A 60,948-nucleotide genomic window follows, 5' to 3' on the forward strand; every position below is an offset into this window, starting at 1 on the left:
ATTCAATAATTCAATAGTGCCTTTATCAGACCTAGGACGGGTTGATACCTTAAGGCGTGCAAGAAACGTTTGACCGTGGGTTCAAATCCTAAAGACGTCTTCGTTCCACGTGTACGTTTGTCGCCAAGATACCCGTGCTCGAGTATTTCACAAAAGTGGTAAATGTCTAAGACTTGCACCAATTCAGGCTTTCCTCCCACAACAAGCTCATGAGTTACTCGTCAGTCATAAAAGACATATAAAATATGAAGCTCACAGTCTTCAGTCTTCACCAGTGTTCATCACAGGGGGTATTAGATCAAAAGATAGTGTAAAACACCGTCCGTATGCCTAAATTGTCCTATGTGTCGTTTTGAAAGAGTTTAATTAGTTTTGTGGGTTCTAAGATTTTCTGGGGGGCACGGGTTGCCCAGTCGTCTAAGGCGCCGCGATTCGCTGTACAGAGTTGCGTCCCTTGGACACGCCAGAAACCTATGATTGTGGGTTCGAATCCCAGGTTCGCCCCGATAATGTTTCTAGGTTTGTCAGCACCATACCCGTGCTCGTGGGTTTCACCGAAGTGGTAAACGTCTGAGACCTGCATCACTTCGGGGTTTCCTCCCACATTAAGCTGACACGCCGTGATATAACTGGAATACTGTTAAAGGCGGCGTTAAACCAAACTCACTCACTCACTCACTCTAAGATCTTCTCAGCCAATCACTGCAAACATTCCCGAAACACTTAATAATGTGTGTTTGCTAACTTTCCCATCCCCATCTTCTATTTGCAGGTCTCTGTAAAGCCTCTGCTGCAGCCGAGGCATCAGCCACAGTCTCACGTTCTGCGCGGCACAGTGATTTTTGATATATCAAAACATATTTACGACATTTTATGCAAAAACGGTGGGACGCTCAGATCGATGTCAATACAACGAAAGAAATTCAACCAAATGTCGGTCATACCTGCAACACACCCACGGAAAACCGTGGCATTACGTAAGCTATATTTAGTTCGCCATCATATTTATTGAAAATGTGACATAGCATTGATAAGTCATTGTGAGTATGGTTTTACGCTGCTTTTAGCAATAATATATTATCAGGACGGGGGCAACAGAAACGTGTTTTACTCGTTTTTTCCATGTTCGCAATGAAATCCAACATGATACACGACTGCTATAGCGGCTGGGCTACCCAAAATATACATGATTGATTACGACTGGCAGTCAGGATCAAAGTAACGGGTGGTATTTGATACCCGAAATATACATGATTGATCACGACTGGCAGTCAGGATCAGAGTAACGGGTGGTATTTGATACCCAAAATATACATGATTGATTACGACTGGCTGTCAGGATCAAAGTAACGGGTGGTATTTGATACCCGAAATATACATGATTGATCACGACTGGCAGTCAAAATCAGAGTAACGGGTGATATTTGATACCCGAAATATTCCTGATTGATCACGACTGGCAGTCATACCCGAAATATACTTTTTGTAGTTACAGTGGCACTGAATATAACACTACCTTTAAACTTCCGGGTGTCTCTAGAATATGATGGTCGCAACCGGAACTCATCAAATCTGTATTTAGGAAAGTATTTCACCAATTCCTACTTGAAGGTACCATGCAAGTATAAACATTTCTTGAATGTCATATCTTGAGTCACAAGATTACCTTTCTTTTCGCTACTTTTCTGTAAATCCTAAACGTACATTGCTTCAAAGTAACAATGCTAGTTGCTAAGAGTGATTCCGTACTAAACATTGAAAACATTTACATTAAGTAATTATATTGCCGGACGATCAGGCGACCAGGTGGTTAAAATATGGACAAGTTACTACTTCCACCACAAGCAGTACACAGTTAGGTGCATGGGTCATGCTAAAAATGCGGCGTGGGTTGATGTAACATTGTTTAGTAGCTGTTGAATGTTAATGTTTGTATTTCTGCAATATTATTATATTACAGCAGCTGTTGTTGGACTCAAGTTGGACAGCAAGACCATGGTGTGTTCTAGTGGAGACCGGAGTAAGGGTGGCCCAGGGGTTTAAAGCACTACACGTCACTGATGTTGGGTGTGTTCCATGTCTGCCGGTGTCCGATGATCGCAGGTACAAGTACCAGATTCGCCCTGATTATGTTCCATGGTTTTGTCAGCGCCTTACACGTGCTTGTTGGTTTGACAAAACGATAAACGTCAAGGACACGTGTCAGTTTAGCCTTTCCTCCCACATTAAGCTGAAGAACTGAACCAGACCAGATACAATGAACAGCATTCACGCCGTCGGTTTTCCAAGATACGCAGTCTACCAAGTCATGGAGCCTGACCCCCCGATCTATTGAGTCTTCTCGTACGGCAGGCATAGTTGTTGGGAATCACTTCTAACCTTCCCCACCACAGAGAATAAAGAGCAAACACACCAGGTGTTAACGAATACCTTGTTTATTGATAAATAATTAATCAATTTTACATGTTTGGCAATTTATGATGAATTATTGCCATTGTAGTATTTCCAGAATTCCCATCGACACATTCACATTTCCATCGGGAAGATTCGGCTCAGGAGTCGGCATTGAAGCAGCTGTTGGCTGAGACCTGTCAGATACAATGTGAACACGATACGTTAAAATAAATCCTGTACATTTTTGTCACGAAAATTATTTGTGTTTTTAGTACAATGTGAAATACACATATAGAAAGCGAAGGCGATGAGATAACGACATGATGGTAGCTGTGTCTATACGCTTTTCAATTGCTTTCTCTCCTGGAAGTCACGTGATGTGACCTAGTAACAGGTGGCTAAGCCCTTCATCGAAATGTCATGGATGGATAGTTGCAAGTTCTCGATATATAAAAATAATGAAGTGGTGGGGAAGGACTTTTTTCTAGATGAATATATCACGCCCATCGATGTTAGATGGGAGCTGTACTGTTTTTCCATGCAGTACCCCTGTACAAATGTAACTGCTAAATTTAGAGGTCGTCAACGAGCGCACAATCCAAGCTCGGCTTAATCTTAAAACGAGGTTTTCAGTATCGTGCTAATTGTAGCGCCATTGTATACTAAACACAGGTTGTTAGTTTTGCTGTGTTAGGCGCCATGTGCAGAAGAAATTCTATTGTCATGTGTTACTTTAGCATTTCCTGTCTTTGAGAATCGTTCTATTGCTTCCATATACAACCCCTATGATTACCTGAATTGCCAAACATTCCTCCCATCCCGCCAGCGCCACCTGCACCACCTGCTCCACCTGCGCCACCAAACGGGCTACCCATACCACCCAAACCTCCACTCAAGGCCAGCAGTGCTCCAAGTCCTGTAACAGATGGGAGAAGTTCATGCAGTGAGTGAGTGGTATGGTTTAACGTTGTTTGGAAATTCAGATAGTTTTAGACGTTTTAGTCCTTGATTAAATCCACAACACTGGTATTGTGACGATAGACCAGGGATCATAATGGGAGATTTGAACCCGGAACTGGCCGTTGAAGGACCTGATACCACTCTGCCACCACAATGTCCTAGGTTAAACAGGAACTACTTGACATAATTGACAGAAACAGCCATACAGAAACACCAGCCAGTATCACATGGTTAATTACGTCATCGTGAACATGAGTGAGTGAGTTAAATTAAAAGTCGTATCGGCAGTATTTCAGCCATATCAACATCAATGTACAGTGAGTTCGTGTGATCAAATGCCACTTACAGCTATCTTAAACCTTTATTTGTTTGTTGTTTCACGCCGCACTCAGCAATATTCCAGCTATATGATGGCGGTCTGTAAATAATCGAGTCTGGACCAGACAATCCAGTGGATGATATCATGAGCATCTATCCACGCAATTGGGATCGATGACATGCATCAACCAAGTCAGCGAGCCTGACCACCCGATCTCGTTCGTCGCCTTTTACGACAAGCAAAGTCACCTTTTACGGCAAGCATGGGTTGCTGAAGACCTATTCTACCCCGGAATCTTCACGGGTCATTTGTCGCTGTAATGCTTTGGTGTCATGACAAAATGGACAACATCATAATGGTTCTGTGATAACCCATCTGACAGAAGAATGTGGACAAAGGCAACTAAAATCGAAGTTCTTCTTACAAATATTGTTCAACCATATTTATTAGTGTGGTACCCATTGTGGCAAACCGAATGAAGCGTTTTCTTATAAAAAATGGGATTCAGAAAATAGATACGCATCAAGAAAAAATATTCATACGCTCTGAAAAGTTCGAAAGATTTATAAGATCCAACAGTTCTTCCCCAATCAGAATGCAGTACACATTCCCATGCATTTTACACCTCTTAATAATACAACTTAAATGCTTATATATATTTACCTTGAGCTGATGCTGTTGCGGCAAAGACGGCGACAAGGACAACAATCAAAACTGAAGAATTCATGGTTGAAGCAAGAAAGTTGCGAGCAGAACCGTTCTGTGTGAGAGTCAGGGTGGTTAATGGAAAGAAGCAGCCTTCCTTTATATTTATAGAGATTCCGCCTCAACATCCAGTCCTTTGTACCTTTTGATGCAAATGACATTAAGGGTGTATGTCAAGGTCATGATGACAAGGTGCTTAGTGATAATCTCTTCATGATGGCAAATATTTATGAGACAAAAAATAGGTTGTTTTAATGGCGTGTGTATGTGTGAAGAGTTCATCCTTCCGAGGCGTCAGACGCTGTCCTCAGCCGACACCCTCACTGAGGACAAATGTGTATCCCACAAGTCTATGATGCCTGTGGTTGGATCCACATGAGAAACACGGACCGTTGCCATAAGTTTACCAAATACTTCATACTCTGTGTAAATACTATTTAGATCATGTCAAATCAACCCTCATAATAATACTTTATTTCAAGGTATATCTTTTAAATGCAATCAGGGAACAATATCGATAGTGTAATCGCTGCAAACAACACTTGTATTTCACAGTAGATATTTGATATCTTACACGAAAATTGTTTGGGTGGAGTTTATTTGTTTCGATTTTAACTTATTGCTTAACACATCGTTACAGCTATTTTACATCGCATTGTACCCTGTAATAATGTGTATAGAATGTTAACGCATACAAGACATGTGTAGGTCCTAAACGGAAAACACATTTAGTGTGTTCTATCTAACACATTTAGGGTCTAAACACATGAAATGAGCTATCGTCTCACAGCCTAAACACCACCTCAACACAACATCCCCATAATCTAAACATGTTTAGAATTTAAACATGTATGTTACAAAACACAATTGCGATTCCCGCATCAAATACATCATTTAATTCATAGCCACCAGCAGACATAAGTGTAAACTTTCTTTTGACGTTCAGTTTATGTCAGTACTGACGGCTTTTAATAATTTACTTTATAAATATAACTTATCCTATTATGATCAAACCAAATAAGACCACTACATCCACAGAGTGTCTGGTCCAGATTCGATTATTTACAGGCCGTTGTCATGTGGCTGGATTTCTGCCGAGTGTGGCGTCAGACATCACGCAAACAAACAAATCTAATCTCATTGATTATATTGATAAACATAATAATATTACTTGAATATTGTAAAGACTGTAAAGAATTGACCTATTGTGGGTGTAACACCAACAATGATTTGGCTTGAATAATATCATCTCACTCACTCATTCACTCACTGACCAGCCCGTCACGCAACACTGAACACAGTGAGAATAAACAATGTCACACGCACAGGTCAACCACTGTGACATTGGCGTGGCAAATGACCTCGGAGACGATGAACTTACCACGATCTCTTTTAACCCGACCCGAACTTACTTTTAATGTCCAAGGTGACATATACCCAAAGTCTACTCTATGTTAGCGGTTAAAAAAGGCCATAAACGTCAATTTAACGTCGCGTGCCTATGGGATTGTTTTTAACGCTGTACCATTTTTGCTTCGTGGGGTTTGGTATAAAAGCATGCCACTATGCCTTGCCAAGTATTCTCGTCCAATACATCTCAGCTGTTCAGTGCTTTAGCATCCGACACCATGGTCGTCATTATAGCTGCTTGTGTCATCTTCGCCATCACTGGTTCAGCCTCTGCTGCAAGTAAGTGTTTCAAGCATCGGGTGCTGTAAACCGTTAAAGACTCATTATGTAGATAGGTTACTGTCATACAATCCTATACTTTGCAATTTGTTTAATGTTAATTTCAATCACTGGATTTCCTAGACCAGAAAGATACTGTCATACAATGAATACATTACTTTTTAAATATGGAATAGAACCTGAAGACTTGTTGTAACTTATATGGATATAATAATTTAATTTTAGAAACTCCTGCTTCTGTATTTTGCTATATGTATATAAGTTACTGTCATACAATGATATACTTTGCAACTTGTTTAGTTTGAACTCCAATTAGTGGGAACTTAATTATGCTTCTGTATTTTGCAATATAATGGAACTTTTGTACAATGAGTAACTACATGGACAAACACCATTAGGGGTCAGATTTGAAAAACGTCAACACAATTTCTCAGATTCGTTCATTTTCCTAACTTTTATACTTCCTTGTTCCGTGGGGATCCCAAGTAACAACAAAGATTCCCCGAGACCTGTCCACTTGTTTGACAGCTTGTCATCCTACTCAAATAGCGTGGATCGATCCTCGTGATGTCAATCACTGGATTGTCTGGTGCAGACTCGGCATTAAATAGTGGCTATATATAACTGTACATGTGAATTACAACTGTGTTTCTTTATCTCGATATTTGAAAGAAACAAGTCCTTGTCGACAAAACAGGAAATATACATCAGGTTATGTTGGTGTCAACAGTATCAGAAATGATCAGTAAGTACTTCCGTGTCGCTGCATGATGTTGCCATCCTCAGCTCCCACCAACTGCACCATCTCTGGATGTGGGTTCGGAGGCAAATGTATCGACAATGCTGCTGGGACGGCGTCCACCTGCGTCTGCTACCAAGGATTCGAACTCAGCTTCCAGACATTCGAATGCATAGGTGAGTAACAATGATCCTAATATTCAGAAAGTTTCCAACTCCAGTTGTGTAAGAGGTTACTCGGGTCGTCATACCAGGTGACCTTGGAGCGTGTCATTGTACCCAAACTGCTGAAAGACACCTTTCTGCGTTGTCTAAACTCCAGTTTTTATTTTTTGCCGTGAATTAATTGGAATATTGCTAACTGGGGCGTAAATATGAAATGTCAGGGAAAGAGAATTATCAGAGTAGAACATGTTTATCCTTTTCGAGAACACCTGGTGTCATCACTCATTTTCAGTGATCCATTTGTATAATTTTAACCACTATTTTGTATTTTACAACCAATCGATTCTGTGTCTGCAGATACTCGATATTGAATATTCTCTTGTGTGGAAGCAGTAGTACCAGTGTGTCAGTGCATGTTTCTCTTCCAGACATCAACGAGTGTAACTACACCAGCGCCGCCCTGTGCAGAAACGGCTACTGCTACAACATGTACGGCGACTACAAGTGCAACTGCTACCCGGGCTTCGTGCCGCACTACCCCGACGGAAAGACCTGCGTGCGACGTAAGTGACTGGCGGTAAACATGGTTAATCCCGACTCAAGGAAATTCGAAATCCAGACATTCTACCGGGGTTCCACTGTAAGGATATATTGGTGGGGTGGGGTAGTGGCTGACAGAAAATACTAAGCGACCCGATCTCTTTTCCTCAGATGATTCTAACGGACAAAGAAGAAAGAGAGTGTTTTATTTGGGGCAGGAGTCGTACATACACATTTAATTTCATTTTACAAGCAGCAGTTGGGCAGCCTAGTTGTTGAAGAGACGGCTCGTCACACCAAAAGACAGGTTCGATCCCCCACATCGGTGCTATGTTTTCTGCCCAAACTGAGTCCATGGCCGCGATAGTGTTGGAATATTGCTTAGAGAGGCGCCAAACCCAACATATCCACTAACAAAACACATAAACTTGCAACTCGATGACATTGTACGATTCGTATGCTAACTATGAATGTCCTACTGTTTCAGCTATATTCCCTATCATCAACAACAACAACAACAACAACAACAATAACAACAACAACATCTTTGGCAACATGCCAATCTGGCTCTTGTCTTTGCTGTTTAGAGAGATGTAAGAAGAAGAACATCTTAACAGTGTCTGGCAATGGATCAATAAAAACAAATGTATTGCAATGAATAAATGTAATGGCAAATTTAATAACGTTGTCTTTGTTTACTGTTTAGTCTTTGAAAGGCATTTAGAAGAGATGCACTAGGGAACAGAATTTATGGATGTCAACTTCCTTATTATCAGGAACACAAAGTTTCAGAGTATTTGGAGGTGAAATTGATGGACCCTGAGAAAGAGTAAGTATACACTCCGAAACGTTGTGTTCCTCATACAAAAATAAGTTGACATCCATAAATTCTCTTTCCCCTATGATTACTGTTGTTAATCCAATCTCTGGGTACATTCAGGGCATGTGTTTATTTGTTATCTTAACGCCGCACACACCAACATTCCAGCTTAACGACGGCAGTATATAAATAATCGAGGATAGACTTGACAATCCAGTGACTGATATTTTGACAGCGTCCCACGCAGGGGTACCATGCGAAGTAATCCATCGAGCCAGACCACAGATCTATACGTCTGGCGTAGGTTGCTGGGGATCTATTCTAACCCCGATCCCCACGGGAGAAGGAATACTGTTGTTAGTGACAGACAACGTTGCATGGCTACACACACGCCTCATTCTAAAAATGTTTCATTACTATTGTTGACACAAGTAATAATACCTTCTAAACAAGAGGCGATGTTGGGTCTTACCCGTTAATGCGTTTGCTGATGTGAAGTAAGTGATTTCAGTTCAACCGTCTTTTGGCAGTAAATTCAGTTATATAACGGTATGGCAGCTAAATGTGGAGGAAAGGAGTGGAAACATGAAGAAAAACTCCTCATCAGTGTTATTGCTGTTGATTGCCACATCCACTGTATACATATTTGAGAATCAAAGATATCAACACGATTTGAAAAAAGTGGAAAAACTCCGAGGCTTGCCGAGGAATTTTTCCACGTTTATCAACGAGTGTTGATATATTTGATATCAAAAGACACGAGGGTGAGATTTTATTTATCATCAAACATCATTCTTCCAACCTTTTCAGTTTGTAGACGGTAATAAGCAGTGTCTCAGTGTAAAAAATACTGCTAACAGCTTCAGTAGCAGAGTAATTAGTGATGTTGTTTGATTGTGACCTCATAGTAACAATGACGTCACAATGGTCTGCAAAGCATTGTGACGCAATTTCATTGCAGCGATATCTACAATGTAGATATCGCTTGATCTCACCCAAGCGATATCTCATGTGTGAGCCAGTTTTGGATGATTAACCTAGTTAACTCGAACTTCTTTTAGCTCGATACATACTCTCTCAAAAAAGAAACGCATATAAGAATTTTAACTACAGATTTCTTTTTATTTTGATACACTGTGGACAAGTTAATACAAATGGAATTCGAAGAAATTTTACACAGGAAATGTCAAGGTATCACTGTTTAATAAGACATCGGAAAAAGTCGGTTTATGAATCACACCTCGACGTTTGATGGCGCTGAAGTCAGTACCTTGTATGACCACCATTGGCGTTCAGAGCTGCGCGACATCGTCTCGGCATAGAACGAATTAGTCTCTGAATCTGATGTTGCCGCAATGTAGCCCACTCTGCCTGTAGTGCATGTGCTAGTTGCTGAAGTGTCTGGGGCTGTGGGTTACGCTGTCGCACCCGTCTGTCCAGGGCATCCCAAAGATGTTCTAATGGGTTTAAGTCTGGTGATCTGGAGGGCCAGGGCAGCACATTGATGTTCTCATTCCGGAGAAAGGCCCTCGTGACACGTGCCGTATGAGGTCTGGCGTTATCCTGCTGGAATAGCTCCCTCTGGCGGTTGATAATGGGAAGGAGGTGTGGACGAAGGACTTGATCGCAGTAGCGTTGCGCTGTCAGGTTGCCTTGGATCAACACCCACTCACTTCTTCCAGTGTAGGATATGGCTCCCCACATCATCACGCTGCCCCTGCCGAATCTGTCCACCTGGGGGACACAGGCGTCGGCAAAACGTTCATGACGTCGTCTGTACACCCGCATTCTTCCATCACGTCGTTCAAACAGAAATCTCGATTCATCGCTGAACCAGATTCGACGCCAATTCACCAAATTCCAGGCCTGAACGTTTGTACACCATTGAACGCGATGGCGTCGATGCTGCTGACGCATAACGGGGCCAAAGTAGGGTCTACTTGCTCTTAAACCTGCCTCTCGTAGTCTGTTCCTGACAGTCTGTGCAGATATCCTTCTCAATCCGGGTATTTGCCTAGCGGTAGTCGTCGCTGTAGCTGTTCGCTGACACAGGTGATGTACCCGGATGTACCTATCTTGCGCTGCAGTGTTAATTCGAGGACGTCCACTTCTAGGTCCATCATCCACCGAGTTCTGCTGCCGATATTTCTCCCAGAGACGAGAAATCGTGCTTTGAACATTCATTCGACGGGCAACTGTAAGTTGAGATTGTCCTGCTTCCAGGAGACCTATGGCGATGTGACGATTGGCGTGGCTCAGTCTTGGCATTTTGCACTCTTCACAAACTTCCAAATAAAGTGAATGAAAAAAGACGGATATCGATCTTTTATACCCATCCACGACATGATGTGATCCCGCATTTAATGTCGAAGAATAATCAATCGATTTATTGATTGATTGTTCTGTGACATTAAATGCGTCTATCGAAAATCATGCTTTAACATACGGGTTTTTCATGCGGGATGCGTTTGGATATGCCGTTTTAAGACAAAAACACCAGAGAAATAATCAACAAAACAAATATTTTTGAAAAACCCACCCTGTACCAATACATTGCTGCATCAAATTACCAATTTCGTTATGCGTTTCTTTTTTGAGACAGTATATCTTTAAGATGATTTAATCTCGTGGCTACGACATTAAACCACGGCTTTATTGATTATAAGAACACTGAGGGACGCAATACATTCAAAAAAAGAAACGCACAGGTAGATATTCAGTAAATTTATTGTACCTAATATAGTCGATATATTTTATTTAATATCATAGATACAAATATTAAATTTGGGAGCTCGATAGTCACATGTTGTCGTTGTACAAAGGCATTGAAAACTCTTCATTGTCATGTCACATAAGGCCACAAGGTTGCGCTAAACTCGTGTGACCGCCCCGGGCAGAATTCACGGCTCTGCATCTCCTCGGCACTGACTGGATAAGTGTATGACTTCTGTCCTGCGGAATTCTGCGCCATTCTGCTTGTAACGCGTTGGCCAGTTGTGGGAGTGTCTGCGGCGTTTTCTGACGTTGATGTACACGTCGATTGAGTTCATCACAGACTTGTTCAATTTGGTTGAGATCTGGGTATCTCGACGGCCAGGGCAAATCGGTGATGTCGGCATAATGTAGGTCGTCTACCGTGACACGAGCTGCGTGCGGTGGAATGTTGTCCTGTTGAAACAGCTCCCTCTGGCGGTCAATGATTGGAAGAAGGTGGGGTTGAAGAATTTGATTCATGTAGCGATTTGCTGTCAAATTTCCCTGAACCACAACCATGTCAGATCTCGAGGTGTAGGATATGCCCCCCCCCCCACCCCCCATGACACTACCGCCACCGGTATTGCCGAAATCACGTTCCGATGTTGGGCAAAACGCTCATTTCGACGACGATACACACGTTGTCTTCCATCTTGCCGGTGAAGAAGAAATCGTGATTCATCGCTAAACCAAACTCGTGTCTAGTTTCTCAATTTCCAAGGCTATAAGGTATGACACCAACGCAAGCGTCGCTGTCGATGGATCTGTTGCAAAAGAGGGAAGATAACTGGTCTTCTGGGTTTGGATTCCAGCCTAGCGAAGATGGTTCCTGACATTCTGGTCTGATATCCTCCTCAAACCAGGGATGCGTCCTGCAGTCTCCGTAGCTTTGGCTTTGCGATGACGCAGGTGGAACAGACGAATGTAGCGATCCTGTGCAGGGGTTGTAACTCTTGGTCGGCCGGTTCTCGGACGGTCTGCAGTGGAATTGAACTGTGTGTATTGGTCCCAAAGTCAGCAAATGGTGCTGTGGTGCACGTTGAAGTGGCGTGCAACAGAAGACTGCGATTCCCCTCTTTGGATACGTCCCATGGCGATGTTCCGATCAGCAGCGCTAAGTCTCAGCATTTGCGAACTTGAAAAATGTTGACAATTGAATGACAAATTATTGGCTTATGCTTGCATTTTTATAGCCACTACCACAAATTACGAATGCCATAACTTGCACATGCATTTTCCTTGACTGTTTTCCTCCATGACATTTTTAAACAAGTGTGAAAACAATGCCGTTTTGACCCACCGTTTGCCGAATATTAGGCCACCAACATTTTCAAGTAACGTATATCCAATTTATACACCGGATTTTTTGTGTAGTCAGGTTCAATGAACTACACAGTACCTGTGCGTTTTTTTTAAATACTGTATTAGATGGTGGCTTAAAATTAAAAACAAACAAGAAATTGTTTTTTTCACGCTGACGTATTTGATACGGATATCTTCGCTGTGTTTTGGACTTTTAGTTTGCAAAGTTTCGGCGACTGTTTTGAGCCTTGTAACATTTTGATAACGTTTGTCAAATCCAACTGGATACTTTCTTTTGCAGAATGATGATGGTATCAAGTTGTCCCCAAGCCATATTCGATAATTATTTCATATAAATTACACAAAACTGTCTTTTATTTCACACTTTAGGCACAGCTTGTAATGAAGAACTGGAAGCTGGTTGGTTGGAGTCGATTACAGCATTTATTATATCGGACTTATCCTTTGTTTAATGTGTCTAAGAAGATGAAGTTGCGTGAGTTTATATTGTTGTTTTATGTCGCTTTAGTATCGGTTCAACGGTTAGCGGATAGTGTGAGAAGTTATGTATATTTACACCTAACGCTGCCTTTTACATGTAAAGCTAGTTGTTTTACGCAAAAAGCCAAATTCATTACGCGTCCCCATCCCCATCTTCTATTTGCAGGTCTCTGTAAAGCCGCTGCTGCAGCCGAGGCTTCTCCAGCCACAGTCTCACGTTCTATGCGGTACAGTGATTTTAAACCCATAATCAAAATATATATACGACATTTTATGCAAAAACGGTGGGACCCTCAGATCGATGTCACTACAACGAAGGAAATTCAACCAAATGTCGGTCATACCTGCAACACACCCACGGCAAACCGTGGCATTACGTAAGCTTTATTAACGGTTAAACAATCAGTGTGTGTTGTTCGCATAAATATGTGAATATCACGCTTAACCACATTGTGAATATTAAAAAGTTCGCCATCATATTTATTGATAATGTGACATAGCGTTGATAACTCATTGTGAGTATGGTTTTACGCTGCTATTAGCAATAATGTAATATCAGGGCGGGGGGCACAGAAACGTGTTTTTCTAATTTTCTCCATGTTCGCAATGAAATCCAACATAATACACGATTGCTATAACGGCTGGGCTATCCAAAATATACCTGATTGATTACGACTGGCAGTCAGGATCAAAGTAACGGGTGGTATTTGATACCCGAAATATTCCTGATTGATCACGACTGGCAGTCAGGATCAAAGTAACGGGTGGTATTTGATACCCGAAATATATCTGATTGATCACGACTGGCAGCCAGGATCAGAGTAACGAGTGATATTTGATACCCAAAATATACAAGATTGATTCTGACCGGCAGTCAGGATAAGAGTTGCCGTGATATTTGATACCCGAAATATACAAGATTGATTCTGACCGGCAGTCAGGATAAGAGTTGCCGTGATGTTTGATACCCGAAATATACAAGACTGATTCTGACCGGCAGTCAGGATAAGAGTAGCCGTGATATTTGATACCGGAAATGTAGAAGATTGAATACGACTGGCAGTCAGGATAAGAGTAGCCGTGATATTTGATACCCTGAAATATACAAGATTGATTCCGACTGGAAGTCAGGATCAGAGTAACGGGTGGTATTTGATACCCGAAATATATGATTGATTACGACTGGCAGTGAGGATAAGAGTAACGGGTATATTTGATACCCGAAATATACAAGATTCATTCTGACTGGGAGTCAGGATAAGAGTAACCGTGATATTTGATACCCGAAATATACAAGATTGATTCCGACTGGCAGTCAGGATAAGAGTAGCCGTGATATTTGATACCCGAAATATACAGGATTGTTTAAGACTGGCAGTAAGGATAAGAGTACCCGTGATATTTGATACCCCGAAATATACAAGATTGATTCCGACTGGAAGTCAGGATAAGAGTAACGGGTGGTATTTGATACCCGAAATATACCTGATTGATCACGACTGGCAGTCAGGATCAGAATAACGGTCGGTATTTGATACCCGAAATATATGATTGATTACGACTGGCAGTCAGGATAAGAGTAACGTATATATTCGATACCCGAAATATACAAGATTCATTCTGACTGGGAGTCAGGATAAGAGTAGCCGTGATATTTCATACCCGAAATATACAGGATTGTTTACGACTGGCAGTCAGGATTAGAGTAACGAGTGATATTTGATACCCGAAATATACTTCCTTCCTATATTGACTTCGGGTGTCTCTAGTATATGATGGGCGCAACTTAACCGGAACTGTTCAAATCTGTATGTAGGAAAGTATTTCACTAATGCCTACTTGAAGGTACCATGCAAGTTTAAACATTTCTTGAATGTCATATCTTGAGTCACAAGATTACCTTTCTTTTCGCTACTTTTCTGTAAATCCTACACGTACATTGCTTCAAAGTAACAATGCTAGTTGCTAAGAGTGATTCCGTACTAAACACGGAAAACATTTACATTAAAAAATGATATTACCGGACGATCAGGCGACCAGGTGGTTAAAAATATGGCCAAGTTACTACTTTCGCCACAATCAGTACACAGTTAGGTGCATGGGTCATGCTAAAAATGCAGTGTGTGTTTATGTAACATTGTTTAATAACTGTTGAATGTTGATATTTGTGTGTCTGCAATATTATTTTATTATATTATGTCGGACATGGGTAGGACCGGTGACCACTTGTTGGACTCAAGTTGGACAGCAACACCATGGTGTGTTCTGGTAGAGACCGGAGCAAGGGTGGCTCTGATTAGCATCCCTTCTTCAGTGTATAGTAACTATTGAATGTTAATGTTTTGTATTTCGGCAATATCATTCATTGTATTTTTTCTGACATGGGTCAGCCGTCTGATCACTTGTTGGACAGCAAGACCATGGTGTGTTCTAGTGGAGACCGGAGCAAGGGTGGCCCAGGGGTTTAAAGCACTACACGTCACTGATGTTGAGTGTGTTCCATGTCTGCCGGTGTCCGATGATCGCAGGTACAAGTACCAGATTTGCCCTGATTATGTTTAATGGTTTTGTCAGCACCTTACACGTGCTTGTTGGTTTGACACAACGATAAACGTCAAAGTCGTGTGTCAGTTTTGCCTTTCCTCCCACATTAAGCTGAAGAACTGAACCAGACCAGATACAATGAACAATATTCACTCCGTCGGTTTTCCAAGATACGCAGTCTACCACGCCATGGAGCCTGACGCCCCGATCTATTGAGTCTTCTCGTACGGCAGGCATAGTTGTTGGGAATCACTTCTAACCTGTACTCCCCATAAAAGGGAATAAAGAGCAAACACACTAGTTGTTATCGAATACCTTGTTTATTGATAAATGATTTATCAATTTTAAATGTTTGGCAATTTATGATGAATTATTGCCATTGTAGTATTTCCAGAATTCCCACGGACACCTTCACATTTCCATCGGGAAGATTCGGCTCAGGAGTCGGCATTGAAGCAGCTGTTGGCTGAGACCTGTCAGATGCGAAGTGAACACGATACGTTAAAACAAATCCTGTACATTTTTGTCACGAAAATTATTTGGTTTTTTTAGTACAATGTGAAATACACATACAGAAAGCGAAGGCGACGAGCTTACGACATGGTGGTAGCTGTGTTGATACTCTTTTCAATTGCTTTCTCTCCTGGAAGTCACGTGATGTCGCAGCAGGTACCTTAGCCATTTCTCGAAATAAAGTTAATGTCCTTGATGGATAGTTGCAAGTTCTCGATATATAAAAATAATGAAGTGGTGGGGAAGTACTTTTTCTAGATGAATATATCACGCCCATCGATGTTAGATGGGAGCTGTACTGTTCTTCCATGCAGTACTCCTGTAAATGTAACTGCTAAATTCAGAGGTAGTCAACGAGCGCACAAACCCAGCTCGGTTTAATTCTAAAACGAGGTTTTCAGTATCGTGATAATTTTAGCGCCATTGTATACTAAACACTGGTTATTAGTTTTGCTGTGTTAGGCGCCATGTGCAGAAGCCATTCTAATGTCATGTGTTACTTCAGCTCTTCCTGTCTTTGAGAATCGTTCTATAGCTTCCATATACAACCCCTATGATTACCTGAATTGCCAAACATTCCTCCCATCCCGCCAGCGCCACCTGCACCACCTGCTCCACCTGCGCCACCAAACGGGCTACCCATACCACCCAAACCTCCACTCAGGGCCAGCAGTGCTCCAAGTCCTGTAACAGATGGGAGAAGTTCATGCAGTGAGTGAGTGGTATGGTTTAACGTTGTTTTGAAATTCAGATAAATCACAGCAGGATGAGTGTGAGGAAAACTCAATGTGATGTCAGCTGGAGACGTTATGGTCCTTGATTAAATCCATAACACTGGTATTGTGACGATAGACCAGGGATCATAATGGGAGATTTGAACCCGGAACTTGCCGTTGAAGGACCTGATACCCCTCTACCACCACAATGTCCTAGGTTAAACAGGAACTACTTGACATAATTGACAGAAACAGCCAAACAGAAACACCAGCCAGGACCACATGGTTAATTACGTCATCGTGAACATGAGTGAGTGAGTTAAATTTAAAGTCGTATCGGCAGTATTTCAGCCATATCAACATCGATGTACAGTGAGTTCGTGTGATCAAATGCCACTTACAGCTATCTTAAACCTTTGTTTGTTTGTTGTTTCACGCCGTAATGAGCAATATTCCAGCTATAAGACGGCGGTCTTTAAATAATCGAGTCTGGACCAGACAATCAAGTGATTGACATCATGAGCATCGATCCACGCAATTGGGATATGATGACATGCATCAACCAAGTCTGCGAGCTTGACCACCCGATCCCGTTAGTCACCTCTTACAACTAGCTTTGATTGCTGAAGACCTATTCTACCCCGGATCTTCACCTTTACAAGTCAAATTAGGACATAATCATTATGTGTTTTCATATTTGCGGGTGTTATTCAGTATTCGATGGGGGGACGGGTGGTCCAGTCGTCTAAGGCGCCGCGATTTGCTCTCCAGATTTGCGTCCCTTGGGCACGCCAGAAACCTATGATTGTGGGTTCGAAATCCCGGTTCGCCCCGATTATGTTTCTAGGTTTGTCAGCACTATACCCGTGCTCGTCGGTTTCACCGAAGTGGTAAACGTCTGAGACCTGCATCACTTCGGGCTTTCCTCCCACATTAACCTCACACGCCGTGATATGATGGAATACTGTTAAAAGCGGCGTTAACCCCAACTCACTCACTCAGTATTCGATGCATTTAACACTAAATAATTATGGACATTGAAAAGTAAGACAGTCATACGTAATAATCCCCAGGACCCGATATGAGATCTCGCGGCGGTGACGCAGATATGATATGACGAAATTGGTTGGTTGGTTGGTTGGTTGTTGTTTAACGCCGCAGTCAGCAATATTCCAGCTATATGATGGCGGTCTGTAAATAATCGAGTCTGGACCAGACAATCCAGTGATTGATATCATGAGCATCTATCCACGCAATTGGGATCGATGACATGCATCAACCAAGTCAGCGAGCCTGACCACCCGATCCCGTTCGTCGCCTTTTACGACAAGCATAGTCACCTTTTACGACAAGCATGGGTTGCTGAAGACCTATTCTACCCCGGAATCTTCACGGGTCATTTGTCGCTGTAATGCTTTGGTGTCATGATAAAATGGATAACGTCATAATGGTTCTCTGATAACCCGTCTGACAGAAGAATGTGGACAAAGGCAACTTAAATCGAGGTTCTACCTACAAATACTGTTCCATCATATTTATCAGTGTGGTACCCATTGTGGCAAACCGAATGCTGCGTTTTCTTTCAAAAATGGGATTCAGAAAATAGATACGCATCAAGAAAAAATATTCATACGCTCTGAAAAGTTCGAAAGATTCATAAGATCCAACAGTTCTTCCCCAATCAGAATGCAGTACACATTCCCATGCATTTACACCTATTAATAATACAACATAAATGCTAATATGTATTTACCTTGAGCTGACGCTGTTGCAGCAAAGACGGCGACAAAGACAACAATCAAAACTGAAGAATTCATGGTTGAAGCAAGAGGGTTGCGAGCAGAACCGTTCTGTGTGAGAGTCAGGATGGTTAATGGAAAGAAGCAGCCTTCCTTTATATGTATAGAGATTCCGCCTCAACATCAGGTTCTTTGTAGCTTTTGATGCAAATGCCATTCAGTGTGTATGTCAAGGCCACAATGACAAGGTGTCTGGTGATAATCTCTTTATGATGGCACATATTTATGAGACAAAAAAGGTTGTTTTAATGGCGTGTGTATGTGTGAAGAGTTCATCTATCCGAGGCGTCAGACGCTGTCCTCAGCCGACCCCCTCATTGAGGACAAATGTGTATCCCACAAGTCTATGATGCCTGCGGTAGGACCCACATGAGAAACACGGACCGTTGCCATAAGTTTACCAAATCCTTCATACTCTGTGTAAATAAAACCTATTTAGATCATGTCAAATCAACCCTCATAATAATACTTTATTTCAAGGTATATCTTTTAAATGCAGTCAGGGAACAATATCGTTAGTGTAATCGCTGCAAACAATACTTGTATTTCACATTAGATATTTGATATCTTACACGAAAATTGTTTGGGTGGAGTTTATTTGTTTCGATTTTAACTTATTGCTTAACACATCGTTACAGCTATTTTACATCGCGTTGTACCCTGTAATAATGTGTATAGAATGTTAACGTATACAAGACATGTTTAGGTCCTAAACGGAAAAAACATTTAGTGTGTTCTATCTAATACATTTAGGGTTTAAACACATGAAATGAGCTATCGTTTCACAGCCTAAACACCACCTAAACACACCCTAAACATGTTTAAAATTTATACATTTATGGTCCAAAACACAATTGAGATTCCCGCATCAAAAGCAACATTTAATTTATAGCCACCAGCAGACATAAGTGTAAACTTTCTTTTGACGTTCAGTTTATGTCAGTATTGACGGCTTATTATAATTTACTTTACAAATATAACTTATCCTATTATGATCAAACCAAATAAGACCACTACATGCACGGAGTGTCTGGTCCAGATTTGATTGTTTACAGGCCGTTGTCATGGAGCTGGATTTCTGCTGAGTTTGGCGTCAGACATCAAGCAAACAAACAAATCTAATCTCATTGATTATATTGATAAACATAATGATAATACTTGAATATTGTGAAGACTGCGCACAACCACATTTCCACAAAGTCAGCTACTCATTTCGTGGAGGATCAATTGGGGCACTTAATCAACCTTTGAAAAATAAACTAGCGGAATAGACCTATTGTGGTTGTAACACCAACAATGATTTGGCTTGAATAATATAATCTCAGTCACTCAGTCACTCAGTCACTCACTCACCAGCCCGTCACGCAACACTGAACACAGTGAAAATAAACACTGTCACGCGCACAGGTCAACCACTGTGACATTGGCGTGGCAAATGACCTCGGAGACGATGAACTTACCACGATCTCTTTTGACCCGACCCGAACTTATTTTTTATGTCCAAGGTGACATATACCCAAAGTCCCCTATGTTAGCGATTAAAAAAGTCCATAAACGTCATTTAAACGTCGCGAGCCTTTGGGATTGTTTTTAACGCTGTTCCATTTTTGCATCGTGGTGTTTGGTATAAAAGCATGCCACTATGCCTTGCCAAGTATTCTCGTCCTAAACACCTCAGCTGTTCCGTTCTCCAACTTCCGACACCATGGTCGTCATTGTAGCTGCCTGTGTCATCTTCGCCATCACTGGTTCTGCCTCTGCTGCAAGTAAGTGTTTCAAGCACCAGGTGTTGTAAACCGTTAAAGACTCATCATGTAGCTAAGTTACTGTCATACAATCGTATACTTTGCAATTTGTTTAATGTTAATTTCAATCACTGGAATTCCTGGTCCAGACGCGGCGTTAGAAAGATAATGTCATACAATGAATACATTACTTTTTAAATATGGAATAGAACCTGAAGATTTGTTGTAACTTATATTGATATAATAATTTAATTTTAGAAACTCCTGCTTCTGTTATTTGCTATATGTATATAAGTTACTGTTTATACAATGGTATACTTTGCAGCTTGTTTAGTTTGAACTCCAATTAGTGGGAACTTGTGTGCTTCTGTATTTTGCAATATAATGGAACTTTTGTACAATGAGTAACGACATGGACAAACACCATTAGGGGTCAGATTTGAAAAACGTCAACACAATTTCTCAGATTCGTTCATTTTCCTAACTTTTATACTTCCTTGTTCCGTGGGGATCCCAAGTAACAACAAAGATTCCCCGAGACCTGTCCACTTGTTTGACAGCTTGTCATCCTACTCAAATAGCGTGGATCGATCCACGTGATGTCAATCACTGGATTGTCTGGTGCAGACTCGGCATTAAATAGTGGCTATATATAACTGTACATGTGAATTACAACTGTGTTTCTTTATCTCGATATTTGAAAGAAACAAGTCCTTGTCGACAAAACAGGAAATATACATCAGGTTATGTTGGTGTCAACAGTATTAGAAATGATCAGTAAGTACTTCCGTGTCACTGCATGATGTTGCCATCCTCAGCTCCCACCAACTGCACCATCTCTGGATGTGGGTTCGGAGGCAAATGTATCGACAATGCTGCTGGGACGGCGTCCACCTGCGTCTGCTACCAAGGATTCGAACTCAGCTTCCAGACATTCGAATGCATAGGTGAGTAACAATGATCCTAATATTCAGAAAGTTTCCAACTCCAGTTGTGTAAGAGGTTACTCGGGTCGTCATACCAGGTGACCTTGGAGCGTGTCATTGTACCCAAACTGCTGAAAGACACCTTTCTGCGTTGTCTAAACTCCAGTTTTTATTTTTTGCCGTGAATTAATTGGAATATTGCTAACTGGGGCGTAAATATGAAATGTCAGGGAAAGAGAATTATCAGAGTAGAACATGTTTATCCTTTTCGAGAACACCTGGTGTCATCACTCATTTTCAGTGATCCATTTGTATAATTTTAACCACTATTTTGTATTTTACAACCAATCGATTCTGTGTCTGCAGATACTCGATATTGAATATTCTCTTGTGTGGAAGCAGTAGTACCAGTGTGTCAGTGCATGTTTCTCTTCCAGACATCAACGAGTGTAACTACACCAGCGCCGCCCTGTGCAGAAACGGCTACTGCTACAACATGTACGGCGACTACAAGTGCAACTGCTACCCGGGCTTCGTGCCGCACTACCCCGACGGAAAGACCTGCGTGCGACGTAAGTGACTCGCGGTAAACATGGTTAATCCCGACTCAAGGAAATTCGAAATCCAGACATTCTACCGGGGTTCCACTGTAAGGATATATTGGTGGGGTGGGGTAGTGGCTGACAGAAAATACTAAGCGACCCGATCTCTTTTCCTCAGATGATTCTAACGGACAAAGAAGAAAGAGAGTGTTTTATTTGGGGCAGGAGTCGTACATACACATTTAATTTCATTTTACAAGCAGCGGTTGGGCAGCCTAGTTGTTGAAGAGACGGCTCGTCACACCAAAAGACAGGTTCGATCCCCCACATCGGTGCTATGTTTTCTGCCCAAACTGAGTCCATGGCCGCGATAGTGTTGGAATATTGCTTAGAGAGGCGCCAAACCCAACATATCCACTAACAAAACACATAAACTTGCAACTCGATGACATTGTACGATTCGTATGCTAACTATGAATGTCCTACTGTTTCAGCTATATTCCCTATCATCAACAACAACAACATCAACAACAATAACAACAACAACATCTTTGGCAACATGCCAATCTGGCTCTTGTCTTTGCTGTTTAGAGAGATGTAAGAAGAAGAACATCTTAACAGTGTCTGGCAATGGATCAATAAAAACAAATGTATTGCAATGAATAAATGTAATGGCAAATTTAATAACGTTGTCTTTGTTTACTGTTTAGTCTTTGAAAGGCATTTAGAAGAGATGCACTAGGGAACAGAATTTATGGATGTCAACTTCCTTATTATCAGGAACACAAAGTTTCAGAGTATTTGGAGGTGAAATTGATGGACCCTGAGAAAGAGTAAGTATACACTCCGAAACGTTGTGTTCCTCATACAAAAATAAGTTGACATCCATAAATTCTCTTTCCCCTATGATTACTGTTGTTAATCCAATCTCTGGGTACATTCAGGGCATGTGTTTATTTGTTATCTTAACGCCGCACACACCAACATTCCAGCTTAACGACGGCAGTATATAAATAATCGAGGATGGACTTGACAATCCAGTGACTGATATTTTGACAGCGTCCCACGCAGGGGTACCATGCGAAGTAATCCATCGAGCCAGACCACAGATCTATACGTCTGGCGTAGGTTGCTGGGGATCTATTCTAACCCCGATCCCCACGGGAGAAGGAATACTGTTGTTAGTGACAGACAACGTTGTATGGCTACACACACGCCTCATTCTAAAAATGTTTCATTACTATTGTTGACACAAGTAATAATACCTTCTAAACAAGAGGCGATGTTGGGTCTTACCAGTTAATGCGTTTGCTGATGTGAAGTAAGTGATTTCAGTTCAACCGTCTTTTGGCAGTAAATTCAGTTATATAACGGTATGGCAGCTAAATGTGGAGGAAAGGAGTGGAAACATGAAGAAAAACTCCTCATCAGTGTTATTGCTGTTGATTGCCACATCCACTGTATACATATTTGAGAATCAAAGATATCAACACGATTTGAAAAAAGTGGAAAAACTCCGAGGCTTGCCGAGGAATTTTTCCACGTTTATCAACGAGTGTTGATATATTTGATATCAAAAGACACGAGGGTGAGATTTTATTTATCATCAAACATCATTCTTCCAACCTTTTCAGTTTGTAGACGGTAATAAGCAGTGTCTCAGTGTAAAAAATACTGCTAACAGCTTCAGTAGCAGAGTAATTAGTGATGTTGTTTGATTGTGACCTCATAGTAACAATGACGTCACAATGATCTGCAAAGCATTGTGACGCAATTTCATTGCAGCGATATCTACAATGTAGATATCGCTTGATCTCACCCAAGCGATATCTCATGTGTAAGCCAGTTTTGGATGATTAACCTAGTTAACTCGAACTTCTTTTAGCTCGATACATACTCTCTCAAAAAAGAAACGCATATAAGAATTTTAACTACAGATTTCTTTTTATTTTGATACACTGTGGACAAGTTAATACAAATGGAATTCGAAGAAATTTTACACAGGAAATGTCAAGGTATCACTGTTTAATAAGACATCGGAAAAAGTCGGTTTATGAATCACACCTCGACGTTTGATGGCGCTGAAGTCAGTACCTCGTATGACCACCATTGGCGTTCAGAGCTGCGCGACATCGTCTCGGCATAGAACGAATTAGTCTCTGAATCTGATGTTGCTGCAATGTAGCCCACTTTTCCTGTAGTGCATGTGCTAGCTGTGTCTGGGGCTGTGGGTTAAGCTGTCGCACCCGTCTGTCCAGGGCATCCCATAGATGTTCTGATGGGTTTAAGTCTGGTGATCTGGAGGGCCAGGGCAGGACATTGATGTTCTCATTCCGAAGAAAGGCCCTCGTGACACGTGCCGTATGAGGTCTGGCGTTATCCTGCTGGAATAGCTCCCTCTGGCGGTTGATAATGGGAAGGAGGTGTGGACGAAGGACTTGATCGCAGTAGCGTTGCGCTGTCAGGTTGCCTTGGATCAACACCAACTCACTTCTTCCAGTGTAGGATATGGCTCTCCCCACATCATCACGCTGCCCCTGCCGAATCTGTCCACCTTGGGGACACAGGCGTCGGCAAAACGTTCATGACGTCGTCTGTACACCCGCATTCTTCCATCGCATCGTTCAAACAGAAATCTCGATTCATCGCTGAACCAGATTCGACGCCAATTCACCAAATTCCAGGCCTGAACGTTTGTACACCATTGAACGCGATGGCTTCGATGCTGCTGACGCATAACGGGGCCAACGTAGGGTCTACTTGCTCTTAAACCTGCCTCTCGTAGTTTGTTCCTGACAGTCTGTGCAGATATCCTTCTCAATCCGGGTATTTGCCTAGCGGTAGAGGTCGCTGTAGCTGTTCGCTGACGCAGGTGATGTACCCGGATGTACCTATCTTGCGCTGCAGTGGTGATTCGAGGACGTTCACTTCTAGGTCCATCTTCCACCGAGTTCTGCTGCCGATATCTCTCCCAGAGACGTGAAATCGTGCTTTGAACATTCATTCGACGGGCAACTGTAAGTTGAGATTGTCCTGCTTCCAGGAGACCTATGGCGATGTGACGATTGGCGTGGCTCAGTCTTGGCATTTTGCACTCTTCACAAACTTCCAAATAAAGTGAATGAAAAAAGACGGATATCGATCTTTTATACCCATCCACGGCATGATGTGATCCCGCATTTAATGTCGAAGAATAATCAATCGATTTATTGATTGATTGTTCTGTGACATTAAATGCGTCTATCGAAAATCATGCTTTAACATACGGGTTTTTCATGCGGGATGCGTTTGGATATGCCGTTTTAAGACAAAAACACCAGAGAAATAATCAACAAAACAAATATTTTTGAACAACCCACCCTGTACCAATACATTGCTGCATCAAATTACCAATTTCGTTATGCGTTTCTTTTTTGAGAGAGTATATCTTTAAGATGATGTAATCTCGTGGCAGCGACAGAATTGTACATTAAACCACGGCTTTATTGATTATAAGAACACTGAGGGACGCAATACATTCAAAAAAAGAAACGCACAGGTAGATATTTAGTAAATTTATTGTACCTAATATAGTCGATATATTTAATTTAATATCATAGATACAAATATTAAATTTTGGAGCTCGATAGTCACATGTTGTCGTTGTACAAAGGCATTGAAAACTCTTCATTGTCATGTCACATAAGGCCACAAGGGTGCGCTGAACTCGTGTGACCGCCCCGGGCAGCAATCACGGCTCTGCATCTCCTCGGCACTGGCTGGATAAGTGTACGACTTCTGTCCTGCGGAATTCTGCGCCATTCTGCTTGTAACGCGTTGGCCAGTTGTGGGAGTGTCTGCGGCGTGTTCTGACGTTGACGTACACGTCGATCGAGTTCATCCCAGAGGTGTTCGATTGGGTTGAGATCTGGGTATCTCGACGCCCAGGGCAAATCGGTGATGTCGGCATTATGAAGGTAGTCTACCGTGACACGAGCTGTGTGCGGTGGAGCGTTGTCCTGTTGAAACAGCTCCCTCTGGCGGTCAATGATTGGAAGAAGGTGAGGTTGAAGAATTTGATTCATGTAGCGATTTGCTGTCAAATTTCCCTGAACCACAACCATGTCAGATCTCGAGGTGTAGGATATGCCCCCAACCTCACCATGACACTACCGCCACATATAATGTCGAAATCACGTTCCGATGTTGGGCAAAACGCTCATTTCGACGACGATGGCACGTTGTCTTCCATCTCGCCGGTGAAAAAGAAATCGTGATTCATCGCTAAACCACACTCGTGTCCAGTTTCTCAAATTCCAAGGCTATAAGGTATGGCACCAACGCAAGCGTCGCTGTCGATGGATCTGTTGCAAAAGAGGGAAGATAACTGGTCTTCTGGGTCGGATTCCAGCTTAGCGAAGATGTTTCCTGACAGTCTGGTCTGATATCCTCCTCAAACCAGGGATGCGTCCTGCAGTCTCCGTAGCTTTGGCTTTGCGATGACGCAGGTGGAACAGACGAATGTAGCGATCCTGTGCAGGGGTTGTAACTCTTGGTCGGCCGGTTCTCGGACGGTCTGCAGTGGAATTGAACTGTGTGTATCAGTCCCAAAGGCAGCAAATGGTGCTGTGGTGGACGTTGAAGTGGCGTGCAACAGAAGACTGCGATTCCCCTCTTTGGATACGTCCCATGGCGATGTTCCGATCAGCAGCGCTAAGTCTCAGCATTTGCGAACTTGAAAAATGTTGACAATTGAATGACAAATTATTGGCTTATGCTTGCATTTTTATAGCCACTACCACAAATTACGAATGCCATAACTTGCACATGCATTTTCCTTGACTGTTTTCCTCCATGACATTTTTGAACAAGTGTGAAAACAATGCCGTTTTGACACACCGTTTGCCGAATATTAGGCCACCAACATTTTCCAGTAACGTATATCCAATTTATATACCGGATTTTTTGTGTAGTCAGGTTCAATGAACTTCACAGTACCTGTGCGTTTTTTTTAAATACTGTATTAGATGGTGGCTTAAAATTAAAAACAAACAAGAAATTGTTTTTTTCACGCTGCCGTATTTGATACGGATATCTTCGCTGTGTTTTGGACCTTTAGTTTGCAATGTTTCGGCGACTGTTTTGAGTCTTGTAACATTTTGATAACGTTTGTCAAATCCAACTGGATACTTTCTTTTGCAGAATGATGATGGTATCAAGTTGTCCCCAAGCCATATTCGATAATTATTTCATATAAATTACACAAAACTGTCTTTTATTTCACACTTTAGGCACAGCTTGTAATGAAGAACTGGAAGCTGGTTGGTTGGAGTCGATTACAGCATTTATTATATCGGACTTATCCTTTGTTTAATGTGTCTAAGAAGATGAAGTTGCGTGAGTTTATATTGTTGTTTTATGTCGCTTTAGTATCGGTTCAACGGTTAGCGGATAGTGTGAGAAGTTTCATGTATGTTTACACCTAACGCTGCCTTTTACATGTAAAGCTAGTTGTGTTACGCCAAAAGCCAAATTCATTACGCGTCCCCATCCCCATCTTCTATTTGCAGGTCTCTGTAAAGCCGCTGCTGCAGCCGAGGCTTCTCCAGCCACAGTCTCACGTTCTATGCGGTACAGTGATTTTAAACCCATAATCAACATATATATACGACATTTTATGCAAAAACGGTAGGACCCTCAGATCGATGTCAATACAACGAAGGAAATTCAACCAAATGTCGGTCATACCTGCAACACACCCACCGCAAACCGTGGCATTACGTAAGATTTATTTACGGTTAAACAATCAGTGTGTGCTGTTCGCATAAATATGTGAATATCACGCTTAACCACATTGTGAATATTAAAAAGTTCGCCATCATATTTATTGAAAATGTGACATAGCGTTCATAACTCATTGTGAGTATGGTTTTACGCTGCTATTAGCAATAATGTAATATCAGGGCGTGGGGCAACAGAAACGTGTTTTTCTAATTCTTTCCATGTTCGCAATGAAATCCAACATGATACACGACTGCTATAACGGCTGGGCTACCCGAAATATACCTTATTGATTAACTGGCAGTCAGGATGAAAGTAACGGGTGGTATTTGATACACGAAATATTCCTGTTTGATCACGACTGGCAGTCAGGATCAAAGTAACGGGTGGTATTTGATACCCGAAATATATCTGATTGATCACGACTGGCAGCCAGGATCAGAGTAACGAGTGATATTTGATACCCGAAATATACAGGATTGTTAACGACTGGCAGTCAGGATGAAAGTAACGGGTGGTATTTGATACCCGAAATATTCCTGATTGATCACGACTGGCAGTCAGGATAAAAGTAACGGGGATATTTCATACCCAAAATATACAAGATTGATTCTGACTGGCAATCAGGATAAGAGTTGCCGTGATGTTTGATACCCGAAATATACAAGATTGATTCTGACCGGCAGTCAGGATAAGAGTAGCCGTGATATTTGATACCCGAAATGTAGAAGATTGAATACGACTGGAAGTCAGGATAAGAGTAGCCGTGATATTTGATACCCGAAATGTACAAGATTGAATACGACTGGCAGTCAGGATAAGAGTAGCCGTGATATTTGATACCCGAAATATACAAGATTGATTTCGACTGGCAGTCAGGATAAAAGTAACGGGGATATTTGATACCCGAAATATACAAGATTGATTTCGACTGGCAGTCAGGATAAAAGTAACGGGGATTTTTCATACCCGAAATATACAAGATTGATTTCGACTGGCAGTCAGGATAAGAGTTGCCGTGATGTTTGATACCCGAAATGTACAAGATTGATTTCGACTGGCAGTCAGGATAAAAGTAACGGGGATATTTCATACCCGAAATATACAAGATTGATTCCGACTGGCAGTCAGGATAAGAGTTGCCGTGATGTTTGATACCCGAAATATACAAGATTGTTTAAGACTGGCAGTCAGGATAAGAGTAGCCGTGATATTTGATACCCGAAATATACAGGATTGTTTAAGACTGGCAGTCAGGATAAGAGTAGCCGTGATATTTGATACCCGGAAATATACAAGATTGATTCCGACTGGAAGTCAGGATAAGAGTAAGGGGTGGTATTTGATACCCGAAATATACCTGATTGATCACGACTGGCAGTCAGGATAAGAGTAACGGGTATATTTGATACTCGAAATATACAAGATTCATTCTGACTGGGAGTCAGGATAAGAGTAACCGTGATATTTGATACCCGAAATATACAAGATTGATTTCGACTGGCATTCAGGATAAAAGTAACGGGGATATTTCATACCCGAAATATACAGGATTGTTTACGACTGGCAGTCAGGATAAGAGTAGCGGGGATATTTGATACCCGAAATATACTTCCTTCCTATATTGACTTCCGGGTGTCTCTAGTATATGATGGACGCAACTTAACCGGAACTGTTCAAATCTGTATTTAGGAAAGTATTTCACCAATGCCTACTGTTAGGTACCATGCAAGTATAAACATTTCTTGAATGTCATATCTTGAGTCACAGGATTACCTTTCTTTTCGCCATTTTCTGTAAATCCTAAACCTACATTGCTTCAAAGTAACAAAGGTAGTTGCTAAGGATGATTCCGTACTAAACACGGAAAACATTTACATTAAAAAATGATATTTCCGGACGATCAGGCGACCAGGTGGTTAAAAATATGGAGAAGTTACTACTTCCACCACAAGCAGTACACAGTGAGGTGCATGGGTCATGCTAAAAATACAGTGTGGGTTTATGTAACATTGTTTAGTACCTGTTGAATGTTAATGTTTTGTATTTCTGCAATATTATTTTATTATATTATTTCGGACATGGGTAAGACCGGTGACCACTTGTTGGACTCAAGTTGGACAGCTAGACTATGGTGTGTTCTAGTGGAGACCGGAGCAAGGGTGGCCCAGGGGTTTAAAGCACTACACGTCACTGATGTTGGGTATGTTCCATGTCTGCCGGTGTCCGATGATCGCAGGTACAAGTACCAGATTCGCCCTGATTATGTTCCATGGTTTTGTCAGCACCTAACACGTGCTTGTTGGTTTGACACAACGATAAACGTCAAAGTCGTGTGTCAGTTTAGCCTTTCCTCCCACATTAAGCTGAAGAATTGAACCAGACCAGATACAATGAACAACATTCACGCCGTCGGTTTTCCAAGATACGCAGTCTACCACGCCATGGAGCCTGACCCCCAATCTATTGAGTCTTCTCGTACGGCAGGCATAGTTGTTGGGAATCACTTCTAACCTGCACTCCTCATAAAAGAGAATAAAGAGCAAACACACCAGGTGTTATCGAATACCTTGTTTATTGATAAATGATTAATCAATTTTACATGTTTGGCAATTTATGATGAATAATTGCCATTGTAGTATTTCCAGAATTCCCACGGACACCTTCACATTTCCATCGGGAAGATTCGGCTCAGGAGTCGGCATTGAAGCAGCTGTTGGCTGAGACCTGTCAGATACAAAGTGAACACGATACGTTAAAATATATCCTGTACAGTTTTGTCACGAAAATTATTTGTAACACGTCCCATTTTAATTCTGGAAACCCAAAAGTCCAGAAACTCTACGCTCTTTGCCCAGTCTCGGTTAAAGGTATTTACAAAATTAAACATGCCGTTTTCATGGGAACATACCAAGGAAGAAAAAATGAAAAAAAAATTGTTTAAAAACTCAATATTTAGACTATGTCGCCCATGGGCCTGCCCATGGGCGAAGTGTGGCCCATGGGCCTGCCCATGGGCGAAGTCTGGCCCATGGGTAGGCCCATGGGCAGGCCCATGGGCGAGAATATGTTCCTTTACTTAAAACTCATGTTTTTGTTTCGCAAATACATTTAATGTATTCATTCAAGTATCATGACACAAAATTTAATTCATTTTAACTTAATTCAAAGATTTTATAACGATATTGAAATATTTCGCCCATGGGCGAGAAAAAGGTTTGGCCCATGGGCGAGAATATGTTCCTTTACTTAAAACTCATGATTTTGTTTCGCAAATACATTAAATGTATTTATTGAAGTATCATGACACAAAATTTAACTCATTTCAACTTATTTCAACTATTTTATAGCGATATTGAAATATTTCGCCCATGGGTAGGCCCATGGGTAGGCCCATGGGCAGGCCCATGGGTAGGCCCATGGGCAGGCCCATGGGCGAGAATATGTTCCTTTACTTAAAACTCATGTTTTTGTTTCGCAAATACATTTAATGTATTCATTCAAGTATCATGACACAAAATTTAACTCATTTTAACTTAATTCAACGATTTTATAGCGATATTGAAATATTTCGCCCATGGGCGAGAAAAAGGTTTGGCCAATGGGCGAGAATATGTTCCTGTACTTAAAACTCATGATTTTGTTTCGCAAATACATTAAATGTATTTATTGAAGTATCATGACACAAAATTTAACTCATTTTAACTTAATTCAACGATTTCATAGCGATATTGAAATATTTCGCCCATGGGCGAGAAAAGGGTTTGGCCCATGGGCGAGAATATTTTCCTTTACTTAAAACTTATGTCTTCGTTTCGCAAATAAATGCAGGTGTTCTTACTATTTTCATGGCACATAATGTAACACAATTTTACTCAATTCAGCTATTTTACAGATTTATTGAAATATTTCGCCCATGGGCGAGAAAATCCTTGATTATTATATCATGCCAGAGTTCTGAAATTCAGTGACAATGCTGTTGAACAGTAGAATCTGATTGACGTATTTTGCAGAACCTGTTTGACACTATGGGTTCCAGGACCACTAACACTCTGAGCTGAAAAAGTTTGGTCCTAACCGCACCCAACATCTTTAATGAACCCGGCCTTATCTCTCAAAACGTTTTGGCAGTTTATCATACGAATGCATGTGCGTGTACAACATTACATTTTAGTTAGTTTCTATTTCATTTCCCATTTTATGACCCGTTGATACATCCCACTGTGCAATTACGTGACAGGTACGCGTGCGCGTATTTTAATGGAAAGAAGCTATTCGTCTTTTATTGCATAACGTTTGGCTGAATATCTTACATTCTAACGAAATCTCGAAATAATTATTTAATTACAAGCAGTGTCGAACTGACCAGTAGGAATTATGTTTCAATGCGATTGAGGAAAACGTGAGTGAATATTGTGACACTAAAGCAACTTTTAACTGCATTGTCACTTTTAGTATGAAAATGGTAATAGTTAAGAAAAACGTAACAGCCTTCTTATGATAATTCTCATATTCTCATTAGTACGTTGTGTCTAATTACAGTGTCGGCCTTAATTACAGGTGATTCTACAATACTTGTTGTCGGTCAATTACAATCTGCCACACCACGCGTGAATAAACAGTTATGCAGGTGTTGCTGTGGGCAAATACCTAGCCTGTACATGTATATATTTGTGGATACATGTATTACATATTTTCGTTGATATGTGGATATATTAAGCACCAAGACACAAAAAGTTTATGAAAGATGAATTTGTGCCTTGATATATATATATTCAACGCGAACGAAGCTTGTATTTTCTCCGCGATCCTGATGTGTATCATCGTTTAATTGGTCATTCATTAAAAGTATGTTGTGAGGCGATATCAAAGGAGCCGCTCAATATACACAGTGTCGTCCGTTTCGCGTGAACTACCACCCTACCCTGTCAGTAAGAGTTATGTAATCGGTACACAAATATATTTGGTGCGATGTCAGTGTGGAAGGAGTTTGAATTACGTCCGCCAGTGGCCACAGAAAGTATAGTACCAATCAACAAGGCTAATGCCGTACTAATAACCTAGTGACTCGCGTAACAACGGCTGTCAATATGTCTGCTACATCTACCATACCATCATCCCTGTCACAACTGGCGTATTAACGGCTTATTCAAAATATTAATTGTAGAAATGTCGTTACCAGACTAACGTACGTCGTATTCAGTCCTCAACTGGATGTTACATTCCTTATATCAGTTAACAGCCCTGTTTGTGAAAATATTTACTAGACAAAAGATTTAAAGACTAATAAAATCAATTGTAAGACCGCATAGACCATAAAACCGAATAAAATATGTCTTGGTATCATCTCTTGTGTATTAGATGATGGCAATGACCGGAAATGTTATAACGTTAGGTTAAGAAGGAGAAACATTATAGTGTTTTACAATACTTGGAAACATGAGCAATGAGATGTAGCAACATAAACATGCATGGAATAGGGAAAAAGGATGAAAACAAATTGAAAAGGATTTTAATACAAAATTATCGAACTAAATAACTTGCCTGAACAGAAAGGGTACCCAAACTTGTTTGACAGTTATTCGTGTGTTGTAGACTGTCGAATGGGACACATGTGTGTACGTAGGGTACGCATATCTATTGCAAGTTTTAGTACTCATACACTTTCTCTTTTTGTGTTTTGTTTGTTTGTTAGTTGTATAACGCCACACTTAGCAATATTTCAGCTGTATGACGGCGGTCTGTAAATAATCGAGTCTGGACCAGACAATCCAGTGATTGACGCAATTGGGATACGATGACATGCATCAACCAAGTCAGCGAGCCTGACCACCCGATCCCGGTAGTCGCTTCTTACGACAAGCGCTGTCGTCCTTTTACGCCAAGAATGGTTTGTTGAAGATCTTCACGGGTCTATTGAATGCAGGGATTTGTGTAAAGTCATTCAGACAGCATACAATGCCAACTAAAAAATTATACTCAGTGTCTCCGCAAAGTAATATAGTACGGTACTTAGAGTACATGTGAGATTATACTCAGATTAGGGAGATGTTTTATCCATATAACGTGTTATTATTCTACCTAACAATGTATTTAATGAAATGAATGCAAAACAAACTCAGCGGCTAAAAGGTTTCATTGAAAAAACTACCCCTAGTCTTGACTAATAAAACAACTGCAACCCGACACAGATTAAACGCAACTTACAAACACAATCGTAATCTGGTTAGTCTGTATCACTCAACGAGGCCGCTTACTTTGCCCACAGTATGAAAGTATTGGGCAGTTCAGTAATTAGGAGCCAAAACCAGGCAGGTACGCTGGTCACACTTGACTGGTCTGACTGATGATTAGGTCGTCTGACAATTGTGAGTGAACCATAGCAAGAAGTATCTGCGAAACTAATTGCTCCTTTTATGGGACTGATTAGTTTTATGACCATGGGCCTCGGCACAAGCGTGGTGTTGGAAGACAAGTTATACATGTACATCCGATATGGTGACTGTTTTTCGCTATTCATATTCTAAATACATTCATAATACCACAACATTTTAGTACTCCTTGAAACTTTACAATCACTTCAATATGTACAATAGATTGAACGAGAACACTTGATATATTGCAGATTATTAAATCATTGTCTCTATTATCAGCCGCTACGTTTGTATCGTTTGCATTGTACAAAGAAATATTTTATCTGTCCTTTTGCAGATTTAGCCTCAGAATGTGCTCATTCGAATTAGGAACGAAAATAATTGCTTATCATAAGTCTATATGATACAGTTAAAAGTTACTTGTACACTGTAGACGTATTCACTTTAAAGTCGCATACGACCTTCGCGAGCGAGTTGAATGATCCAGGTTAATTGGAACGAAGTCTAGAGAGGGTTATACAGTTTTGTATTTGGTAATGTGTAGGTTTGTTAAATATAATTTTTTTAATTCCTTTTATTTCAATATGTAAAAACATAACTATGCGCTTAAAAACAGAGCTGACTTGATGGGAGATCGCCACCTCAGATTGTCTGTTGGACACGGTTTAACCTTACTGTGTCCTCACCCTGGTTAACAACTACCGTTGTTATAAGGGATTAAGAGCTACGGCTCATTGCATTTTTGGTTACAGTCTGTATCACTAAAGTGGACATGTGCAGGTGAACTCTGTTCAATTAGTATATGAAATGCCCCAAAATGTGAACTCCAGACAATAATAACCTGAGGGTAAATCCACGTGCGTCTGCCTTTCCCCTCGTTCACCTTCGAAATCCTTGATTATTATATCATGCCAGAGTTCTGAAATTCAGTGACAATGTTGCTGAACAGTAGAATCTGATGGACGTTTTGTGCAGAACCTGTTTGACACTATGGGTTCCAGGACCACTAACACTCTGAGCTGAAAAAGTTTGGTCCTAACCGCACCCAACATCTACAAGTTTGTAAGCTTGTAGACATCATTAAGAAGTAATTAACAGTCCCATGCTGAGACCTTTCTCAAAATTCAGACCGATGGCAGGCTGCCAACAAAGAGAAGAAAATATCGCAACCCCGACACGAGTGTGCTCAGTCAAACAATGAACTTACGACCGGCAGAAAACAACTCCAGTTGAGTATGCCGATGCTGTATCTCAGCCGTGTTGGCCTGAAAATTTAAACATGCTAATTAAATCCAAAATCGTATAATTATTTTTAATAGAAACCGTATCTTAATTCGTTCTTGCACTGCATCATATCGTGTATTTCATCTGTATATGTGTAATGTGTATATGTATCAATGACTACACTTATACCGCATATTCTGCAACAGACTATAATTAATCACCTTATTATTGTCTCTCCATTTACCATGGCTGACTGCACTAATACCCTTTTAACAGTGGACACCGATATCAGTATACATGTAGGCTTTTTGTTCAAAAAGGAATATGCAGGAAATTATATGTAACAATTAACTGTGTACTAATTACATGTTTGAATGTTATCAGTTTTACGTTCTGAGATACAGTGATGTAAGCATCTTCTAAAATCTTCTAAAAATATAATAAAATAGAAAACTCTCTGCCGTAATTTTTTGTGGAAATCATTCGATCAAGTAAAAAATGACTGCGTGACAAGACGAATCAACTATTTATACCCGATAAAAGAAACTGCCGTATTTTAGGAACAGTGCTATAACAAGACATTTGAAATTTCTAACAAGCAGATACATTAGAGACAGTGACTAGACTACAGGTACGTAATCCGTATCAATCAAAGGTGTAAAAAAACTGAAAATCATATCTGTCGGAGACCTACCAAATTACCAAGTTTTATCATTACTATATTTATTACAATGCAAATACTTTAGTGATACATTTTTTAGAGGAGAGGGCATACACACAAGTATATTGCTTCCGTGTGTGAATGCAGGTTGTACTTGGTATCTCAGTTCTCAGTTTCATACCGGTTGTATAACTGAATTTGTATATGGAACCATGCGTACAGCATGACAATTACTTGCTATTCGTCAGTTTACAACACACATAACACGGTCAAACATTTTAGGCACCGCTTTTGCGAGTTATGTAGTACAGTAATGTTTTATTAAAATCTATTTCAATTTGTTTTCACCATTTTCCCTATTGACAGTCGTTGTTACGTGCGTCACTAGGTAATTAGTACGGATTGACCTTGTTTATTGTTTCTATACTTTGAGGATTTCTGTGACAACTGGCGGACGTAATTCAAACTCCTTCCGCACTGACACCGCATCAAATATATTTGTGTACCGATTACATAACTCTAATGGACAGGGTAGGGTGGTAGTTCACCGGACGACACTGTGTATATTGAGCGGCTCCTTTGATATCTCCTCCAAACATACGTTTATTGAATGACCCCATTAAACGATGATACACATCTCGATGAATATATCAAGGCACTAATTCATCTTTCATAAACATTTTTTTGTCTTTGTGCTTAATATATCCACATATCAACGAACATTTGTAAAACATGTATCCTAAAAAAAATAAACATTTTCAGGCTAGGTATTTGCCCACAGCAACACCTGCATAACTGTTTATTCACGCGTGGTGTGGTAGATCGTAATTGACCGAGAGCAGGTATTGTAGAATCACCTGTAAATAAGGCCGACACTGTAATTAGATACCACGTACTAATGAGAATTATCATAAGAAGGCTGTTTTTTTTCTGAACTGTTACCATTTTCATACCAAAAGTGACAATGCAGTTAAAAGTTGCTTTAGTGTCACAATATTCACTCACGTTTTCCTCAATCGCATTGAAACATAATTCCCACTGGTCAGTTCGAAACCGCATGTTATTAAATAATTATTTCGAGATTTCGTTAGAATGTAAGATATTCAGCCAAACGTTATGCAATAAAAGACGAATAGTTTTTTTCATTAAAATACGCGCACGCGTACCTGTATATTGCATACCTGGTGTCACGTAATTGCCCAGTGTGATGTATCAACGGGACATTAAATGGGAAATGAAACAGAAACTAACTAAAATTTAATGTTGTGGAAAATAACTCCAATGAATTGGAGTACACGCACATGAGTTCGTATGATAAACTGTCAAAACGTTTTGAGAGGTAAGGCCGGGTTCATTAAAGATCGCTACAATGTGTAAAACAGGTGAAATTTGTAGAACTAAAGGAAACATCCAACCAAATGCCCTTTTCAGAGTAATGTAATGATATAATATAAAGTATATTTCACATGATACAATATACTTTGCAAACAGTTAGTTGATGCTTGAAAGGGACTGACGTAAACATGGGCGAAATATTTTAATAACGCCGTAAAATAGTTGAATTAAGTAAAAATTAGTTAAATTTTGTGTCATGATACTTGAATGAATACATTTAATGTATTTGCGAAAAAGACCCATGAGTTTTGAGTAAAGGAACATATACTCGCCCATGGGCCAAACCCTTTTCTCGCCCATGGGCGAAATATTTCAATATCGCTATAAAATCGTTGAATTAAGTTAAAATGAGTTAAATTTTGTGTCATGATACTTGACTGACTACATTAAATGTATTTGCGAAACAAAATCATGAGTTTTAAGTAAAGGAACATATTCTCGCCCATGGGCCTGCCCATGGGCCTACCCATGGGCCAAACCTTTTTCTCGCCCATGGGCGAAATATTTCAATATCGCTATGAAATCGTTGAATTAAGTTAAAATGAGTTTAATTTTGTGTCATGATACTTCAATGAATACATTTAATGTATTTGCGAAACAAAATCATGAGTTTTAAGTAAAGGAACATATTCTCGCCCATTGGCCAAACCTTTTTCTCGCCCATGGGCGAAATATTTCAATATCGCTATAAAATCGTTGAATTAAGTTAAAATGAGTTAAATTTTGTGTCATGATACTTGAATGAATACATTAAATGTATTTGCGAAACAAAAACATGAGTTTTAAGTAAAGGAACATATTCTCGCCCATGGGCCTGCCCATGGGCCTACCCATGGGCCTACCCATGGGCGAAATATTTCAATATCGCTATAAAATAGTTGAAATAAGTTAAAATGAGGTAAATTTTGTGTCATGATACTTCAATAAATACATTTAATGTATTTGCGAAACAAAATCATGAGTTTTAAGTAAAGGAACATATTCTCGCCCATGGGCCAAACCCTTTTCTCGCCCATGGGCGAAATATTTCAATATCGTTATAAAATCTTTGAATTAAGTTAAAATGAATTAAATTTTGTGTCATGATACTTGAATGAATACATTAAATGTATTTGCGAAACAAAAACATGAGTTTTAAGTAAAGGAACATATTCTCGCCCATGGGCCTGCCCATGGGCCTACCCATGGGCCAGACTTCGCCCATGGGCAGGCCCATGGGCCACACTTCGCCCATGGGCAGGCCCATGGGCGACATAGTCTAAATATTGAGTTTTTAAACAATTTTTTTTTCATTTTTTCTTCCTTGGTATGTTCCCATGAAAACGGCATGTTTAATTTTGTAAATACCTTTAACCGAGACTGGGCAAAGAGCGTAGAGTTTCTGGACTTTTGGGTTTCCAGAATTAAAATGGGACGTGTTTTGTGTTTTTAGTACAATGTGAAATACACATATAGAAAGCGAAGGCGATGAGCTAACGACATGATGGTAGCTGTGTTGATACTCTTTTCAATTTGCTTTCTCTCCTGGAAGTCACGTGATGTGACCTAGTAACAGGTACCTTAGCCATTTCTCGAAATAAAGTTAATGTCATGGATGGATAGTTGCAAGTTCTCGATATATAAAAATAATAAAGTGGTGGAGAAGGACTCTTTCTAGATGAATATATCACGCCCATCGATGTTAGATGGGAGCTGTACTGTTCTGTCAGGCAGTACCCCTGTACAAATGTAATTGCTAAATTTAGAGGTAGTCAACGAGCGCACAATCCAAGCTCGGCTTAATCTTAAAACGAGGTTTTCAGTATCGTGCTAATTTAAGCGCCATTGTATACTAAACACTGGTTGTTAGTTTCGCTGTGTTAGGCGCCATGTGCAGAAGACATTCTATTGTCATGTGTTACTTCAGCTCTTCCTGTCTTTGAGAATCGTTATATTGCTTCCATATACAACCCCTATGATTACCTGAATTGCCAAACATTCCTCCCATCCCGCCAGCGCCACCTGCACCACCTGCTCCACCTGCGCCACCAAACGGGCTACCCATACCACCCAAACCTCCACTCAAGGCCAGCAGTGCTCCAAGTCCTGTAACAGATGGGAGAAATTCATGCAGTGAGTGAGTGGTATGGTTTAACGTTGTTTGGAAATTCATATAAATCACAGCAGGATGATTGTGAGGAAAACTCAATGTGATGTCAGCTGGAGACGTTATAGTCCTTGATTAAATCCATAACACTGGTATTGTGACGATAGACCAAGGATCATAATGGGAGATTTGAACCCGGAACTGGCAGTTGAAGGACCGATACCACTCTGCCACCACAATGTCCTAGGTCAAACAGGAACTACTTGACATAATTGACAGAAACAGCCATACAGAAACACCAGCCAGGACCACATGGTTAATTACGTCATCGTGAACATGAGTGAGTGAGTTAAATTTAAAGTCGTATCGGCAGTATTTCAGCCATATCAACATCGATGTACAGTGAGTTCGTGTGATCAAATGCCACTTACAGCTATCTTAAACCTTTGTTTGTTTGTTGTTTCACGCCGTAATGAGCAATATTCCAGCTATAAGACGGCGGTCTTTAAATAATCGAGTCTGGACCAGACAATCAAGTGATTGACATCATGAGCATCGATCCACGCAATTGGGATATGATGACATGCATCAACCAAGTCTGCGAGCCTGACCATCCGATCCCGTTAGTCACCTCTTACAACTAGCTTTGATTGCTGAAGACCTATTCTACCCCGGATCTTCACCTTTACAAGTCAAATTAGGACATAATCATTATGTGTTTTCATATTTGCGGGTGTTATTCAGTATTCGATGGGGGGACGGGTGGTCCAGTCGTCTAAGGCGCCGCGATTTGCTCTCCAGATTTGCGTCCCTTGGGCACGCCAGAAACCTATGATTGTGGGTTCGAAATCCCGGTTCGCCCCGATTGTTTCTAGGTTTGTCAGCACTATACCCGTGCTCGTCGGTTTCACCGAAGTGGTAAACGTCTGAGACCTGCATCACTTCGGGCTTTCCTCCCACATTAACCTCACACGCCGTGATATGATGGAATACTGTTAAAAGCGGCGTTAACCCCAACTCACTCACTCAGTATTCGATGCATTTAACACTAAATAATTATGGACATTGAAAAGTAAGACAGTCATACGTAATAATCCCCAGGACCCGATATGAGATCTCGCGGCGGTGACGCAGATATGATATGACGAAATTGGTTGGTTGGTTGGTTGGTTGTTGTTTAACGCCGCACTCAGCAATATTCCAGCTATATGATGGCGGTCTGTAAATAATCGAGTCTGGACCAGACAATCCAGTGATTGATATCATGAGCATCTATCCACGCAATTGGGATCGATGACATGCATCAACCAAGTCAGCGAGCCTGACCACCCGATCCCGTTCGTCGCCTTTTACGACAAGCATAGTCACCTTTTACGGCAAGCATGGGTTGCTGAAGACCTATTCTACCCCGGAATCTTCACGGGTCATTTGTCGCTGTAATGCTTTGGTGTCATGATAAAATGGATAACGTCATAATGGTTCTCTGATAACCCGTCTGACAGAAGAATGTGGACAAAGGCAACTTAAATCGAGGTTCTACCTACAAATACTGTTCCATCATATTTATCAGTGTGGTACCCATTGTGGCAAACCGAATGCTGCGTTTTCTTTCAAAAATGGGATTCAGAAAATAGATACGCATCAAGAAAAAATATTCATACGCTCTGAAAAGTTCGAAAGATTCATAAGATCCAACAGTTCTTCCCCAATCAGAATGCAGTACACATTCCCATGCATTTACACCTATTAATAATACAACATAAATGCTAATATGTATTTACCTTGAGCTGACGCTGTTGCAGCAAAGACGGCGACAAAGACAACAATCAAAACTGAAGAATTCATGGTTGAAGCAAGAGGGTTGCGAGCAGAACCGTTCTGTGTGAGAGTCAGGGTGGTTAATGGAAAGAAGCAGCCTTCCTTTATATGTATAGAGATTCCGCCTCAACATCAGGTTCTTTGTAGCTTTTGATGCAAATGCCATTCAGTGTGTATGTCAAGGCCACAATGACAAGGTGTCTGGTGATAATCTCTTTATGATGGCACATATTTATGAGACAAAAAAGGTTGTTTTAATGGCGTGTGTATGTGTGAAGAGTTCATCTATCCGAGGCGTCAGACGCTGTCCTCAGCCGACCCCCTCATTGAGGACAAATGTGTATCCCACAAGTCTATGATGCCTGCGGTAGGACCCACATGAGAAACACGGACCGTTGCCATAAGTTTACCAAATCCTTCATACTCTGTGTAAATAAAACCTATTTAGATCCTGTCAAATCAACCCTCTTAATAATACTTTATTTCAAGGTATATCTTTTAAATGCAGTCAGGGAACAATATCGTTAGTGTAATCGCTGCAAACAATACTTGTATTTCACATTAGATATTTGATATCTTACACGAAAATTGTTTGGGTGGAGTTTATTTGTTTCGATTTTAACTTATTGCTTAACACATCGTTACAGCTATTTTACATCGCGTTGTACCCTGTAATAATGTGTATAGAATGTTAACGTATACAAGACATGTTTAGGTCCTAAACGGAAAAAACATTTAGTGTGTTCTATCTAATACATTTAGGGTCTAAACACATGAAATGAGCTATCGTTTCACAGCCTAAACACCACCTAAACACACCCTAAACATGTTTAAAATTTATACATTTATGGTCCAAAACACAATTGAGATTCCCGCATCAAAAGCAACATTTAATTTATAGCCACCAGCAGACATAAGTGTAAACTTTCTTTTGACGTTCAGTTTATGTCAGTATTGACGGCTTATTATAATTTACTTTACAAATATAACTTATCCTATTATGATCAAACCAAATAAGACCACTACATGCACGGAGTGTCTGGTCCAGATTTGATTGTTTACAGGCCGTTGTCATGGAGCTGGATTTCTGCTGAGTTTGGCGTCAGACATCAAGCAAACAAACAAATCTAATCTCATTGATTATATTGATAAACATAATGATAATACTTGAATATTGTGAAGACTGCGCACAACCACATTTCCACAAAGTCAGCTACTCATTTCGTGGAGGATCAATTGGGGCACTTAATCAACCTTTGAAAAATAAACTAGCGGAATAGACCTATTGTGGTTGTAACACCAACAATGATTTGGCTTGAATAATATAATCTCAGTCACTCAGTCACTCAGTCACTCACTCACCAGCCCGTCACGCAACACTGAACACAGTGAAAATAAACAATGTCACGCGCACAGGTCAACCACTGTGACATTGGCGTGGCAAATGACCTCGGAGACGATGAACTTACCACGATCTCTTTTGACCCGACCCGAACTTATTTTTTATGTCCAAGGTGACATATACCCAAAGTCCCCTATGTTAGCGATTAAAAAAGTCCATAAACGTCATTTAAACGTCGCGAGCCTTTGGGATTGTTTTTAACGCTGTTCCATTTTTGCATCGTGGTGTTTGGTATAAAAGCATGCCACTATGCCTTGCCAAGTATTCTCGTCCTAAACACCTCAGCTGTTCCGTTCTCCAACTTCCGACACCATGGTCGTCATTGTAGCTGCCTGTGTCATCTTCGCCATCACTGGTTCTGCCTCTGCTGCAAGTAAGTGTTTCAAGCACCAGGTGTTGTAAACCGTTAAAGACTCATCATGTAGCTAAGTTACTGTCATACAATCGTATACTTTGCAATTTGTTTAATGTTAATTTCAATCACTGGAATTCCTGGTCCAGACGCGGCGTTAGAAAGATACTGTCATACAATGAATACATTACTTTTTAAATATGGAATAGAACCTGAAGATTTGTTGTAACTTATATTGATATAATAATTTAATTTTAGAAACTCCTGCTTCTGTTATTTGCTATATGTATATAAGTTACTGTTTATACAATGGTATACTTTGCAGCTTGTTTAGTTTGAACTCCAATTAGTGGGAACTTGTGTGCTTCTGTATTTTGCAATATAATGGAACTTTTGTACAATGAGTAACTACATGGACAAACACCATTAGGGGTCAGATTTGAAAAACGTCAACACAATTTCTCAGATTCGTTCATTTTCCTAACTTTTATACTTCCTTGTTCCGTGGGGATCCCAAGTAACAACAAAGATTCCCCGAGACCTGTCCACTTGTTTGACAGCTTGTCATCCTACTCAAATAGCGTGGATCGATCCTCGTGATGTCAATCACTAGATTTTTTGGTCCAGACGCAGCATTAACAAGTGGCTATATATAAAACTATACATGTGAATTACAACTGTGTTTCTTTATCTTGATATGACAAATGTTGCAGTGCTCGGAGAGTGTGGTCGATACGGTATTTATATTGATTCTTACACAAGATGTTTAAGATACTGGTTTAAGCTTCTTAATATGTCTCAAGAGAGATTTCCAAAACGGGTTTACGATATGTTAGTTAGGTTTGATGCCGTTTGTAGGAATACATGGGTTTCAGCTATTAAGAATATGTTATATTCTCATGGCTTCGGACATGTGTGGGAATTTCAAGGTGCTGGTGATCCTGAATATTTTATAAGTGAGTTTATACTGAGGGTTAAGGACTGTCATGCACAAACATGGTATTCTGAATTGTCTGGATGCTCGAAATTAGAACTGTATTCATTATTTAAGACATCATTATCACTTGAACCGTATCTATTAAATGTATTATCAAAAGAAAAGCGACGTATGCTTACCCTTTTACGTATTGGAGAACTGGGAATTATGCATAACACAGGAAGGAGGGATGGCATCGATAAGACATTCCGGTTTTGTCCATTGTGCAAGTTAAGGGCAGTTGAAAATGAAATTCATTTCATTCTTGTTTGCCCTATTTATGAAGATATTCGCTCAAAATATTTCCCATATTTAGACTTCATTACTGGTAATAATCGTGAAGACACACTGGTTAAAAATTTAAAGTCTTCTGATGTAAACCGCCTTGAGAACTTAGCCAATTATGTTAAAAATGCTATCTGTCTTCGTTCTTCTTACCTGTAAATATTATTTCATGCAGCACTTGACACTGCAAACACGAAAACGTCGTTTTTTTCCGTATATGGTCATTGGACGGAAAAACGACTAAAAATTCATTAAAATTGATTAATTGGACAGCGTCTAGAAAGTGTCCAGAAAAGGGTCGAGTTTTTCAAGCGTAAAATGGACGGAAAAACGATGCTTTTTGCTCCGCCTTGTACAACTGTTAACGGCCAATCAGATGGCGCTGGTCCCCCGACGCACGTGATGTCCAAGGCTTCCTTTCGGAAGCTTTAGGTTTCGTATTTCTGGCATGCCTTGCTCTAGTATCTGTCGCGCGCAGTGCAGCGAGATTTGCTGATAAGCTAGTTTTAGGATATGTTACATGTTAATGGAATTCAGACACGCGCCAAGAAGTCAAACCAAACAATGTTACTAAGTTTATTGTGGTAACGGCTATGTACAGTTACCCCTATCGGATAATGGGTTGTGTTTCATTTGGTTATAACAATAACTAATTTTTTAATGTGAAGTTTGCAAGATATACGACTTGGACGCGAGGTCGGTCACATGACGTTCTTCACGTGACTGTATTCTTGAAAAGGCGTAAACACTGACTACTTCCACATTCCTGGGGAAAACCCTTGGAATTCCCTGGTACGAATTCATACAGAAGCGTGGTTGCAAGCCCATTTAAGGATACCCTCGCTACAACCCATCCCAGAGAGAAAAAACACGAAAAGAAATCCAAACTGTCGCAGTGACAATTTACAGAAATCTATGAATTTACCTTAGTATCTATTTGACACATCTTCACAATCACCTTTCAATGATCGGCCAATTGATCAGTGATGCCAAAGGCTTGAAATAGCCACAGGTTAATTAACAACTTCGAAAATATCTCCCGTCACGTTTATCGTGTCGGCCATTTTGACGTATTGTACTTGATGTAAATGTATTACGACGCTCTGTCATTGTAATTGACCTACTGAGGTAATTCTTTAAAAGATCTTCTCATCTAATGAGGATATTGTTTGGAATATATTTCTTGTAAACATACTAAAACATATGTTCCTCGCTTTGGAGGGAACTATTTTATTCCGGGGTGGCCCATTAAATCTAGTAGTAAGTCAAGTCACCATGCGTGATCTGTTATTTAATGTGTTTAAATTACGATTTGGGGCGTTAATAAAATACACTGACGCAAGTATATTCTATTCAAATCAATTGTATAATTGAATATGCTTTCTTTTACATATTACACAACATCACTGCACAAAATATGAACAGTTGCAGTAACACACTACGGTAATCGCATTAAACATCATTTTCAACTGTACAGTATTTTAGTATTTCAGTTATATCATGGTGTATCAGACTGATGTGGGATAAAAATCCGAAGTGGTTCAGGTCATCCAATGGGTGTTCGGGAAAAGGTGAGCGTATCCTGCCACACAAGTGGCACCCGTCACAAACACATGCAAGGACAAGTCAATTGTTCACCTGAACAAAGCACGGAAACACACAATGATGCCCGTCCTCAGTTTTACCGAGCATGTAATTATTTTGTCCGTCAAAAACATGGACGAGTATAAACAATATGTTCATTCACGTTATACATGTCATACATTTGACAAAATGTATTGACTCGGAGCATTATTGTTAATCACAGCGTATGCAGTTGAACTCATCACCCATCCCATTATTGATAACCCTTCTTGAAGATCTATGAAATCAGAAGCTGCAACACTCTATCTTTTAACTGGCATGTCAGACTTCTATTTCATTACTCAGTTTTATTTGCACGGATTACTATGGAAGGGACATTGTCTCGTTGTCGCATTGTCGCATTGACGCCTTTACAAAAACAAGCAAAACGTGTCAAAATTAACAAAAGCGCGACAATTGGCCATTTGTCGCATTGTCGCGTGTTCGCATTGTCCCTCTTTGATAATCCTTTTCTTTATTTTACAAAAGGGCGACGATGCCGTAACGCGACATTTTCAAGGTCAAAATATGTCTCATTGTCGCCCCATCACAAATGTGTATAAAAGGCGTAAAGTTCAGTTATTGTTACAGTTAGGAAGTTCAACCTGATAAATGTACGTCTTGAAATGAAAATACAAGTCCGTCCGCGAGTCCATAACGTTTTATTGTGAGCTCTTCTCTAAAAGTGCTTAGTGTTCAACGCCCAGTTCCAAACACGTAGTACCTCCTCAATAATCCACATACCTCCAGTGCAGTGGTCTTCCGGAAGATCTTACTCTTGACCGCATTAGACAACTGACGAGTGCACGCCTGACCTGTGACCTCGTTGCAACCCTCGTGATGTGTTTGCCGAAGGGAGAGGTGTAGGAAATGTGTGCTCCAGCCCAGCGCAGAGCTCGCGACACACTGTATACTGATGTATACAGTATATTGCAGTTGATAAACTGTATACTGCATGTGATACTTATTTGCGGAAATGTTACAACTTTCAAGATTCAAGATTCAATTTGCATATATTTCATATACAACAGACCGCCATCATATATCACTGGAATACTGCTGAGAGCGGCGTTAAAACAAATTGTTTTCATAATGGAGCGCTGCAGTCATTTAAAATAGAACCGTATACATATGTACATGTAGTACCAACTCACTCTATTTGTTTCGAATATTCAGCAGAAAATATATTATTAACCAGGTCTTTGGGAAAAGATATCAGATTTTTATAAGCAGCCACATAGGGATGATAAAGGGCCCCTCGCTGATTAGGTTCTTGTTTACTTAAGAGCAGAGTTGGCCATGTTAGATGATATAACCAAAATCCGGGAGCTCCGGCGGGGGCAAGCTGGTCTTGTTAGTGTATGGTATGAGCTGTGACGTTGACCCAAGAGAATAATGTAAAACATGAGACCAACTCAAGTCTATAATGATTGGATAAGTCTAGATTTCCACAGCTCTAGCCTGAAATTAAGAATTGTTCTATGCTCCATTTTAATTGTATTATTTTCATTTTGTAGACATGGATGGACCAACCAGGAAAGAAATTGATGGAATATTAATATCACATGTTACCACTGATCCAGTTAAATTCATCACACAATAATAAATTAGTATTTGACATTACGGCATTTGATTATTAGGGCATGATCATGTACATGTTCACTGTAGTAATGTACACACCAGTCAACTTGATTATAATTTTTATCAAAGTGTAGCGCGGCATCAACGATTACTTTATGATATCCTCACTTGTCATCGATGTATTGACATCGAACAATAGACGGCAATTCGAAATTCTTATGGATAGCTTCAACAGGGACAGCGCCGGTGTCAGTACAATTTTCCTAGTTAAAATAAGTATTTACAAAATATAATCTGAAGCAGACAAGAACAATATTTTGTTATTAATGCTTACTTTCATGGATAGAATTAAGGCAATCTAGGCTTGCCCAATCGTTCTAGACTTGAGCTGGATTCCTTTTAAATTTATTCTGTATGGTCTGGGAGACGAACGGGCGTCAGTATCGCATGGAGAACTGGGACAGCCTTAATCAGTGTAGTCGGATATATATATATATTCTTTATTCCTCCATAGGAGAGTTACAAACATATAAATACAGTATTTACAAGTGTACGAAAACAGGCATTTTTATGTTAAGTCTATCCCTGCTCACATGTCAGAACATATAATGTTTCTTCACAAGGTCTATATATTTCTTCAATTGGAAGAGACCTATGACTGCAGCTTTTGCAAAGTTCTCTACCATCTCTGGACTTGCTGGGATCGGGGGCGTACATGCTAGGAGACAGCAAACTAACTCAATTTCCTGCTTGTTATGGAGAGCCACGCTGACTTCCACTGGACAAGTGTCGACTATGCTACACCACAAACTGTCTCTGAGTTGCTCTGTCTGTGGACATATACACACAACATGGACGAGCAAGTCCTGGTGGGCAAACATACACATGTCACACACTCCCTGGACTTTCCCAGGTCTCCAGACTGCGCACAAGTGGATCACGAAGGTTGCAGCTTGTTTCAGATCTGGGTTTCTTCTAGCAATTTCCCATGCTTTGTGAGGGGAGATAACCGGATGAATTTGTTTAAAATGCATTAGGTCTGGATCAGAGTTTATGCGTTTTCTCCAGGTTTCAAGATCATTCGCTTTAATGGCATCTTTCACAATTTTCTTCCAGGTATGACAGCTGGGGAATGTACCATGGGTACTAAATCTGCTCAAGAATTGCTCAAGATTATATTTAGACATAATACGTTTAATGTCAGGAACATAACCCAGGGAAGTGGTAGAGCAATAGTAATTTGAGAGGGAAAGCCTAGTACTGAAAATTCTTCTCGGAAGGAACGTTATTCTACTATTGCATAGGTTCCCTAGAAACAGAAGTTTTCTCTTGTCTATTTCAGATTCCAAGGGGGTCCATCCAATTAGGGCATTACAAATATCAGTCCGTGTGCTTCGAGGGAGACCTTGTGCAATTTTTAATGCAGCTCTCTGGGCACGCTCTAAAGATAACAGTTCAGCTTTGCTTAAGCCACACCACAATTCACATCCATACAGGGCTCTTGGTACACAGACGCTCTTTAAGATGTTGGAACTCACCAGAGGGTTCAGTCCTCTTACGTGGACTCCTGTTCTTAACAACGCCATTGTGGTAGACCTCATCTTTGAGCAGGCATCTAATGTCCGTTCCCAGGAGCTGTATTCCGAGTCAAGTAAAATTCCAACATGTTTAATTTCTCTTGTAGTAGTGATTTCTTGACCATACAATGTTATATTGATGTTAGCGGCACTTGATGGGCCAAAGGTCAATAATTTGCTCTTTGACGGAGAAAATGTAAACCTCCATTGCCCACTGTATGTTTCACAAATAGACACCATTTCTTGAAGATGTGCTGGCACTGGAGAGATCAAAGTGATATCGTCAGCTTGGGTGGGAGCAGTAATGCTGACGTCCAGTACAACAGATCCCTTCTTACTCCTAACTAAGTTTCGCAAGAGCTCATCTATATACAGTAGGTATAGTTTTGCAGATAAAATGCTCCCTTGTCGAACACCTCTGTGAAGTTGAAACCAGTATGACTTCTCGTTGTTTGCTAAAACGCAACTTCTCATATCCGTGTAAATATGATCAAAAATTGTCCAGAGCGGATGTGGCACTTCCATATAGTAGAGTTTCAGGAGAAGGCCAGGCTGGTAGACAGTGTCGAAGGCCTTAGAGCTATCAAGGAATGCTACATGAACTACATCAGAACGCTCTGAGTAATGGTAAGCTGTTTCTTGTACCAGAAATGATGTGTGGATTGATGACATTCCTTTTTGGAAACCAAACTGTTGATTGCATGGGAAGGAGTCAGAATCTGTGATCTGTGGAAGTCTTTTAGATAGCACAAGTTCAAACACTTTAAATATAACTGGAAGGAGTGTCACGCCTCTATAAGAGTCTGGAGACATTTTAGATTTATCTCCGCCTTTAAATATGGGTACTATAACCCCATTCTTCCAATCTCTTGGGATATATCCTGATTGTAATATGAGATTGAATAGTAAAGCAAGACATCTTGATAAATATTTTCCCCCATACTTCAAGTGTTCATAGGTGATTTTGTCTGCACCTGCTGCCTTGTTGTTTTTAAGTGAGAGGCACAAGCGAAATACCTCCTCCTGTGAAGTAAATAGAAGTTCAGCCTTGTTACCTTCTGCTTGGATTGTTTGACGTATTTTCTCAACTTCTTTGTCAATGCCCCCTTTGAATTCATCATTATAATGTGGTTCATATTTGTCCATAAATACATCTTTGAGATGGTCTGCAAGGGCATTGCATATCTGTCTGGGGTGTCGGACCTGTTTGTTTTTAATATTCAAACATGAGATCTGTTGTTTCCTTTTTCCTCGTCGTAGCAGGGCCCAGAAGAGCTTCTGGTCAACGTCACTTATCTCGTCGAGCTTGTTAAACTCTTCAGCCTCAAACTTCTGGGCAGCAGTCTTGAGTGCGTTTCTAAAGGAGTCTTTCGTTTCCTTATATTGTTTGAACTCTTCATGATCCATTCCCCTTGGACGTCCATTCTTAATCCATATATCTCTGCGCATCATCATAGCATGGTGATGTTCTCTCACTGCACCTTTCCAATATGGCTTTAAGTGCTTAGAGAATTTGGATTGTGGAATAAATTGATCTGATGATGTGATAATACAGCGAACTATATTGGCGTAAAATGTTTCAACAGTTTCTGAACTACACCCCTGCTTTGGAAGAGAGACTGACCACAGCAGGTTGGAGACGCTAGTGGTGTAATCCTTTAGGGTGCCATCCCTTATGACCTTTTCCCAGGACGGCTTGGAGAAGTGAGGTTGACTGTCTTCTTCTTCAATGATGCTGTTAATCAAGGAGCATATAACTGGGTGATGATCAGAGATATTATAGGGATTATCTCCCTTCACTTGCTAGAATGACATCTAATTTCTGAAATGAACATATTTTACAGAAAAAAACAGTTGTTTAAACAATACTTAAAAAATATAAGAACAAGGAGCCAAGAGCCAAATATTGGGCTGTGTTGGACATATTTGTTTCGGGTTCTTATGACCTGATGCCTTTAAGTATAAAGATAAGTAAGTATAGATGTTGTACATATTCAAATATGTTCGTGATTAACCCAACCTTGAAAAATATTGAAAGATGAGTGGTAACTATTTATGCCATTATTTCAAATTAGAATGAGAGCACATCAGGAAAGCATGGTACTTTAATATACGTATCTTGTTAACCCAATATTCTTTTTTAAGTAAGAGCAGCATGTCTATCGAGAGTATAGGTTTGGTGCGTGACTTATCACACAGTACTTTCAGAAAGTGTGCATATTCTGTTTATCGGCAATAAATAACATAAGACGATTCATACGGGTAAATACGATTTACTTCAGAACTAGTATAGATTATTTAAGGTTAGGGGGAAATGTATGAAATTAACAGAACTTTGGCCGGGTTTGAAGGATTTGGGTCCTGGCTTGGGCTTTGTGTTGGACGTGTAAACGGCATTTCCAGGTTTGACGTATCAATGACAAAAATGATGTCAGATGCAATTCTCTGCCTTTTCGGGTGAACAATTGGCTTGCCTTTTGATGTGTTTGTGGCGGGTGCCACCAGTGGATCGGAATGAGCTCGCGTTTTTGCGAGCATCCAATGTCATCATTTATTATGATAAATCATGAAACATGCTCCTGATGTTGTCGCAATGGTGCAGTTGGTGCTACTTTTGGCAAGGGTTTCTCATGATAATGGAAATGCTTATGTCGCTTTTGTTGACCGATAAACATGAAAAGATATAATGTTAGTGTATATGGTCATGTAATTAAGAAACAAACGACGAGTGGGAGTTGTTTATTGTACGATAAACAACGACCGAGACTCGTTTATTTCTATATGAGATATCAACATTACGTACAGCCTCTTTTAGGGTGTTAAATTAGGAAAAAATACACGCTTTACAATATTTACCCGTACTTAAATAATGATGATTCCTTGAATAGAATCCGACAGCGGCCATGCTAGATAAATCCATTTTAGGATTTGAGTTTGGTCCCGCATATTCTCACAATTTTCTCGTCAATCATCTGTTACTTTTCTCTCAATACCGATTGTCATATCACTCTCACTTTCGGATTCTCCAGCAACATTTATTGGGAACAACTCACTAGACACATACCTCTCAAAAATAAGGTCAAATTTACAAATTTTACTTTTCAAGTTGCGAGTGCATGTTCGAATCTCAATAAATGACGTCATGATAGAACAATGTTTTATCGTGAAATAAATATCGCTTACTTCTTTGTTCTTTGTGATTTATCGCGTAGCTATCTAATATCATCAAATGCCAATTTCTAATTGCTTTATCATGACGCATCCGTGTCATGTGGCAATAACATACACAAATATCGTTGACTTCGACGTTGAATAGTGTCAAGAAATATGATTATCCTCTTGTGTGCAATATTCCTGGTTGATAAATCTAACATATTCTTACTTTAAGAATAGCGACTATACATTATTATATATCCCTTATCAGGTCTCTGTAACATTTGCAAAATGATACAAATATAAAAATACAACTGAACCTAAATGTAATGTTTTAATATCCTTACGTTGCTGAGTGCAGCATTTAACAACAAACAAACAAAACATAATATCTTTAAGAATTATGTTAACAATTCCGATGCTAAAAATAATCTCACAATCTCCATACCTCTTTCTCTCTATGAAAACATAATATTAACTTCTTTTTTTAATAATCTGAAGGAATAAGAATGGCAATACTATCATAATTATCATCATTATTTATGTTACTTATCCTCAAGTGAAGTAGTCCTCCACACTATACATTCAGTGAAGAAGCCCATGAACATATGAACTATGTAACATACATTCATGGAAATTAGATGAACAGTTGAAGTTAGCAAATGATATTATTCGGTCGAACGTCTATCAGCCATCTATTCTATTCATGAAGAACATTTCACGTGGGACCAACAGAGGGACTTATGACTATCGACTTGCTGATTATTTTTTATATTCATGCCAGCTCAAACGATCTATTGGCTTGATTTATTGTTATGGTATCCACAAAATAAGTAGGATCCGATTTTTTCCGTTTTTGTTGAAATAAAACTGAATAATATTTGCTGTTTACATATCAAAGTTTGCCAAATTGTTACAAAATGTTTGCCCACAGCAAGGCTACGTATCCCCAACATATTGTGCTAGGCACAGTATCACTGGACTGAGGGAGGGCGGTATTCCTCCTTGTGGGTCACCTGCTTGGCAATATGGGACGGGAAAACTGCAGGGGGTGAGGGCAGTTAAGTTGATGGCACAGACAGATAAGAGAGATCATTTTACAAATGTGAAACCTCAGTCCACAAAGGAAGAGGCGAAAGCTGAAACTTGGTGAGGTTTACAGAACAAAGGCAGTTATTTCTAGTTTCTTACTGACTCTCGAAGATACATTTAATAAAACAATTAATGCGTGTGTGTGTGTATGTGTGTGTGTGTGTGTGTGTGTGTGTGTGTGTGTGTGTGTGTGTGTGTGTGTGTGTGTGTGTGTGTGTGTGTGTGTGTGTGTGTGTGCGTGTGTGTGTGTGTGTGTGTGTGTGTGCGTGTGTGTGTGTGTGCGTGTGTGTGTGTGTGGGTAGAAGAAGAATTGTACACCATAAAAATGGCTACGTATGTAGTTGGGGTAGATATGTTGAATGCCCGGCCAGTATGACCTTTGAGTCACTACAGTTTCAGTCATTAAAATGCGTAAAACAGTATTTGAGTGAAAGAAAACACTATAAGTGAGGGAAACAAAAGACCTCAGTACAGGCAAACCCAGTCCCCCAACCCCAAGTCTGCATGTATCAATACTCATACCTGCCACATCCTCAACCACTTAACTTACTCACACAATCATCTGACAACATGTTCGCCAACCCTCGTATCACAACGCACGTACGCACGCACGCACGCACGCACGCACGCACACACACACACACACATTCTTCTTTCCCCACCATTATGTCTACGTCAGCCATCATGGATCCATGCGCATGCTTTCATACATAATCCATACTCCCACCATTCCCCAACATCCATCGAACTATAACTATATCCGCCCTCATGTATCGGTATTCGTGCTTTCATACATACATACACCCCCCTACCATTCCCCTACATCCATCGCAGTATAACAATGACTATAACCGCCTTCGTGCATCCGCACTTATGTTCACATTGCATTGCATATGCATCGAATTACACGTTTAAAATATCGTAAATATTTTACAACATGTACATATTATATATCAGCAAACAGAGATTATTATAACGCAATAGATTTCATCCGTCAAAACATCACAGAAAGAGGGGCAGCCTGGAATTTTACAATGGCATCTGAATGCACTAAGACGTTCAACTGGTCAGGAGGTGAGAGTTGCGGAAGATTACGGTAAACTTCAGTTACAGATCTCCATTACGAATATCTAAAGTATGAATAAAGATCACAGCTTGCTATCACGTGTACTTCATGCCTGCAGAATTAGCAATGTCCTTAGCTCTAAATTGTATGTCTAAATGCTTATGTAGACAAAGACCCAAATGTATATAGGCATGACCATATTATATTCTACGCAAATATCACCACATTTAAAAACAAAGCTAGATTGAGTCTTTGAAGGGCATTAAGAACTGATACACACAAGGAAATATATTTATGAATGTCAACGGAGGAACACTGCGTTTCGGAATATATACATTTCTCCTTCATCAGGTGCATATTATTAAATGCTATGAGGCAGAGAACATATATTTGTACCTGTAAGAACAACAAAAGTAAAGAGATAGCAAAGAAGGGAACGCAACAAGGGAAGCCAACAGATAACTGGCATGGCGCTGATTACCCCACCTCCCGTTTGCCCATTGTCCATTTCCCATTACCAATCATTCATATTAAGTAAAGTTTTGACTTTAATTTGTCCATTGATATTCAACCATCAACGTCTATTATCTTCACCCTAAAAATATGTAGTTTACTGAGAAAGTGGTATCCAAATATAATGTGTGTTACTGTTGACCACTTTCTTAAAGGCATTGTTGGTTAAAAGCTTTCGGTCATAGAAGCCGTGCCATTTTTCTCTTGTCAGAGGAGAACACAAAGTATACGTCATCTGGACTAACATTTTTGGTTCGGTGGCTGGTTTAGATCGCCAACTTTGTGTTCTGGCGATTGGGTGCCTCACTCACAGTGTGGGTTCAAATCCCGGACGGGACTCAACCCAAGAAAGTACGAGAATCTGTACTTTACTCAGAAAGTATTATCGCAATTATAACATTTGTTGTCAAGAAAACACAATAAATGTATATTCGGCTTTGGATGGGTAATGATATCACAGACATTAACGGATATTGATGATGACTTGGAGGAGCTTCGTAACGCACGTCTTCTCAATTCAGGGATTGGTAAATCCAAATATGTGTGTGCGCGTGCGTGCGTGCGTGCGTGCGTGCGTGCGTGCGTAAATGTGGGCCTGTTGGATGTTACATAAAACATTCATCTTGGGCGGGATGGACGTTCGAGTTGGATTAGCATGTTAACTATATGATCTTCTTTAGGCAGAGAATGCCGCGCATGAATGTATTGATGAAATTCCTAGGTACATGGAGCCTTTTCGTCCCCAGGAATACCCACAGTGGAGACTTCAATGGGGATAGGGTGTACGCAATGTGCTACCTGGTAGATTGTGTGTCATCAGACCGGACAACGTTGGTCTTTGACTGATTGTGGCGTAAAACACACTTATTCATTTACTTATATCGGAAATTGAATGTTCATCTTAATTGTTATTGTTGAACATGTAATATATTTTGAAAGAAATAAAACAGTGACATAATAACTACAACTTTATGTGAGCGCGAGTAGCTTTTTTGGAATGAGATGAATAAGTCTTATAAAGTTGTAAGCTTCTTCACAACCGTGTAACTATGAATTGACTTTATTGGGTAATCGAAAAAGAGATAGGACCTAAAATAGCCAAATTTCATACGATTTCACTTGTCCACCACCTTGGATGCAAGGCGAAAACATTTCAGCGCGTTTGAAGCCACTGAGAATGCCCCCTGCAGAGTTGGACGAACATTCTGCGGTGGCGCGGCTGAGTTGACCAGAGGCTATCAGCAGTATTTCCTGTCCAGGTTATTTAGGTCAGTTGTTTGTGTGTGTGTGTGTGTGTGTGTGTGTGTGTGTGTGTGTGTGTGTGTGTGTGTGTGCGTGTGTGTGTGCGTGTTTGCGTGCGTGCGGGGGGGGGGGGGGGGGGGCGGGGGGGGGTGAGATTGGGGGGATAGATGATAGATTTAACAACAAGTAAGGTCATCTTGAGTGGGAGGGTATTCGCAGATGGATTAGCATATGAACTATGATTCTCTTTAGGCAGAAAATGAGGATCCACGATGTTCGACGTGGTAGAAGTGTGTTATCAAACCTCACAGCATTGGTTTTTTGACTGACTGTAGCGTCAATACAAACTCATTCATTTACTTGAACTGAATGTTCATCTAAATTGTTATGGATAGTCACGGAGCCATGATCCAGAGAACAGGGTGTCATTAGATAGAAATAAACTAAGTAATAATAGGATTACCAGAAAAACGGGGTTTTACACACAAGGAAATAAACTTCGCTCATTAACACCAGAGTAATTCAGTACAAGATTGAAAACTGCCCCTTAATTATGTATGACATGCTTGTCGGGTATTGCTACATATATATGTGAAAACAAAGTTATTAAAATGAAGAGCAAAACTGATGAAAGTTAACAATAAACGTGTATACGTGTTATATCGTCACTGCAAAAATAATGATTGTTTGTCTTTAGTATTAACATTCAAATACATTATATCTGTATTAGCGATATTGTCTTTGTTCCACCGGTGAGTCAGCGTTAGCCGTACTATCTCGTAGTATAATTGTATTTCTGAAGACATCACGATACAGTTTTTACGATGCATCACGTCTGCACTAGCGCTTGATAACAGCCTTGTGTTTGGGTGTTTCAGTGGTTTAAATCGCTGCTCTTGATATTGTTGATTAAACTTTGATACTCTGAACAATATAATGTTATGTGAGAGGTTGACTTTAGAACGGTAACATACTAATAGTATATAGGATGACATAAACAGAACAATGAGAAGTTCGTCCAGATAAGTGTATAGGCAACATTTAATAATTAAAATAATTACATTCAACAACTCCCCTTTTAAGTCAATTTTCCTGACTTATAAGTAAATGCAAGAACAATCGGCCGGAATACAATTTATAGTTCTTGTCCACTTCCATATGACTATATAGCATACAATAAGCTATCGGGTCCCGTTTAGATCGGTTTGGGTGGCAGCCTAGATAGCCATAGAATAGTTTCATCTTGGAATCTCCCATATCACTGGGGATCCTCTTCAATTTAAATGGAGTTACTCGTTACGATCCCGAACCTTCACGTGACTGTGTTTATGAACCATTGTCAAATAGTGGTGACATTAAATCTAGGAAACAATACGCGAAATCGCGCATGCACAGAACGGAAAATTTGGTCAAGGCATTAAGTAATCCGCATGCGCAGAACGATTGATTTCAGTACTTCCGCTAAGCGCTTCGAGTGCAGCGTCAAACGCGGGCCTGTAATCTAACACGCGGGGACTGACCAATGAAATCTGAGAAGTAGAAATACCGGTAGACGCTGTTGCTTGATTGACAATGTCAATCAAGAAAGGGAGGAGCTTAACGCTTTCGTTCTCTCCCAGTAAATTCCGATGTCAAATAACGACGTTATTTGGACGGAAAAACGATGGTTTGAAAACGTCCAAATAACGTCGTTTTTCCGTCCAATGACCATATACGGAAAAAAACGACGTTTTCGTGTTTGCAGTGTGATGTGAAACCAATTTTATATATATATGTACGTGGGCCTGATGCCTTATTATCGAATAAACTGATTGATTGATTGACTGACTGATTGATTGATTGATTGATATTTGAAAGAAACAAGTCCTTGTCGACAAAACAGGAAATATACATCAGGTCATGTTGGTGTCAGCAGTTTAGAAATGATCAGTAAGTACATCCGTGTCACTGTATGATGTTGCCATCCTCAGCTCCCACCAACTGCACCATCTCTGGATGTGGGTTTGGAGGCAAATGTATCGACAATGCTGCTGGGACGGCGTCCACCTGCGTCTGCTACCAAGGATTCGAACTCAGCTTCCAGACATTCGAATGCATAGGTGAGTAACAATGATCCTAATATTAAGAAAGTTTCCAACTCCAGTTGTGTCCGAGGACACCTTTTTGCGTTGTCTAAACTCCAGTTTTTATTCATTGCCGTGAAGTAACTGGAATATTGCTAACTGGGGCGTAAATATGAAATATAAGGGAAAGAGAATGATCAGAGTAGAACATGTTAATCCTTTTCGAGAACACCTGGTGTCATCACTCATTTTTAGTGATCAATTCGTATAATTTTAACCACTATTTTGTCCCTTACACTCAATGGATTCTGTGTCGGCAGATACTCGATAGTGAATATTCTCTGGTGTGGAAGCAGTAGTACCACTGTGTCAGTGCATGTTTCTCTTCCAGACATCAACGAATGTAACTACACCAGCGCCGCCCTGTGCAGAAACGGCTACTGCTACAACATGTACGGCGACTACAAGTGCAACTGCTACCGGGGCTTCGTGCCGCACTACCCCGACGGAAAGACCTGCGTGCGACGTAAGTGACTGGCGGTAAACATGGTTATTCTCGACTCAAGGAAATTCGAAATCCAGAAATTCTACCGGGGTTCCACTGTAAGGATATCTTGGTGGGTAGGGGTAGTGGCTGACAGAAAATACTAAGCGACCCGATCTCTTTTCCTCAGATGATTCTACGGACAAAGAAGAAAGAGAGTGCTTTATTTGGGGCAGGAGTCGTACATACACATTTAATTTCATTTTACATAGAGCTGTTGGGCAGCTTAGTTGTAGAAGCGATGGCTCGTCACGCCAGAAGACAGGTTCGATTCCCCACATCGGTGCTATGTTTTCTGCCCAAACTGAGTCCATGGCCGCGATAGTGTTGGAATAGTGCTTAAAAGGCGCCCAACCCAACAAATCCACTAACAAAACACATAAACTTGCAACTCGATGACATTGTACGATTCGTATGCTAACTATGAATGTCCTACTGTTTCAGCTATATTCCCTATCATCAACAACAACAACAACAATAACAACAACAACATCTTTGGCAACATGCCAATCTGGCTCTTGTCTTTGCTGTTTAGAGAGATGTAAGAAGAACAACATCTTAACAGTGTTCTAGTGTGTCCAAGTAGACAGCGAAGGATCGCAACACGTCTGGCAAAGGATCCATAAAACAAATGTACTGCAATGAATAAATATGAATGGCAGATTTAACGTTGTTTTTGTTTACTGTTTAGTCTTTGAAAGGCATTTAGAAGAGATGCACTAGGGAACAGAATGTATGGATGTCAACTTCCTTATTATCAGGAACACAACGTTTTAGAGTATTTTGAGATGCAATTGAGAAAGAGAAAGTATATTCTCTGAAACGTTGTGTTCCTCATATAAAAATAAGTTGACATCCATAAATTCTCTTTCCCCTTTGTTTACTGTTGTTGATCCGATCTCTGGGTGCATTCAGGGCATTTGTTTATTTGTTAACGCCGCACACACCAACATTCCAGCTTAAAAACGGCAGTGTAAAAATAATCGAGGCTGGACTTGACAAAACACTGACTGATATTTTGTCAGCGTCCGACGCATGGGCACGATGCGAAGCAATCCATCGGACCAGACCACAGGATCTATACGTCTGGCGTAGGTTGCTGGGGATCTATTCTAACCCCGATCCCCACGGGAGAAGGAATACTGTTGTTACTAACAGACAATGTTGTATGGCTACACACACAAAAAAAAATGTGTCATCACTATTATTGGTTGGTTGGTTTGTTGTTTAACGCCGCACTCAGCAATATTCCAGCTATATGACGGCGGTCTGTAAATAATCGAGTCTGGACCCGACAATCCAGTGATTGATATCATGTGCATCGATCCACGCAATTGGGATCGATGACATGTATCAACCAAGTCAGCGAGCCTGACCACCCGATCCCGTTAGTCGTCTTTTACGACAAGCATAGTCACCTTTTACGGCAAGTATGGGTTGCTGTCTTCACGGGCCTCACTATTATTGACACAAGTAATAATACCTTCTAAACAAGAGGCGATGTTGGGTCTTACTAGTTAAAGCGTTTGCTGATGTGAAGTAAGTGATTTTAGTTTAACCCTCTTTGGGCAGTAATTCAGTTATATAACGGTATGGCAGCTAAATGTGGAGGAAAGGAGTGGAAACATGAAGAAAAACTCCTCATCAGTGTTATTGCTGTTGATTGCCACATGCACTGTATACATATTTGAGAATCAAAGATATCAACACGATTTGAAAAAAGTGGAAAAACTCCGAGGCTTGCCGAGGATTTTTCCCACGTTTATCAACGAGTGTTGATATATTTGATATCAAAAGACACGAGGGAGAGATTTTATTTATCATCAAACATCATTCTTCCAACCTTTTCAGTTTGTAGACGGTAATAAGCAGTGTCTCAGTGTAAGAAAATACTGCTAACAGCTTCAGTAGCAGAGACATTAGTGATGTTGTTTGATTGTGACGTCATTGTAATAATGACGTCACAATGGTCTGCAAAGCATTGTGACGCAATTTCATAGCAGCGATATCTACAGGCGATATCTCCTGTGGGAGCCAGTTTTGGATGATAAATAGAGGTTATCACGCTTGTGTGTTTGGGGATGGTAAATATCCTGTATTAGGAATAAACACTATGTATTTAGCTCGTCAAGGCTCGCTAAATACAATGTTTATTCCTAATGCAGGATATTTACCATCCCCAAACACACAAGCGTGATAACCACTTTATCATATAATGTCATTCTTTAATTCTGTGCTTCAAGATCGCTTTCCCTCTCTCACAAACATTACCGAAAGATTGCGAGTTTTCCTGGAATGCGCGCATTAATATTTATTACGTCACAGGGTAAGTGATGTGTCAGTGGGACAGTGACAGTAGCCAATATAGTTCCAACTGAAATTTGTTTCTTATACAGTGGCGATGCAACATACATGTATACGCAAAACAACAGCGGCAATCCATCGGTCAGTCCGGTAGAGTAACTGCCCTTTGTCAAAGGGAAGCTACT

General features: G+C 40.4%; 4 protein-coding genes across 8 annotated transcripts; 2 read left to right on the plus strand and 2 right to left on the minus strand.

Moving 5' to 3' along the window:
* Positions 1-2,419: 2,419 nt before the first annotated feature.
* LOC124146700 (alanine and glycine-rich protein-like) lies at positions 2,420-18,568 on the minus strand. Of its 3 annotated transcripts, none has more exons than XM_048391852.1 (3): positions 18,414-18,544; positions 3,188-3,310; positions 2,420-2,588 (listed from the first exon to the last, which is right to left on the minus strand). In XM_048391852.1, exons 1-3 carry the CDS (start codon positions 18,475-18,477, stop codon positions 2,527-2,529), a joined length of 249 nt encoding a protein of 82 aa, XP_048247809.1. In that variant the 5' UTR covers positions 18,478-18,544; the 3' UTR covers positions 2,420-2,526. The 3 variants fall into 3 exon arrangements, with proteins under 3 accessions (XP_048247809.1, XP_046373087.1, XP_046373086.1); XM_046517131.2 differs by lacking the exon at positions 18,414-18,544 and adding an exon at positions 4,337-4,491; XM_046517130.2 differs by lacking the exons at positions 2,420-2,588; positions 3,188-3,310 and adding exons at positions 15,733-15,904; positions 16,506-16,628 and having other exon boundaries at positions 18,414-18,568.
* Positions 5,914-8,138, plus strand: LOC124146697 (latent-transforming growth factor beta-binding protein 1-like). Its single transcript, XM_046517124.2, has 4 exons — positions 5,914-6,067; positions 6,854-6,982; positions 7,399-7,533; positions 7,998-8,138. The coding sequence occupies exons 1-4, from the start codon at positions 5,944-5,946 to the stop codon at positions 8,105-8,107; spliced, it is 498 nt and encodes a 165-aa protein (XP_046373080.2). The 5' UTR covers positions 5,914-5,943; the 3' UTR covers positions 8,108-8,138.
* Positions 18,569-20,001: 1,433 nt separating the features above from the next.
* On the plus strand, positions 20,002-59,117 carry LOC124146705 (latent-transforming growth factor beta-binding protein 1-like). Of its 3 annotated transcripts, XM_048390733.1 has the most exons (5): positions 20,002-20,225; positions 21,023-21,151; positions 21,568-21,702; positions 22,167-22,195; positions 58,924-59,117. In XM_048390733.1, the coding sequence occupies exons 1-5, from the start codon at positions 20,165-20,167 to the stop codon at positions 59,002-59,004; spliced, it is 435 nt and encodes a 144-aa protein (XP_048246690.1). In that variant the 5' UTR covers positions 20,002-20,164; the 3' UTR covers positions 59,005-59,117. The 3 variants fall into 3 exon arrangements, with proteins under 3 accessions (XP_048246690.1, XP_048246691.1, XP_046373093.2); XM_048390734.1 differs by lacking the exon at positions 58,924-59,117 and having other exon boundaries at positions 20,004-20,225; positions 22,167-22,342; XM_046517137.2 differs by lacking the exons at positions 20,002-20,225; positions 21,023-21,151; positions 21,568-21,702; positions 22,167-22,195 and adding exons at positions 42,529-42,765; positions 57,823-57,951; positions 58,307-58,441 and having other exon boundaries at positions 58,904-59,117.
* Positions 29,989-41,102, minus strand: LOC124146707 (alanine and glycine-rich protein-like). The gene is made up of 3 exons (XM_048390741.1): positions 40,954-41,102; positions 39,049-39,171; positions 29,989-30,159 (listed from the first exon to the last, which is right to left on the minus strand). The coding sequence occupies exons 1-3, from the start codon at positions 41,015-41,017 to the stop codon at positions 30,098-30,100; spliced, it is 249 nt and encodes an 82-aa protein (XP_048246698.1). The 5' UTR covers positions 41,018-41,102; the 3' UTR covers positions 29,989-30,097.
* Positions 59,118-60,948: the final 1,831 nt, after the last annotated feature.

This window comes from Haliotis rufescens, unplaced genomic scaffold (genome assembly GCF_023055435.1).
Source record: "Haliotis rufescens isolate VD_foot unplaced genomic scaffold, xgHalRufe1.0.p SCAF_10, whole genome shotgun sequence".
NCBI classification, from domain to species: Eukaryota; Metazoa; Mollusca; class Gastropoda; order Lepetellida; family Haliotidae; genus Haliotis; species Haliotis rufescens.

What these genes read in the sequence shown, in the direction of transcription:
- LOC124146697 (XM_046517124.2), top strand. Translation starts at nt 5,944, where the DNA reads ATGCCTTGCCAAGTATTCTCGTCCAATACATCTCAGCTGTTCAGTGCT. An exon ending in CCAGACATTCGAATGCATAG is followed by an intron (nt 6,983 to 7,398) that starts GTGAGTAACAAT and finishes TTTCTCTTCCAG; the next exon opens with ACATCAACGAGTGTAACTAC. An exon ending in CGGAAAGACCTGCGTGCGAC is followed by an intron (nt 7,534 to 7,997) that starts GTAAGTGACTGG and finishes CTACTGTTTCAG; the next exon opens with CTATATTCCCTATCATCAAC.
- LOC124146700 (XM_048391852.1), bottom strand. Translation starts at nt 18,477, where the DNA reads ATGAATTCTTCAGTTTTGATTGTTGTCTTTGTCGCCGTCTTTGCTGCA. An exon ending in TGCAACAGCGTCAGCTCAAG is followed by an intron (nt 3,311 to 18,413) that starts GTAAATACATAT and finishes CATCTGTTACAG; the next exon opens with GACTTGGAGCACTGCTGGCC. An exon ending in AGGAATGTTTGGCAATTCAG is followed by an intron (nt 2,589 to 3,187) that starts GTAATCATAGGG and finishes TGTATCTGACAG; the next exon opens with GTCTCAGCCAACAGCTGCTT.
- LOC124146705 (XM_048390733.1), top strand. Translation starts at nt 20,165, where the DNA reads ATGGTCGTCATTGTAGCTGCCTGTGTCATCTTCGCCATCACTGGTTCT. An exon ending in CCAGACATTCGAATGCATAG is followed by an intron (nt 21,152 to 21,567) that starts GTGAGTAACAAT and finishes TTTCTCTTCCAG; the next exon opens with ACATCAACGAGTGTAACTAC. An exon ending in CGGAAAGACCTGCGTGCGAC is followed by an intron (nt 21,703 to 22,166) that starts GTAAGTGACTCG and finishes CTACTGTTTCAG; the next exon opens with CTATATTCCCTATCATCAAC.
- LOC124146707 (XM_048390741.1), bottom strand. Translation starts at nt 41,017, where the DNA reads ATGAATTCTTCAGTTTTGATTGTTGTCTTTGTCGCCGTCTTTGCTGCA. An exon ending in TGCAACAGCGTCAGCTCAAG is followed by an intron (nt 39,172 to 40,953) that starts GTAAATACATAT and finishes CATCTGTTACAG; the next exon opens with GACTTGGAGCACTGCTGGCC. An exon ending in AGGAATGTTTGGCAATTCAG is followed by an intron (nt 30,160 to 39,048) that starts GTAATCATAGGG and finishes TGTATCTGACAG; the next exon opens with GTCTCAGCCAACAGCTGCTT.